The 65,911-nt window shown below is 37.2% G+C and overlaps 1 protein-coding gene and 1 non-coding gene across 3 annotated transcripts; both read left to right on the plus strand.

Annotated features, from left to right (window-relative positions):
- Positions 1-4,714: 4,714 nt before the first annotated feature.
- Positions 4,715-4,845, plus strand: LOC136307279 (U11 spliceosomal RNA). The gene has a single exon (XR_010725936.1). It is a non-coding gene; the product is annotated as a U11 spliceosomal RNA (small nuclear RNA).
- A 27,225-nt stretch (positions 4,846-32,070) lies between these two features.
- Positions 32,071-60,711, plus strand: LOC136338107 (sulfotransferase 1E1-like). 2 transcript variants are annotated; one of them, XM_066280126.1, is made up of 9 exons: positions 32,071-32,127; positions 32,781-32,854; positions 38,567-38,728; positions 44,710-44,835; positions 45,628-45,725; positions 51,394-51,520; positions 53,150-53,244; positions 57,833-58,013; positions 60,151-60,711. In XM_066280126.1, exons 3-9 carry the CDS (start codon positions 38,581-38,583, stop codon positions 60,261-60,263), a joined length of 888 nt encoding a protein of 295 aa, XP_066136223.1. In that variant the 5' UTR covers positions 32,071-32,127; positions 32,781-32,854; positions 38,567-38,580; the 3' UTR covers positions 60,264-60,711. The 2 variants fall into 2 exon arrangements, with proteins under 2 accessions (XP_066136223.1, XP_066136224.1); XM_066280127.1 differs by lacking the exon at positions 32,781-32,854 and having other exon boundaries at positions 32,100-32,127.
- Positions 60,712-65,911: the final 5,200 nt, after the last annotated feature.

Below are 65,911 nucleotides of genomic sequence, written 5' to 3' on the forward strand. Positions count from 1 at the left end.
GTGTGTCTGCAATGTTTCAGTCAAGACATAAAAGGGGATGAGTAGAGCTTGAGAGCTGTGCTTCTTATTCTAACTTTCCTGCCCCAGATTCAAGAAAAAATGGCACTGATGGCAAAACTAAAAGCAAAAAAGCTGGCAGTGGGAGGCAAGACGGCATCAGAGGAGGAGTTGAGGAGGAAGTGCTTGTATAGTTGGAGGAAAACCCGAGGCACAGTCTTTATAGAAGAATAAGGCAGATCTGAAGATAGATCCTGAGACAACGGAGTAGAGCAGGGGTCCCCAAACTTTTTACACAGGGGGCCAGTTCACTGTCCCTCAGACCGTGGGAGGGCCGGACTATAAAAAAAAACAACTATGAACAAATCCATATGCACACTGCACATATCTTATTTTAAAGTAAAAAAAAAAAAAACAGGAACAAATACAATATTTAAAATGAAGAAAAAGTAAATTTAAATCAACAAACTGACCAGTATTTCAATGGGAACTATGGGCCTGCTTTTGGCTAATGAGATGGTCAATGTGCTCCTCCCACTGACCACCAATGAAAGAGGTGCCCCTTCCGGAAGTGCGGCGGGGGCCGAATAAATGGCCTCAGGGGGCCACATGTGGTCTGCAGGCCATAGTTTGGGGACCCCTGGAGTAGAGGGTAAAGGGCAAGACAAGACTGCAGAGAAAACACGTGTGGTTTCAGATATCATTTACTCTTCTTTTAAATTTTCAGTAGTCTGTTCATTTTAAGACTTTACTTACGCAAAGAGGCAACCTCAGATACTTTGTCTCATTTAAAAGCATCAAAATACCATTTAAATAAGCATTCCATTTAGTTTACCAATTTTAGTGCTATTATTATCCAATTGGGTTTTAAGAAAGTTAACTTTGGGAATCTCAAAAGTTCCTAGCATGGCCATTGATTTTCTGACTTACTTTCAGACAGACTTGTCCATTTAGTTAAAATGCAAAGAACATATCCCAAGGCTTTTAACCAGGTACTCAGCTGGATTCTCTGGTGGAGGAGAGATGGTCTTAAAATACTTAGATAGCTGAGATTCCATTCTTTAGAGGTTTTTCTCTAGAGCAAAAACGCAAAGAAAATTTACAACAGTTTGAGCAAACTGCAAGTCAGCCTCACTATAGAACAATCTAATCACAGACAACTAAGCTAAAGGCTAAAATCCAGTTCTAGAAAAATAACTACGTTTGGGGAGATCAGCTACACACTGAGCTGAGTGTTAAGTGGAATGCCCGTCAATGAGACAGCACAGTCTCAGACGGGGCCAAACTGATTACTTTCAGTAGAAATAAGCTCTGTCTCCAAAGGGAGCTTTGGGCCAAATCCTATTTTGTCTCGATCAATAACCGGTTTCCAAAGAAATCAAGCTGACGTATAAATCAAGTACTTACAGACAAGACAGACAAACAAGCAAGGTCTTTTAACAAGAAAAGAACAACAAAATAATTTAAACAATTCCCAAAGAGAGTCTAAAGAGTTTCAAAGCACAAAAAATGGGAGCTCAATTCCAGAAGAAGTCTCATCCTAAGCTTCTGAACCGCAGACCAAGCAGTGAGTCAAACAGCTCTATGTGGGGCACCAGCACCTGCATCTCGCCTGCCCTGAAGCTGCCAGGGTAATTGTTGGTCAAATAAGTTTGTAAATATGATATATATGTTTGCTCCCTTATAGTTTGCATTGGTGTGGGGGACAGGCTGTAAGCAGGCATGGTGGTTATAGCCTAAGGCTTAGTTTTAAGACTAAGCTTTCCCCCACAACCTTGACTGATTGCATGATGTGGGGCGGTACACTCTCATGAGGAATCCCATTATGCCTCAGATAAGTGACTTTGTATCAGAGACTTCCTTGTTTGCATATTGGATTAAAGGTTTTGATTTCTACACTATAAAATGGGGCAGAGAAGCCCATGCTGGAGGACAGTAGAGAAAGGCCACGTGGAGGAGAGGAGAAGCAGCCAAGATGGCAGAGTGCTGAAGGAGAAGCCAGTTTGTACAGAGTTTGCATAGAGAGAAGGAGATGGGGAACAGAGGTGAATAAGGCTGGTGAGGTATAAACCCTTGGTTCTAGGAATACTCGGATGAGTCAGTGGCTTTGGGAGCCCTGAATGGAAAGGGAAGTGTTTTTCCACTGTGTGTATTTCTTGCCCACCGGGTGCAAGCTAGGATTAAAGCTAATGGCCCACCAATTCTTGGCTTCGTTGTTTCATTACCGGCTGTCCGACTCAAATGCGAACCTGCATGAGCCAGGCGACTGTGATGGTGACTATGGCTATTGGCCATAGAGTAGTTCTTTTCTGAAATCCTAGGGAAAAAAGTCCAGAAATGTCAACTGAAAAAATAATATTGGGCAAAAAAAAGGGTTGCAACTCAGTGCATGCAGTACAGCAAACCTCTTGCACACTGTGGCCTGGGTGATAAGATGGAGAAGTACTCATATAAGAAAAAAGGAAGTTAAGGGAAGGGAAGTTAAAACCATAATGATTTATTCTAAGCACAGAATTCTTCCTGTAGACTTCTCATGTGTAGGGTTCTTGTACTTAATATGAGAATGTCCATAGACCTAGCTTCTCCCATAGACCCTCATGATTGATTTTGGTTTTTTGAAGTTGCAATTAGTTTTTATCAATAGAAATAATGCACAGGGCTTGCTTTTGGCAAAGATAAATCTTTTAATAAAAAACTTAAGAGTCCTGGGGTATGGCTACTCACCATGACCTACACAGTTAGAAATTTATGATTAGATCATCCTGTGGGGTTACTTTCCATAAAACCACCTTTTTTTTTTCCATCCTCAGTTCTTCTAAACAAATTATAAACCTACCACCAGTTTTCTTTCTTTATTTCTGTCCCTGACCTTTGAAAAGTATAGACTACAAAATTTACCTCCAATTTGAGGATGTGTAGACGAATGAATTAAGATTCAAGATAAACTCCTTTCCCAGGGTATGGCTGTATAGAGGTTCAAAGCAGGTCTCCTAAAACTGTGCCACTTTAGCATATGGATTATTTTAAGTCAAGAGCTATCAAGTTCTGCAGACTCACCAAAAACTTTTATCTCTTTTGTACAAAATTTAAACGAGGAGCTTTACGCATAATAAACTTTTATGATCTACCTATAGGGCAGGACAAACTTTTAATTTCTACACATCTGCTCTTCTTATCATTCTGCAATGACTCTTTAAGCCCCCATGGAAGCTTAGCTCATTTTCAGCTCAGAATGCCATACATACCTCATTTTAACTTTCTGTCCTTTAACATTTTCATATATAATATGTAGGGTTTCTCTGATTCACATATGTGGAGTTTCAATGCATATACACATATTAAATTTGGTTATTTTGTCATATATACTGGTCTCATGTTTATTTGATTGTTAGGCCAGTCAAAAGAACTTTGAGGATAGTAAAAAGTTTCTTTCTCCTTCAAAGAGGGCACTATGCTCAGTATACCTCACTGGTGGGACACTGCAGTAGAAAGATCCTGGGACCTTTAGCATGCTGGTAAAGATAAGAATTCTTGCTAATTTAACCTCCCAGATCTCTACCTTCTGAGTTCAGTGAAAGCATAGTGGTAAGAGATACCCTCATTTTTTTAATTTTTCAATTTTAGCAAAAGAAAGTATTATGAAACTATACAGTGTCTTAGACTTACTGAGTCTTGTTTTTTTATTATTTATTTATTTATGATTATTTTTAAGATTTTGTTTATTCATTTTAAAAAGAAGAGAGAGAAGGAGAGGAGGAGCAGGGAGCATCAACTCCCATATGTGCCTTGACGAGGCAAACCCAGGGTTTCGAACAAGAGACCCCAGCGTTCCAGGTCGACGCTTTATCCACTGTGCCACCACAGGTCAGGCTGAGTTTTGATAAACAAACTCATGGTTTTGTCAATGCTGTATTTTTCTATCTCTTTATGGTGTCTCTCCTTTCATTTTGTTCTATATCCCAAGAGCTTGGTCATTAAGACTATCGATAATAGTTTCTCCCATCTGGAAGATGTACTTACAAGGGTGCATCTGGTGGCCAATTGAATAGGCTGGTTTCAAGCTTTGGTTAATCCATTAAAGACTTATTGATCCTCTTTTTTCAACCAACTCTCAGGGGATTTTGTCATAAGGGACCCTAGCCCATATAAGGTCTTCATAGTTTCAACCTTTGCTTCTCGTTAGTATTGGAAAAATTTCATTCCGGTAGTGTCTGCCCTGTGCCACAAATTAGTGAGTTGGTGGCTGGAGGTGACCTACGTTTTTGTGGAAGACCAGAGTCACACCATCCCTACTACATGTGCAAAAAAAAGTCTTTGCTTTCTCAGACAATACTATTTTCTTCCTTCCTTGGTTAAACCATAAAAGGTTTAATAGCTTTAAACAGCTATTAAGATTCTAATCATTCAGATGATGGATCCTCTGAATTGAAAAACTTTCTAAATTGAAAAGGAAAATTTTGTTTCCTTAGAGATCTTTCATATTGTTATAATGGCTAGTCATTAAGATTCCCATAGTAAGATAGAGGAATACAAATTAGAATAAAAATAAAAGTCTATTCTGACCCCTTCCTATTTGGCTTGAGACATTTACAGGTATTGTAAAACACTGGGACATTGAAAGTACAATTGTCCTGTACTTAAAAAGAAAAAAAGAAGAGAAGAATGGTAAAATTTTACTAAAAGACAACCTAAAAAATTTTATGTCTTAGAACTTGGGAAAAAGGGTTTCTGTTGTGAGTGGCACACATAGGGCAGCTTGATTGTTCTAAGTGGAATCAACATCAAGAGATTTCAAAAGCATATTTTTTTGGTATCTATGCAGCTGGTCATCACTGGTCCTGGCAATCTAAGGAAGAGAAAAAGAACTTGACTTGGTAGCTGTCAGGTTGGAAGCTCCAAAATAATGTCCAGACAAAAATGTGGGCTAAACTTCATTTATACCTGGGCTCCTACCAATTATTGCCAGCCGTCAAGGAAATTATAACATAAAAATCACAATGTCTATGATGAGAAATGCTCCAATTAGATTAGATGATTTAAAGGTGTACTTAAAAAGCAAGGGTTTTCAAATTAAAAAAACAGAATGAGATACCTGACTTTAAATATTGATAAGGGAGAAACAAAGAGAAGGTAGGAGAATTATAGGAATCATACCAGCAGAGTGGAAATCTCTAGATGATTATTAATTATATGGATAAAGAAAATGGACATTGATGGAGTTAACACAAAGGCTTTAATATATGTATAGCATTACCAAAGGCTAAATGGACCAAAAAAAGAGCCCTGATTGGTCCCCGCAAACTTAAAGTGCCCCAGACAATTCTGCTCTATTTATCCTAGTTTGGAAAATTAAAAAAGTTGAAAGGCAGAGATTAAAATAAGAAACCTTACCATCAATTGCTTGGGGAAGCAGTCTGGTTGCTTAAGGTTAAATCAAATTAAAGATTGATAATAGGGCCTAATAACAAGGCTAGGGTCTTTTGGCTTGACTTTTCACTAGGATTTAGAGCCTTCTTTTTTATTTTTTTTTCAAAATGATTTCAGAAAGAAAGAAAGGGAGAGATACAGGAAGGGAGAGAGAGAGAGGAACATCAATCTATTCCTGTATGTGCCCTGACTGGGGATTGAACCCACAACCTCTGTATCTCAAAACCCAAAGCCTTTTTACATAAAAGTGGGCAAAGTGTCAGGGGATAGAAAAGAAAAAAAAATTCCAGGACTCCTTAATACGGACAGTTCATGAACTGTGGTACAAAACCTATTAGTGAAGCCCTCACTCAGGCTGCAATTAGATTTTGAAAAATTAGAGAAATGTAAGAATTGATAAAATTATAAAAATTGAAATGTTTAAATAAGCTTTTTGTAAAAAAGGTAGGTTAACTTTACCTGAATGTTTAATGGAAATAAATATGCCTGGCTGCGGACATTTCTCTGTCAGTTCTTCATTTGGCTATCAGGGGGATGATTCTGGAAAGCCATGACTTTTGCACTCTCCTGAGTCTGTGAAATTGTTTAGTACCATGCTGTCAAATATGTTTACTGTTTGTCCCACCTGAAACTTGGCAAGATATTTGAAAGGCTATAATAATCCTATAAACTGAAATTGGACCAGATTGGAAGCTGAGATTCAGAGACAGATAGGAACTTTTTATTTTTTTTATTTTGAGCCTCCTCCCTAAGCTAAAATAAAAGTGTGTATCCAGAGGAGAAAATGCAAAGTAAGAAAAAGTAGCTAGACAGGTAAATCTACCTTTGATGGCACTTGTATTGCAACCCAATTTTGAGAGTAATTGTTCTTATGTTACAAATCTTTGTGAAAGCAGAAATGCAGCTCTGGAAGCAGGTCAAAGCCCACCTATCATTATCACACCAAACTCTTAAGACTGAAGAATAAAATGGGAGAACAATGGATGTTTTTCTGAAAGCACAAACCACTTTCAAAACTTCCTAAGCCTCCTTTATCAAGGAGGCTTATATATATTATATCAAGGAGGCTTATTATATATATATATATATATACACACACACATATATATATATATATGTTATTTGATAAACATTAATGAGAAAATCTATAGCCAGCTAAGCAGGTAAGCCTAATTTATTTTATTGTCAGAAACACAACTTGAATCCAAATATTCTTTTACATTATCATGCCTATCTTATGGCAGTAATTTTAAGATGAAGGCTAGGAGGTCTCTGTGTCTCTCTATATGTTCATGTGTGTTGTGTGGTATTTTCTGCCTAAGAATTTTATTATGTGTCTATATAAATACACAAACACACACACACATATACACACAGAACATTTTTATTTAATTGATTTAAACTAACATGTGCTTATATAAGAATTCTCAAAATTATAACAGAAACTTAAATTCTGTGATCTGGAAAAATATTTGATGTTAAAGCTGAGTTTGGTTTGATTAAATATGCTTGTTTTTAGAATTATCAGAATTAAGAATAATACTTTTACTCTACTTGGGTTTATTAGTCAAATAAATTTGTTATGCTATTGCAAAATTTGTCTACAAGAAAAACAACTTGCTATGGTGAAATTTTTATAAGTAATCAAACCGTAATTGCTAAGAACAGGTAAATAAAATAAATATAAATAAGATTAAAATAAATTTTTAGATGAATTTTTTAGCAATAATTGTATCTGTACTTAAAAATGGTTTGCTAAATCTTTTTGGCAACATGCAACCTTAGAACTTTCCTAAGTTGAATAAGGTAAATTCATTAAATGTTTAGATTACTTTGAAATAAGATAAAATGATAAAACACTAATTACGAACAATAGAAATGATCCCTGAAAGTGTAGTCTTAAAACACTGATTATTAACATAGATTTATCTACTGTTTGCTTCTTTTTATAAAGAAATGAAAAGCATTTATTTATGTCTACTAGTGAATATGTCTTATGTCACATTAAAACAATTGTGCTATGAGGAAATTTGTATTTTTAGAAATTATAAAATTTGTTCATAAATTTATTGGCCTAAATAAATACTGGTGTAACAGATAATTCACAATTGCTTACTTCTTAGTTTTTACTAAAAAATAAGGTATTTAAAGGTTAAGAATGCTGATATATCTTATTAAAACTATAGAAATGAGAAAAACAGCCATGTAAATAAGCAAAATAAAATGTTTTGGCTTCAAAAGGTATGAAGTTAAAGATGTGTTTTCATTAATGGAAATGAGGCAACTTTGTCTTGGTTATTTCTGAATTGGTTAAGTAAACAAGAGACAAACTAAAAGAGACACAGAAACTTTATGTAAAAAAAAAACAACTTGAGAAATAAAATTTTATGTGTGATCTAGCTAGATAAGATTAAATAAATTTATTATAAAATTTTAATTAAGCTTTAATATTCATAGTGCACTAAAACTTAATATTATTTCATCTGTTAAAAAGACAAAGTTGGCCTGACCTGTGGTGGCGCAGTGGATAAAGCATCAACCTGGAAATGCTGAGGTCGCTGGTTCGAAACCCTGGGCTTGCCTGGTCAGAGCACATATGGGAGTTGATGCTTCCAGCTCCTCCCCCCTGTCTCTCTCTCCTCTCTCTCTGTCTCTCTCTCTCTCTCTCTCTCTCCCCCTCTCTCTCCTCTCTAAAATGAATAAATAAAATTAAAAAAAAAAAAAAAGACAAAGTTTTTCAGAATGGCACTCATTAACAAATCAACACACAATAAGTGCTGGCGAGGGTGTGGAGAAAAGGGATTCCTTCTGCACTGCTGGTGGGAATGCAGACTTGTGCAGCCACTGGGGAAAACAATATGGAGATTCCTCAAAAAATTAAAAATCGAACTGCCTTTTGACCCAGCTATCCCACTATTAGGAATATATCCTAAAATACCAAATCACTGATTCAAAAGAAGATATGTACTATGCACTCCCATGTTTATTGCAGCATTGTTTACAATAGCCAAGATCTGGAAACAGCCCAAGTGTCCGTCAATGGATGAATGGATTGAAAAGCTGTGGTACATATACCCAGTGGAATACTATGCAGCCATGAAAAAGAAGGAAATCTTACCTTTTGCAACGGCATGGATGGACCTGGAGACTATTATGCTAAGTGAAATAAGACAGGCAGAGAAAGAAAAATATGATATGATCTTCATTATATGTGGAATCTAAGGTACAAAGTGAACTGAGGAATGAAATAGAGGCAGAGGTGGGGTCACGGGCACCAGAGCAAAGGCTGTCAAAGGCAAGGGGGATGAGGGGATGGAATCAGAGAAGGTGAAGGGATTAGTGAAATTATATATACATAACACAGAGATACATATAACAAGACAGCAAATCCTAGAGGGAAGGGGGGAAGAAATTAGGGAGAGGGGGGCAAAAAGGGTGTAAATAGGGGTACAGGGGTGGGGTGGGGTGAAGATGTTATATTCAGTGGGACACTTGAATCAATGTTAACAAAATAAATTAAAATTAATAAAAAAACAAGTTTTCTTGGACTATTAGTCTGCTACTGATAAGACATTGTGAAGAAAGGTTCTGCCTAGAAAGCAAAGATTCTGTGTTTATTTTAAAAATAATTTTGTGCTTATGTTGTTTTAATAGGGTTCTTGATTACTTAAGAAAACTAAATTTCCTCAATAGTAAGAACAGAGTTTTGCTAACAGTTATGTAACCTTTTGTATTGTCTTTGAAATCTTTTATTGTCACTTTGGTTAAATGAGTAATTATTATTTCATAATGATTTATGAGCATATTTATTCAAATTTCCAAACCTTTTGATATCATTCAACAAAGTTCCCTAAATTCCTATTACAAATAAGATCTTGACCTGTGAATAACTTTGAAGGATTCCAGAAGTACTCCGAACACCTCAAAAGATTTGGTTTTTCTTCTTATGAAAGAATAGTTTTAATTTTTTAAATCTTTTTTTTTTTTTTTGAAGATTTTATTTATTGACTTTCCAATGGGGCAAGGAGAAATGAGAAGTAGTTGCTTCACTGTAGCTGTTCCCTGGTTGTTTGTTGTATGTGCCTTAACCGGGCAAGCCCAGGGTTTTGAACCAGTGTTCTCAGTGTTCTGGGTTGATGCTTTTATTCACTGCACCACCACAGGCCAGGCATGAAAGAGCAATTTTAATCTAATCAGGTTTTGTTTTGTTAAATTGTACGGAAAGTATTATAAAATAACTGATGATAAACTTCTAGAGTCTATTGTATAGGTTGAAAATTAAATAAATAGTTGTGTCTATGGAAAACTCAATACAGCCTCTTGGATTTTCCCAGCTCCCTGGCAACCTCTAGTTTTTTGGTTGTTGCATTCCTTCACCTACCATAGAACATTTAAGATGGACTTTGTTCAACTGCCACTTAGTATAGATGATCAATATGAATGTTTTCCCAATGGGTTGAAGCTTTCCCCTGATGCAAGGTTGTAGCCCTCACAGCAACAAACAAAACAAAACAAAACAAACAAACAAAAAAAACTGTTAGAAAATGTGTTTCCCACTTCGAGCACACCTTCTGCAATCTCTAGTGATTAAGGCGCCCACGTCACTGAAAAATCACTCAAGATTTAAAGTACAGCTTTACAAACTTCTTGGAATTATCTCTGACCCTATCACCCTGAATTATCTGGCAGGGTTGAGAGAGCTACTAGAAAAACTGGTTTCAAGCAGAAAAAGTTTTAATAACACAAGCTACATGACCTGAGGGAATGACTACAATTTTTATGTCTTTTTGTTTGAAACATTTCTGGTTCTTCTTTTTCCCAGATAAAAGGAGTTTATTTATTTTTTTCCACTAAAACTAGCTATGACTTAGAGCATTCTGGTAAGTTAGTTATACCTTTGTAAACAGAATTGAAACATTTGTCTTTTACACCTTATTTAATGTCTTCAGAATCAGAAGCTCACAGAGAGTGTTCTCATTTTCATTGCGATATTGTTACTTGCATAAGTTCAATAAAAATCTGTTCTCCTTGTAATAGAACACAATTGGAAACTGGTTATTTACCAAGATTTTGACTGGAATGTCATATTTGAAAGAGATATTCATAGACTGACCAGACAGCTTTATGTAATTAAGATTGAGTTATAGAAGCCAATAAAAACCTTTGGAAATAGCAGAATGGTACCCAGCTTACAGGGTTCCCAATAATCTTATAGGTGAGTAAAAAAATGTCACTTTCTGGCAGATGCTGAAACCTCAGTATATTAGAGGAACCTTGAAAAGAGAGGAACTCACCTACATCTATAAGGTATTGCAGGCAATGTCCAATGACAAGCCTTTGCCTTGGCTTTTCTGGCCCTAAGAATTCTGTTTATGTTCAATCTGAAGACTCATTATGGAAAAAATCTAGCAAAGCAGATTTAAAAGAACCTATATGCTTAACTACTCTTCCTTCTAGACTTGTACAAATAATCAAGCCAAGTTCATTAAAATTAGGCTTATTTTGTAAATAAATCAGTCTTAACATGACTATTTCCTAAAAATAGGGGTGATTTTAGGGAGAAAAATTGTTTCAATAATACACTTTTTATGGATATTATATTCTAAGCCTGCTCATTGTCTCTTAAGGTTTTGGCTTTCTACCTGTAAACTGGACTGGGTATTAAATTCTATTTTCCTTCAATATTGGACTATGACTCTCCAAGCATTACTAATTTTTCCCCATCTGTGACTTAGAATCATTGAGAACTAAAGTTGCCCTTATCTGAAGGTCATGCAAGCTGAAGTTGGACAGAGTGATAGAGACTTCAGAGGAATCACTAAAACAGGTAATATATAAACAACCTTTGTGCCTATTGCAAAAAAGATCAACAGAGACATTCAAACTAAAGACCAGGAGAATCTATCAGATTGCCACTGCTTGCCTTCACTACATCTAAAGGTGTTTTGAGATAGACATAGAAAAATCTTGACTGGCTCCCTTCAAAACTCAGAGATTGGGGTTTCTGTTCCAATTAATAACCAAATTATTGATTTTCATGTGTTTTCATACAGAATGCCTCTCATGTAATACCTGATTGCTTGAATCATAGGCTTAATTTTGGGAGCTCAGTTACCACTTGCTGAAATGAGAGTGTTTTAATGAGATATAAAATAATATATCAACCTGACTTCTGGAATATAAAACTTCTTAGAAACTTCAGAGGAGGAAAATGTAGGGGTTCAGAACAGATCTCCCCAAAAATGTATCACTTTGTCATGTGAATTATTTTGAGCTGATGGCAATCAAGTCCCTGCAAACATATGAGAAACTTTTACCTTCTCCTTAAAGAATTTAAATTGGGAGCTTTGCTCATAGTCAGAGTTATCATTAGAAATAACTTTTTTATAACCTTTCTATAAGGCAGGGAAAACTAATTTCTAAACATCTGCTTCTCTCTTATCATCCTGCAATGACCTCTGAAACCCCCAAAGAAAATTACCTTATTTTTAGATCAAAATGTTAACTTCGTGTCCCTGAACCTCTCATATAGGTAGGGTGTCTGACTCTCTCATGCCAGTGGGGTGCCCATGCACATATATGTATTAAATTTGGTTATTTTGTCTTGTTAATTGGTCTAAAGTCTATTTGATTATTAAACCAGCCAAAAGACTCTTGAAAATTCAGAAAATTTTCCTCCTCTCTCAAAGCTGAAATAGTGGAAAATGATGATCAAAGCAAAAACTCATGATTGCAGTGGACCAGCACAGGTGTAAACTATATATTTTTGTGGCTTTAGATCTTCAGAACCTACCCCTAGAGTACTAACCCCCCCATTCTAGTTAGTGCTAAGAAAGACTCCTGGGGGAACCCTGAACATGGGAATTTCATCTGAGTCTCTGTAAATAGAAGCAGAAGACACTAGCTGGGTTGCAATTATTCTGATGATATGTCTTGTACCTTTCAGAATTGACTTAAGTTTAACTAAGTGATCTTTTCAAGGACAGATTTATAGGGAGCTAATGAAGAAGAGATAAGGAACATGATGCAGGAATTTAATGGTTTCTTTTTCTTTTCACTGTTTGAAAAGGTAGGTTTTACTGTTATTTAGGTGTGGTGAGGCCAGCAGATCAGAAGACAATATTACTGGAAAGGTACTCTCAGGTCCTGGGAAGAGCAGGAAACTCCAGGCCTTGGGGGCCACATGAGAAGGCGCAGAGTGGGGCACGAAGCCGGGTAGCGGCAATAAGCACAAGAGCCTGCACTATGGTTTCCACTGGAAGCGGGAGCAACACCAGCAGGCTAGTGCAAGCAACAACAGTGGCTCTGGGCAGAGGGGCTGATATGGTTGTCTGGTGTCCACCCTGGTGTACCTACTCCTGTTAAGTCTTTCTGGGAACTGACTAGTCCCAGGAGGGGCAGTCTCTCCAAGAACAGTAGGGCCCAGATGTTAAAGCATCAATGTGCAAAAAATAAAATACACGGTCAACACACATTACCAAACCACAAGCTTCAGTGTCCCCATCCATGAAGAGAGGGTCCTGGGTGGCCTTCTCTGGTCCAGCTCCGCATTCTTGGGTCAAGTTAGCTCCCTGGGCCTCCCCCAACTCTGGTCCCCAATCTGGAAGTACTGAGGTAGTAAGTTTAAAGCCTAGTCCCCTCCCCACTTCCTTCTTCTGCTTTTCAAGGCCCACTGGTCCACAGTCCCACTGTCCTGCATAGGTAGCTTCAGTGCCTCCGTGGAGATGGCTAGTGGCTGCCCATGGCTAAAGAATGAGGGGCAGTCCTTTCAAATGGCACAGGATGCTGTGGGTGGGAACAACAGAGAATTCTTTGCAATGGGAAAAACAGGATGTAATTGAGGAAAAGCACAAACTGACAAAGCCCAGGAGGACCAAGATGAGGCCCTGAGTGCCCACATGGGATGGTAATCAGGAGCTCGATCCTGCCTGTTCTGATATGGGCTAGGTGAGGGTTACATGGCTTGCAACACATCTGGAAATAACACACTTTCATGAACATAGGAACATCCTGAGAAGGCAGCAAAACAAGGTTGGGAGACAAATCACAGACCCCAGGGTGGGGGACCAGGTGGGACACTCATGCTCACTGCCTGTCAGATGGCAGGCAGCCCAGCTCCTGCTGCCCTCACCCCCACGGCTGACCAGTCCGTCTACAGTCATGCTGTGTAGCCCGGTTGGCATTCAGGAGGAGGACAGGTGGCATGAGAGGGATCTATGGGGCCTCCCTGTGTCTGGCCAGAGGGGTGGCACCTGCAGGGTGTGCTGATGCTGCCCCCTAGGAAAAACAGTGGCTAACCAGTGGCTAAACCTTTCCTTAGAGCCAGCAGGATCAGGAGCTCGATCTGTGGGGCACAGGTTGAGCCATCTTGTGCCTGTCCTGAGTCTGCTCCTGTCGTCCGTACACCTGGCACCATGAGTATCTTCAGCTTCAGATGGGAAGGCAGAGGCTCAGAGGGACAAAGTGACCTGCCCAAGGCCACACAGCCAGTCTGGAAGGGCTTAGATGCCACATCCAGCCCCTTGCTACTCGGACATGGCCTGCAGTGAGCAAGTACAAAGGCAATTCTTCTGAGTAGTGTGACAGTGGTGGGTCAGGGATCCTGCAGCTGTACCTGGAGGGACTCCTGTGAGTCATTCTGACTCCAGAACAGGGACAACCAGAGAGCCCAGTTCTTCTGAGTAGTGTGACAGTGGCGGGCCAGGAATCCTGCAGCTGCACCTGGAGGGACTCCTGTGAGTCATTCTGACTCCAGAACAGGGACAACCAGAGAGCCCAGTTCTTCTGAGTAATGTGACAGTGGCGGGCCAGGAATCCTGCAGCTGCACCTGGAGGGACTCCTGTGAGTCATTCTGACTCCAGAACAGGGACAACCAGAGAGCCCAGTTCTTCTGAGTAGCGTGACAGTGGTAGGCCAGGGATCCTGCAGCTGCACCTGGAGGGATTCCTGTGAGTCATTCTGACTCCAGAACAGGGACAACCAGAGAGCCCAGGTCCCACCATCTACAAGTGCTGTCTGTTCCTTGACAGAAACAGGCAAATGCAGAGCAGTCCAGGGCTGAGACATATTTCTCAAAGGCAGAAAGCAATAATCTGGGGCTCCGTGTTGCCTGGGTGGGTGGGATCCTGGGCCTCACCTCCTCCTGGAGCAGTGGTGCGTGTGGGCCCCGCAGCCTCTATAACCAGCCCCAGTGCACTGTCGCTAGTCACTTGGCACACCTTCTCCCCTCTGGCCGCCAGGATTTCTCCTCTATTCCTCTTTCCATCCAGGTTCAAGAAGCAGCCCAGGATGTCGGTGATGATATATTCGTTCTGGCAACCAGAGCAGGTCATGATGACCATGTTCTGGTGATAAGCCAGCCTGAAGATTTGCTTGGAGATGCTGGTAGTGCACTGCCCTGGGCTCGGGCTCGGACTCAGAACTCGGAGTACAGCCACAGCCCCCTGATGTCGGTCTCCCCCCACCCCCGCCCCCTGCGGCCGTTGAGCTGCTCCAAAGCCTAGAGCAGGGGTCCCCAAACTTTTTACACAGGGGGACAGTTCACTGTCCCTCAGACTGTTGGAGGGCCGTACTATAAAAAAAAACTATGAACAAATCCCTATGCACACTGCACATATCTTATTTTAAAGTAGAAAAACAAAACGGGAACAAATACAATATTTAAAATAAAGAACAAGTAAATTTAAATCAACAAACTGACCAGTATTTCAATGGGAACTATGCTCCTCTCACTGACCACCAATGAAAGAGGTGCCCCTTCCAGAAGTGCAGCGGGGACCGGATAAATGGCCTCAGGGGGCTGCATGCGGCCCGCGGGCCGTAGTTTGGGGACCCCTGGCCTAGAGCATACTCAGGCAGGGCTCCCTGGGCTGCACATCCTCCTCCGGTGACTACAGGTGGCACAGCACCACTGGCCACATGCCTCCCACAGCCGACTGTCTCTGTCACACCCAGTGAAGCTGAGGTCACGCCACCATCATCTTGGAAGTCTCAATATGTTTTTAAATATCACCAAATGTCTTCAGATTTTAGAACTACCTGACTAAGAAACAGTTGAGAGAAGTCTAAAGAGCAGTCTCTTTCCACCCTGAAAAGTTTTTCTTATGTATCATTATAGAGATACAGCAATAAGAATCTGATAGAAGTCTTATCATAATTCTTTTAAATCCAAACCCAAAACTTTATGGTTTCTGTGCTGTGAGATGTCCCCATGCTCTGAGGTCAGTTCTGCCGAAATTAGGAGGAAGTAGGAAGAATGGAGACCAAATTAGGGTGGTGCAGAGATTAAGGGTATTTAGCTGTTAGGGTCAGCTAAATTAATGGGTCCTTTGCCATTGAGTTTTATGAATGCATTCTTGGGTTAGTTAGCTTGGGTTCAAATCCCAAGTCAGCCTCTCAGTGGCTGTAATTTTTTTTTCAGGTGAGAGGAGGGGAAATAGTGAGAGGAGACTCCACATGTGCTCCTACCGAGATCTACCTAGCAACCCCATCTGGGGCCAATGCTCCAGTACTGTAAAGCCAGTAGCCATGGCCAACACCACAGCCCCCTGGCCAGCGCAGGTTTGCATTTGATTTGGACAGATGGTAATAAAACACAAAGCCAAGAACTGGTGAGCCATCATCTTTATCCTAGCTTGCACCTGGCAGGCAAGAAATACACACAGTGAGAAAACACTGCCCTTTACATTCAGGGCTCCCAAAGCCACTGACTTATCCAAGTTTCCTAGAATCAAAGCTTTCTACCTCATCAGCCTTATTCATTTCTGTTCCCCATCTCCTTCTCTCTGCATAAACTCTGCACAAACTGGCTTCTCCTTCAGCACTCCATCATCTTGGCTGCTTCTCCTATCCTCCACGTGGCCTTTCTCTGCTCTCCTCTCTAATGCTAATCTCAGGGACCAAGAGAGAATAAGCTTCCGGTCTGTCCCATTTAATAGTGTAGAAATCAAAACCTTTAATCCAATATACAAACAAGGAAGTCTCTGATACAAAGTCACTTAGGGTGGGAAAGGCTTAGTCTTAAAACTAAGTCTTAGGGTACAAGAACCCTGCCTGCTTACAGCCTGTCCCCCATACCCAATGCAAATTATAAGCAAGCAAACTTATATATCATATTTACAAACTTATTTGACCAACAAGTACTCAGCTATTTTTAGCTCCTGAGGCTGATGCTTCCCACAGAGCTATCTTCAGTTGCCAGAGGCCATACTTGAACCAATCCAGCCACTGTCTGCAGAAGGGGAAGAGAGAGAAGGGAGAAAAGAAAGTGGCAGGGGGGAGCAGATGGTCACTTCTACTGTTTGTCCTGACCTGAAATTGAACCCCGGAGGTCCATAGGGGATCAACGCTCTATCCACTGAGCCACTGGCTAGGGCAGTGGCTGTAAATTTGTACAACTTACCTAGCCTACTGGGTTTCTATTCTTTTGTTTTAAAATGAGGATCATCATACTAATTCATAGAGTTAGTGTAAGAATAAAAAGAGATAATCTATGTAAAGTACCTGAGTATAGTTCATGTCGGTCAAATAAGTTTGTAAATATGATATATATGTTTGCTCGCTTATAGTTTGCATTGGGTGTAGGAGACAGGCTGTAAATCAGCAAAGTTATTAAAGCCTAAGGCTTAGTTTTAAGACTAAGCCTTTCCCACCCTTTTAATACTAAGATCTTTTCAAAACTAAGCTTTTCCCCATACCCTTGACTGTTGCATGATGTGGGATGGTGCACTCTTATGAGGAATCCCATTTATGCCTCAGATAAGTGACTTTGTAACAGAGACTTTCTTATTTTTATATTGGCTTAAAGGTTTAGATTTCTACACTATAAAATAAGGCAGACCAGGGGCTTGCTCTCTCTGGTTCCTGAAATTAGCATTGCATAGGAGAGGCAGCCAAGATGTCAGAGTGCTGAAGTAGAAGCCAGTTTTTGTGCATAGTTTGTGCAGAGAGAAGGAGATGGGGAACAGAGGTGAATAAGGCTGGTGAGGTAGAAACCTTTGATTCTAGGAAACTCAAATAAGTCAGTGGCTTTGTGAACCCTGAATGGAAAGAGAAGTGTTTTCCCACTGTGTGTATTTTCTCGCCCACTGGGTGCGAACTAGGATTAAAGGTAATAGCCCACCAGTTCTTTGCTCCATTGTTTTATTACCATCTTTCCGAATCAAATGCGAACCTACACAGGCCAGGTGGCTGTGATGGTGTGTTGGGCAGATAAAATATATTATGCTCACTTTGTTAAAGATGGTGCTGACCAAGTGAAAGCCTGTCACCTAGGTAATGATAATGTGTGTTGAGGATGGGCTGTGGGCAGGCAGGATCCTTGTAGTCTGGGGCTTGGTTTTAGGACTAAGCCTTTCCCACCCTTTTTGATGTGGGGTAGTGCAATCTAATTATGCCTCAGATAAGTGACTTTGTATTAGAGTTTTCCCTATTTTGTATATTGGATTAAAGGTTTTGATTTCTACACTATAAAATGGGGGCAGACCGGGAGCTTGCTCTCTTGGTTCCTGAGATTAGCATTAGAGAGCAGAGCAGAGAAAGCCCATGTGGAGGAGAGGAGAAGCAGCTAAGATGGTGGAGTGCTGAGTGAAAAGCCAGTTTGTGCAGGGAGAAGGAGATGGGGAACAGAGGTGAATAAGTCTGGTGAGCTATAAACTTTTGATTCTAGGAAACTCAGATAATTCAGTAGCTTTGTGAGCACTGAATGAGTGGGTTTTGGAGCCGTGTGTGTGTTTACTTGCCTACCGGGTACAAGTTAGGATTAAAGATGATTGCCCATTAGTTCTTGGCTCCATTATTTCATTACCGTCTGTCCGAATCCAATGAGAACCTGCATGGGCCAGGCGGCTGTGATGGTGGCCCTGGGTACTGGCCATACATTTAGCATAGTCTGTAGCAGGATTCAATACAGATGAGTATGGAGCCACCATCACCTTTGAGCCGTGGAGTAGACAACGGGCTGCTGTTATGGTTCCCCATGGTTGTCCTTTTGGGTACTGTTGGCTGGTTGACTTTTATAGTCATGCGTGAGGAAACTGAGAGCTCTGTGAAAGAGACTTCCTGGGATCTGCAAACCAAGCAGTGGAAGGAGCTGCAGCAAACGTGGGAGAGTGAGATGCTGACCCTGGAGCTGGAGGAAGCGCTGGTGGAGGAGGCCGTCCAGGTTTACGAGATTCACCTGGAAATGGAGCAGCCACTAGAGGAGGAATCACAGGTTCGTGGGTTGAAGTTTGCCCTGGATGCTGTGGAGAGAGCCAGTAGTGGCAGGAGGCCAGGGCTGAGGCTGAGGCTGAGGCTGAGGCTGAGGCCGGGTCCGGAGCTGCAAAGTCTGCAGAGCAGAAGGCGGTGGCAGCCCAGGGCTCGAGCCCAGCAGCAGGAGCTGGTGTTTTCAGTTCCTCTTTGGAGGATGAGGAGAATCGAGCTGGAGTTGCAATCCACAGTCTCCAGAGGTGAGAGGCCAGCAGCAAGGAGTATCTATTATACCCCTGGTAGGTTTGCAATTTTGGGACATAGGGGGAATGCCATCATGCTCTCTGGAGCAGAAATGGAAATGCTGACTGGCGTTGCCACGTGCTTCTCTGTAGGACAGTGGTGTAAGACCTGCCAGGATGGCAAGAATGAGGGGGGTGGCTGATGCTCCATCATGTGCGTGGATTGATTTCCTGGACTATGACCGCAGTGGGCATGCCTCCTTTGTTGGATAAACTTATGGATTTTGGACAATGTGAAATACCCTGATGGGGTTAGGGGGTGGCTTTTCCCATGGCTAGTGTTAAGCCAGTATCCAAAGCTACCATCACAGCCACCTGGCCCATGCAGGTTTGCATTGGATTCGGACAGTTGGTAAATAAACAATAGAGCAACAAACTGGTGGGCCATTATCTTTAATCCTAGCTTGCACCTGGTGGGCAAGTAAAAACACACACTGGGCTTCAAAATCCACTCATTCAGCGATCACAAAGTTACTGACTTATTCGAGTTTCCTATAATCAAAGATTTCTAGCTCACTAGCCTCATTCTACTTTGTTCCTCATCTCCTTCTCTCTACACAAACTCTGCACTAACTGGCTTCTCTTTCAGCACTCTGCCACCTGGGCTACCTCTCCTCTCCTCCATGTGGCCTTACTCTGCTCTCCAAACTGCTCTCTGCTCTAATGCTAATCTCAGGAATCGAGAGAGAGCAAGCTCCTGGTCTGCCCCATTTTATAGTGTAGAAATCCAAATGTTTAATCCAATATAAAAATAGGGAAGTCTCTAATACAAAGTCACTTATCTGAGTCACAATGGGATTCCTCATGAGAGTGCACCACACACATCAAAAAGGGTGGGAAAGACTTAGTCCTAAAACCAAGCCCCAAGATACAAGGATCTTGCCTGCCCACAGCTCACCCCCAACACACACTAATACAATCATGCCCATCCCAAGCAATCACCTGGGAATGGGCTTCCATGTGGGTAGCGCCATCTTTAGCAAAGTGAGCATAATATATTTTATCTGCCCAACAGCTAGAAAAAAGGCCAAGAACATTTTGCACTTTTGGCAAAGCGCTCAGAGACTGATGAAATGTACTTTTGTAATTGTTGAAATTGTATGATTTGTTGTGTTGTTGTAATTTGTGTAATGTGCCTAATTTCCTTGCACAGGGATGCCGTTGGTGTAGATTGTGGGTAGTAAAGTGAGCATAGGGGTGGATTTTTGGGCAGATAAAATATATTATGCTCACTTTGTTAAAGATGGTGTTGCCCAAGCGGAACCCCATCACCCAGGTCATATTAATGTGTTTTGGGGGTGGGCTGTCGGCAGGCAGGATCCTTATAGCCTGGGGCTTTGTTTTAGGACTAAGCTTTTCCCAACCTTATTGATGGGGGGTGGTGCAATCCCATCATGCCTCAGATAAGTGACTTTGTATTAGAGACTTCCCTATTTTGTATATTGGATTAAAGGTTTTGATTTCAGCACTATAAAGTGGGGCAGTCCAGGAGCTTGCTCTCTCAGTTCCTGAGATTAGCACTAGAGAGGAGAGCAGAGAAAGGCCATGTGGAGGAGGCTAGGAGAAGCAGCCAAGATGGTGGAGTGCTGAGTGAGATGCCAGTTTGTGCAGGGAGAAGGAAGGAGATGAGGAACAGAGGTGAATAAGTCTGGTGAGCTAGAAACCTTTGATTCTAGGAAACTCGTATAATCAGTGGCTTTGTGAGCACTGAATGAGTGGGCTTTGGAGCCCAGTGTGTGTTTTTACTTGCCTGCTGGGTGCAAGCTAGGATTAAAGATGATGGCCCACCAGTTCTTGGCTCCATTGCTTCATTACCGTCTATTGGAATCCAATGAGAACCTGCATGGGCCAGGCTGCTGTGATAGTGGCCATGGATACTGGCTTTACATGGTGGCTGTGGCTACTGGCCATACAGTTCCCAAGATATATTAAGCCCTTGTAAAACTTTATATAATACTGTATAATTTAGGTATGATTTAGCAATGTTACAAGTCAGGCGTGAGACTGTTTCTTATGAACAAAAATGTTATACCCAGGTTTCTCACTTTTCTTCCCTATCTGAATCTAGTTACCTTATTTCCTCTCATATATAGGGAATCAGACTTGCTTTTTTTCCTGTCTGAATATCAGTCCTGCTTCTGATCTCCAAGCTTGTAGCAAGACTTCTTCCACTTGCTTGACTTTTTCTCAGAATGTTTGCCAGCCGTCAGTGTCAAGCCTGACTCTGAGAATACTGCAAATTCCTCTGCGCTCCAATTCTCACTCAACTATTACTTATTTACCATGTTTCTTCAACTTCATTGTCTTAGCACTTTCTATTTGCTGTGTAATCATTATTTTTTTAATAAAAAAAACAATTCAAATGTAAATCACTTCAAAGGTTAAGAATATACTTCTGGAAAGGGTTTAGGCTTAGCCCAAGTTCTCTCACTCTCTGTTAACCATGAGTTTCTTCTTGTTGCTTAATTCCAATACCAGGGGCATGTTCTTTTATGTGACAACCAAGTCTCAGAACATATTTGTAGGACATATGTTTACCTGATAAATGTGAAGATCACAGATAATTAAGCATAAACGGAATGGCAGATAGTAGGTATTCTGGAAATGTTATTATCTCTTCTTATTATTGTTTGTTGCTGCTGCAGGCGTACGAGGTAACAGAGCCCAATTACTAGGTACAGGTTAACATGGTACCAGCAACAAGGTTGACTTCTATAAAATAAGTTTAGTTTTGGTACTCTTTTACAGAATATTTTTTAATTGGCCAAGAACTTCAGGTAACGAATTCAGGAAGGGGTAAATGAGGAAACTTGAACCTACATATGTATATCATCTTGAAGAAGCACACCCACTGAGGAGGAAAGGAATCAAAACAATACCAGGAAAATGTGATTTCACACTCTTCCTGCTAGCTCATACTTGCTTGGATTCAAGGGAAAAACTACCTGCAAAGTAAATAAATCCCCAAAAGAATAGAGCCATAATATAAGAATTTTCAAAAGTATTTATGAAATTATTAATACCATTTAAAAAATTATACTAACGTTATACTAATTTTTATTGATGCTTGTAAAAAATACAAATTATAATTTCTTTTACATGTAGTTTATTACTTTCAAATATACAAGATTGTTAAAATATTTGGGTAAGTTTAATTTGTTATTAACACTCAATTTATAGGCCAAAAACTGCTGTTTTTAGCTTTACAGCTAACTCAATATTGGGTAACAGAAACAAAGCTGATAGGAATGTGTCGGTCAAATAAATTTGTAAATATGATATATATGTTTGCTCGCTTATAGTTTGCATTGGGTGTGGGAGGCAGGCTGTAAGCTGGAAAAGTAATTATGTTGTAAAATAGTGTACTTTAATTCTGCAGGTTTACATAGAGACACCAAAGCAAGATACAGAAGAATTTTTAGGAGAAGATTTATTAATAAGCTGGCTGCATATGACTTACACAGGGTATAGCTAACCCTAATTCTGTGTGTGCAAAATAGCCCTGAAGCTAGTTATATAGACTTGATCACATATAAGTTGGGAGAAACGGAGGGGGAACATGACACAATAATCAATCATTAACAAGTTTACAACATTCGTCTATGAGATCTATAAAAAACACTCCTACATATTAAAACTTACAAGGTAACACATAGTGATGTCGTTTTACATATTAAAGACATTTACAAATCTTTTAGTGTCTACCTCCCATTCCTTTGTCTAGAGTTATATGTTACTCTCAGACTCCAGGAAGGAAGAGTTAAAATCAGTGTAGAATATGTAAATATCGTCTTTTATTGAAAGGGAAAGGAAGTTCTTCAGATAACCTTTATTCTTTCAGAGAACTATAGTTAAACTAAATGACCCAGTCCTCTTTGTAAGCCAGGAAGTTCCCACATCCTTCTCCCTCCATTCTCTAAAGAAAGGAGGGGGCAAGAAGCCTGACTTTTCCTCTTTAAAATGGCATTGCCAATACAGTACTAAGTTTTATAGTTCTTCGGTATCTTATCACAATTATAGCCTAAGGCTTAGTTTTAAGACTAAGCCTTTCTGCCCTTTTAATACTTTTCAAAGCTAAGCTTTTTCCCACACCCTTGACTGATTGCATGATTGGATGGTGCACTCTTATGAGGAATCCCATTTATGCTTCAGATAAGTGACTTTGTATCAGAGACTTCTTTATTTGTATATTGACTTAAAGGTTTTGATTTCTACACTATAAAATGGGACAGACCAGGAACTCCCTCTCTGGGTTCCTGAAATTAGAATTTTAGAGGAGAAGCAGCCAAGATGGTGGTGTGCTGAAGAAGAAGCCAGTTTGTGCAGAGAGGAGATGGGGAACAGAGGTGAGTGAATAAGGCTGGTGAGGTAGAAACATTTGATTCTAGGAAACTCGGATGAGTCAGTGGCTTTGGGAGACCTGAATGGAAAAAGAAGAGTTTTCCCACGGTGTGTATTTCTCGCCTGCCGGGTGCAAGCTAGGATTAAAAGGTAATGGCCCACCAGTTCTTGGTTCCGTTGTTTCATTACCATCTGTCCAAATCAAATGTGAACCTGCATGAGCCAGGTGGCTGTGATGGTGGCCATGGCTACTGGCTTTACAGAATGACAATAAAAAGATAAACTACTGAATTTGATATTGCCGAAATCTGAATTCAAGAAATTTTCTTTTAATGATATTAAGCAAAGATGTTGAGTTTTGTAAACTATTTTAAATTTCTGACATTTCAAAATACCCACCTACTAAATAACTGCTACTAAAAAGTTTGTGGTCCTATCTTTCTTTTCCCATAAGAACCCCAGGAAATTTTTAGAAGTCAATGAATGAAACCTATATTGAGGTATTTTTTTTTAACTTATTAAAAAGAAAAACCACAGGCTCAAAAGGAGTCACTTGTACTAAATCCCATGACACTGAACTTAACTTTAATGCCTGACTGAATTGCAATCTCAACCTTTCCCACATTTGTCATTTTATTAAGTCAATATAGAATTTTCTGATCAGTATGAATGACCTCTTCATTCCCCAAAGGAAGCCAAAGGCAGTCTGCCTGGTAAGAACCTCACTTTACCCTAAGGAAAGGTAAGCTTGCCTAAAACAACCCTTTCTATTCTTTTGCTAATAACTTTCTTGTCCTACTCACTTTCTGCCTATAAAAGCCTTTCATACTGTGTGGCTTCTTGGAGCTCCTTTGTACTTGTCATGTAGGATATTGCCTTTTTTCTCAACCACTTAATAAAGCCAATTAGATTTTCCAATTTACTTGATTGGGTTTTTGTTATTTAACAATTATCTTACCTTACTATCTATTACTGAACAAGAGACCTGGCTCTTTGGGTCTGCCTAGGGCCAACCAGTAATATGTGGGTTCTTGATTTTGTTCAGGAAAAATTTCACCACACGAGTCCAGGTGATTTTATTTTTATTAAAGCTGGGAACAGTGAAACAAGGAAGGGCCTGGGATAGAAGAAGCAACAGGAGAGAACCGAGGTGGGGCTGCTTTGGCTCACTGGGAAGCCAGGGTAAAGGGGGACTTGGTGGCAGGGTCAGGGGGGACCTAGGGGGGAGCTGCCACTACCCACTGCTCCTGTGGTTGCAAGTCTTTTGGAGATTAATGCCTGTGGGGGAAAAAGAGGGGAAGAGGGAAGGGGCAAGGAAAAAGTGTTGGAGACCTACTGAGGCCTTGGTTTTGAGGGTATTAGAGAGTGGGAGTTGAAGGGAGGATTTCAATAAAATATTCATCAACTTTTTCAGGTGTGCTCTTTCAAGGTTGTGGTCTTTACTAATTGGTTAGCCCCAGGGCAGGAGTCATTAGTCAGTATACAAATATTGATTGACTTACGACCTATGCAATTTATGGCCATTTGACTTTACGACCACAATCACTAGCCACGACTGCTTCACGTCTGGCAGCGCAAGCGTACGCATATGGGCATACAACAGTGTGGACCAGCTTCCGGCAGCACTACCATCTCTGAATGCACCTCTTCAACTGTTATCCCAGACTCGGTACAGCAATTTGTGTTTTGTGTCTTGGATATTTTTCATCAAACCCCTCCCAAGATGTCTACCAAGAAGAAAATGTCTTTGCAAATATTAAACCAGTTGTACTGGTAATGCAGTATTTTACTTAAACCTGATGAATGTAAAAATAAGAAACAAAATGGTATAGAGATGATACAAATAGCATAAAATTAACAAAGAAAATTATGATATATAACAATAATGAAAGAAAATTATGATAAAATATGACTTAAAGATTTTTATAACATCATTTCACAGTACTGTACATATAGCCTACTCAACTTACGACCAAATCGTGTTATGACCAGTCTGTCGGAACCAATTGTGGTCGTAAGTCGAGCACTAGCTGTAGCTGGTTCTGGTGTAGGCTGCCTGGTTTTGCTGCTTTTCTGGGCCTGGAGTTAAAATACAAAGGCCTAGATGTTATCTCTAAGAAAGTGACATTCTGTATCTGGCTTTAAACTGCTCAGCCAGTTTGTTCAGCTCTCTGTCTCAGTTTCTCCATTTTAATTGCAAAGAAATTTTTCTAGCTTCTTATTATCCAGCAATTACAGTTCTAAGTAATTGCTCACCAAATTAATTTGCCTCACCAAAATGAGGTGAAAACTTCTGTCCACAGAAAAACTTGTGCATTAATATTAATAGCAGCTTCATTTGTAATTGTAAAACTTGGAAGCAGCCAAGATGTCCTTCACTAGATGAATAAATAAACTGTGGTACACTCAGACAATAGGATATTACTTAGCAATAAAAAAAGATAAGCTATCAAGCCACCAAACAACATGGAAGATCCCTGAATGTACATTGCTAAATCAAGGAAGCCAGTCTGAAACTTTACATATTGTTTGGCTCCAACCATATGACAACTCGGAGAAAGCAAAACCATAGAAACAATAAAAAGATCAGTGGTTGTCAGGAGTTCAGGGGAAGAGAGTGGATGAACTAAAGGGGGTTTGATGGCAAATAACCTCACAGGGTGATGTGATCATAAATCCTTACCTGGGCATGTCTTGGTGGGTAGTCATACCTCATTCATAAGTTTTTTACTAAAAGGCATACCTTTGCCTTAAGCAAGACCTGTCCATTGTTTCTGTGCATCTGGGTTAACACACCTTTGAAATAACCTTTGAAATAAACCTTTGAGATAAAGAGAGCACATAATCTTTTTTCTTTTCTCTTCTTTCCAGAGAGTGATATAAGCATCAACTCATAGTTGCAGCACTTTTAGTTATTCATTAATTGCCTCTCATATGTGCCTTGATTGAGGGGCTCCAGGCAAGCCAGTGATCCCTTGCTCAAGCCAGCAATATTGGGCTCAAGCCAGCAACTTGTGGGCTCAGGCCAGTGACCATGGCATCATGTCCATGGTCCCACGCTCAAGACGGCAACCTCAGGGTTTTGAACATGGGATCACAGCCACTCAGGTCAATGCTCTATCCACCGTGTTTCACTGGTCAGGCATGAAAGCACATAATCTTGTTCACTATCCTGCAATCTAATCTCTGCCTTGCTTTCTCCCACCTCTACGTAATCTTCCTTAGTTCTTTCCTCAATTTAAAATGCGTAAAAGAAGCTGAAAAATTGTTACTCTCCAGAGCATTTCAGATCTTGCTCCTCAGCATATATTGTCAGTTTAGCTCAAATACACTCTTATAAAAATTATCTGCATGTTTGGATATTTCTTATATCAAAAAGAAGCATGATGAATAAGATAAACACAAGAGATTTTTTTAGACAAATGCAATTATTCTATATGATATCATAATGGTAGATACATTTCATTATGCCTTTGTCAATAACTGTAGAATTGTACCATATAAAAAGTGAAACCTGATGTAAACTATGGACTTTATTTAATAATGTATCAATATTGGTTTTTCAATTCTAGCAAATGCACCTCTCTATTGCAAGATGTTAACAAGGAAAACTGTACAGGGAGAAAACATTTTTGTGCTACCTGCTCAAATTTTTATAAACCCCAAACTGTTTTAAAAATATATACAAAGAAGGGGTTTTTTTTGTTTGTTTGTTTTTTTGCTTTGTGTGTGTGTGTGTGTGTGTGTGTTTTTTAGGAAGGCATGGAAAAAGAGAGACAGGAACATGGAGCTGCTCCTTTGTGTGCCCTGACCAGGGAATCAAACTGGCCACCTCTGCGCTCTGGGAGGATGCTGCAACCAACTGAGATATCTGGACACGGCTTAATTTTTTGTCCCCTTTTAATTGATTTTCAGAAAGACAGAGAGAGGGAAGGAGAGAGAAGGGATGGGGAAGGAAGCATTTGTTGTTCCACTCAGTCGCGCCTTCCTCGGCCGCATCCCATGTGGGCCTGACCGGGGGTTGAACCCGCAACCTCACTGATTAGGGTCAATGTTCTTAATCGATTGAACTAACCAGCCAGGGTCAAAATTAATAGTTATAATTTTAGAAGTGCTCAGTCACACTGGCACTTACTGTTTTATTATTAATATTGAAATTTGGTCATTTATAAAACAAAAACTAGACTCTTCAAACTTGACCCAAAAGAAGTAGATGTGTGTTAAAAAGGAAAAGAAAAAGCTGGATGGTCATTAATAAAGAACAGCCATTGTCGGGAAATGATATTTTCAAACAACAGCTCAGATAAGGGCCTAATATCCAAAATTTACAAAGAACTCATAAAACTCAACAACAAACAAACAAACAATCCCATAAAAAAATGGGAAGAGGACATGAACAGACACTTCTCCCAGGAAGAGATACAAATGGCCAACAGATATATGAAAAGATGCTCAGCTTCATTAGTTATTAGAGAAATGCAAATCAAAACTACAATGAGATACCACCTCACCCCTGTTAGATTAGCTATTATCAACAAGATGGGTAATAGCAAATGTTGAAGAGGTTGCGGAGAAAAGGGAACTCTCATCCACTGTTGGTGGGACTGTAAAGTAGTACAACCATTATGGAGGAAAGTATGGTGGTTCCTCAAAAAACTGCAAATAGAACTACCTTATGACCCAGCAATCCCTCTACTGGGTATATACCCCAAAAACCTCAGAAACATTGATACGTAAAGACACATGTAGCCTCATGTTCATTGCAGCACTGTTCACAGTGGCCAAGACATGGAAACAACCAAAAAGCCCTTCAATAGAAGACTGGATAAAGAAGATGTGGCACATATACACTATGGAATACTACTCAGCCATAAGAAATGATGACATCAGATCATTTACAGCAAAATGGTGGGATCTTGATAACATTATACAGAGTGAAATAAGTAAATCAGAAAAAAACAAGAACTACATGATTCCATACATTGGTGGAACATAAAAACGAGACTAAGAGACATGGACAAGAGTGTGGTGGTTACCAGGGGTGGGGGGAGGGAGGACATGGGAGGGAGGGAGGGAGAGAATTAGGGGGAGGGGGAGGGGAACAGAGAACTAGATAGAGGGTGACGGAGGACAATCTGACTTTGGGCGAGGAGTATGCAACATAATTTAATGACAAAATAACCTAGACATGTTTTCTTTGAATATATGTACCCTGATTTATTAATGTCATCCCATTTACATTAATAAAAATTTATTAAAAAAAAAAAGAACAGCCATTGTCTTGGAAACATTTTATTACACAGATATGCCAGTTTCACATTTGTTAAGGTGACCAACTTTTTTACAATGAAAGGAGGACAAAAATAAATTGATGAAAACAATATTGTAAATAAAAGAAACATTTTATTCATTGCAACAATACACTATAATATGATAAATGCATAAAAACATTTGTAATATTTTATATTATAATTATGCTTACATGCCTATTAATTTTTAATAATAATTGTAAGAAAAAAGTACTCATTTAGTATAACTAAATATTAAACAAAACCACTAATTTGGAGTGATATTTGGGTATATTATTTTCTAATTAAAAAACATCTGTTTTATGCAACTATTTAATCAAAATGCGTTATTAATAGATATGAATTGAGGTTAGATTTCCACTTTAAAACTCGAGTTTTGTGGTGGTTACAGGAGGGAGGGGGGAAAGGGAGAGGGAAAGGGGGAGGGGGAGGGCACAAAGAAAACTAGATAGAAGGTGACAGAGGACAATCTGACTTTGGGTGATGGGTATGCAACATAATTGAACGACAAGATAACCTGGACTTGTTATCTTTGAATATATGTATCCTGATTTATTGATGTCGCCTCATTAAAAAAATAAAATTATTTAAAAGAAAAAACTTGAGTTTTGGAGAAATACTTGTAAATAAAATTATATGTATTTGAAAATTATTAAATAAATAATGAATTAATAAAATGTGAATTGTGCTTACCTGTGTATGATTGAATATTCACTGAGAAAGTAATAATCATGTGTCTACAATGTTGTATGTGCCCTGTAGTGTCTCAGTAAGAAATACACAAAGCCATTTGCGCGCTCAGTATATCACGCGCTCTCTCAAGGTCTCCTGGGCAGAGTGTATGCGTCTCATAATCATGTCTCTCCGCACTGTACTGATCCTTGACAAATCATCAGGTCAAATACAAATACGTCACATCACACACAATGGATTGGTTCTGCATTGATCGAATATGGACATTTACAGATTTGCCTTCCAATATCAAAAAGGAGGACATGTAAGAGGACACTTTTTGAGGGAGGATGAAACTTACAAAAGGACTGCCCTCCCTAAAGGAGGACGATTGGTCACCTTGCATTTGTTTTTAGTGTTTTGGAACATGATAGCAGTAGTATGGTAGGTATGTTGGCAAATCTGCCCCAATTCTAAGAATCAAGATAAACATTTTAAAAGTAGGTGCTTATCTGGGATTTTTTTTTTTTTTGAGTTGAGAAGACAAAGGAAGAAAGGTCAGACCAAATATCCAAACATTTTATAATTTCTTTTGTACTCACAGCTCAAGGAGAAGAATCAAGGTTAAGCTGGCTAGTTTGCCTATTGTTTTATTTTTATTAACAAATGAATCCTCATCATTTAGAAGATTTTAAGGATAAAGGTGTTTTGTCCCTTGGTGGCTCTCAGCAACATATGATTTAAAGCATTTGCAACCTCCCTGCAGCCAGTTGCTTATCACTGAAAGATAAGAGAAATGGTCAGAAGGTTAAACCATTTCAGATTAGTTTGTACTTACATCCTGACATTTTGGATGAAAGAATGTTTTTGGTAAACAAGAAAGAAAACTTCACAGATCCTCATAATTAAAAACTAATAATGAAAAAAATAAGCTATGCAATAGGGATAAAAATTATAGTCCATATTAAATTTTCATATTTGAAGATTAAAAATTTTAATACATTTTATTTAACACAGACAAATATACAAATTACAATGACCAACTAAATAGAATCAAATACAAGCTTGAGCCCCTGGATTCTCATACTCCACCTAGACTTTGATCATGAAATGCCCTATTTCTTGAAAGACATTTAAATGTTCTCCTTTACTTTGAATAGGGCTTAATATTAATGCCTTCTATAGGTAGGAACTATGGTTCTCTTTTTTGTTTTTTAGAGAGAGAGGCAGGGACAGACAGACAAGAAGGGAGAGAGATGAGGAACATCAATTCTTTGTTGCTGCACCTTAGTTGTTCATTAATTGCTTTTTCATATGTGCCAGGGGGGCTCCAGTTGATCCACTCACCCTTTGCTCAAGCCAGCAACCTTGGATTTCAATCCAGCAACCAGAGGTTCATGTCTATGATCCAGCCCTCAAGCCAGTGACCCCATACTCAAGCCAGGTGAGCATGAACTCAAGCCGGTGACCTCAGGGTTTTGAACCTGGGTCCTCAGTATCCCAGGCCAACACTTTGTCCCAACACTCTATCCACCGCCTGGTCAGGCTGGTTCTCTTGATTTCTTACCTTTCTTGAACACTTCAGCCACTTTTACTTAGTTAATATATATTGGGCAGATAAAATATATTATGCTTACTTTGTTAAAGATGGTACTATCCATGTAGAAGCCCGTCGCCCAGGTGATATTATTTGCCCTTCTTGCTTGGAATGGGCATGATTATATACATATTAATGTGTGTTGGGGTGGGCTGTGGGCAGGCAGGATCCTTGTAGCCTTGGGCTTGGTTTTAGGACTAAACCTTTCCCACCTTTTTTGATGTAAAGTGGTACCCTCTCATGAGGAAACCCATTATGCCTCAGATAAGTGACTTTGTATCAGAGACTTCCTTATTTGTATATATATTGGATTAAAGGTTTTGATTTTTACACTATAAAATGAGGGCAGATCGGGAGTTTGCTCTCTTCATTCCTGAGATTAGCATTAGAGAGGAGACCAGTAAGGCCATGTGGAGGAAAGGAGAAGCAGCTAAGATGACAGAATGCTAAAGGAGAAGCCAGTTTTTTCAGAGTTTGTGCAGAAAGGAGATGGGGAACAGAGGTGAATAAGGCTAGTGAGCTAGAAACCTTTGATTCTAGGAAACTCGGATAAGTCAGTGGCTTTGGGAGCCCTGAATGGAAAGGGAAGTGTTTTCCCACTGTGTCTATTACTTGCCTGCCGGGTGCAACCTAGGATTAAAGGTAATGGCCCACCAGTTCTTGGCTCCATTGTTTCATTACCATCTGTCCGAATCTAATGCAAACCTGCATGGGCCAGGCGGCTGTGATGGTGGCAGTGGATACTGGCCATACAATATATATTCAGTCTCTAGACTTTAGATGCCATGCATTATGCTAATTACAAAATAAGACCCTGTTATTAAGCTATGACAGTCTATTAAGTTTTTTTCAAATCTCCTAATAAAGAAACTGGACAATTAAATATTAACTTTAGCACAGTGGAATAAGACTAACTAACAGCAAGTACAGAGTTTGATGGTTGCTCAAAGGATAGTCCATATTTTAAGAGTCACAAAAAAAGGTCTTTCAAAGGAAGTGTAATCAAATGAATTTTGAAAGACAAATGAAGACTAACAAGATTTGGAACTGAGTTGGAGATATTGATGTGGGTGAGGGTGCTTTCTCAACCAAAGACAGTAAGTACAGAGATGTAAAATGGAAGTATAGGGTTCATAGGTTCCACAACCCTTTGGCCTTTAGTTTTCTCATGCTCTTATCTAAATTCCGATAATGTTAATCAGTAACTTTACTCCAAAATTCCATACTAAGCCTTGCATTAAGCATGTGTTTCAGAGCAGAGAGAAGTGAGATTTTTAAAATAATCATGTAAAGGTGAGTGATGTTTACATTCTTTCCTTAGCTGTCACCTGTTTTTGATTTTTCAGGGCTGCTGAAGAGCTAACGGCAAAGATTTTTAAATAGAAGATATTTTCCAATTGACTTGTTAAGACTCAACCAAGTACTACAAAACCTTCATTGACAGGTCTTAGTAAACTGAGCTAGATCTCCTGATCCAGGGTCCTCATTGCCCTCCTGTTTCTTTCTTAGCATTTTCTTCTCTCCTCTTTCTTTTCAGCAAGTTTATTCTTTGAAGGTCAACTTTAACTATTTCATTAATCATCAGTGAGTAAGAGGTTTTTTCTCCCCAAGCTGCCGTATATTTTGTTCCAATCTTCTCCCTCATCTGCCCCTTCACTTTCTCTCTCTCCCTCTCCCCACTCACTGATTGCTATTGGCAAATCTAGGAATTTGATTATGAGCCAAGAATAAAAAATAACAGCAGAGGCTTTCTACATCTCTGTATGAATGACCATGACTGTGTGTGGCTGAATGCATTTGCAGGTATGTATCTATATTTGTGTTACTCCATTGCATCACAGACTCTAGAAAGCCAAGCCCACAAGTAAATCTCCGCCTCCTTCTCTGGCATTAGGAATAAAAGCTCCTCAGAAACATTCCAGATGCACAACTCATTTTTTTTGCAGCTTGAAACCTGAGTGGGGATTTAAGGAAAACTACACTGAATCACCCAGTTTCCTTCACAGGATCAGCTGGACAGGTTGTATTTTTATTATTATTACCAATATTAAGATTTAGATTTAGATCAAGAAACTGTAGATGCAAATTGTATATCACAAAGCTGTTACAAAAAGAAATATAGAAAGAATCAAGGCTTTATTGATGCTTGAGTTACTTAATAATATAAAGCATTTAAAACCTTTTTAAATCACTTGGGTGTCATTAAAAATAACATCTTGCATTTATGTAGTGCTTTTCTGTTTAAAGAGCTTTAACATAATGCTGCAGTATCATAGTTACTTTGTAAGTCTTGCTCACTAGACATGTTCTCAATTTTATTGATGAAGAAATAAAACATGCTAGATAGAAACAGAGTGAAGGCTGACTTCTAATCTGGTGTTCACTTGTGTGAAATATATCAGAAGCAGCCTATTACTACTATGAGCTTTGCAAACATTACTGTTACTGTGAAGTGAGAGACATCAGATAAATACAACAGAAACACAAGTCCTTGGTAAGTTGCTGACAGAGCATTTACAAGATAGTGTCTATTTTATCTAAGTGTCTTGAGTAAAAACTAGAGAGCCATTGAAACTTGAACTAACAATTAAATTTGATGAGTATTTTTGAGCATCTACTTTGTGACATAGTGCTAAGGCCCGGGATAGAATAATATACAAAAGAATATTCTCTGTTTTCAGCCACTTTATCTAAATCTAGGTAAGTTGAAGACAGTGAGAACTAAGTAGAGTCCTATGCATATATTCACCATGGTATCCAAGCTCTTAACACAGGGTCAGGGGATGAAGTAGGCACTCACACAGAAAATACTTGCTGAATGAAAGGCAGACTTGGGGATGAAGAACAGGACAAAAAAGGGAAGAAACAAAAAAGGCAGGAAAGAAGAAATGTAGAGAAAAAAGAAGAAAAGCTTTCTGAATGCAATTAAATTTATGAATTAGAGTTTTAACCTTTTCTGTTGTTGTTTTCAGATAACAGTAACCTACCTACTCAGAAAATCAAATTGACCGTTTCTAACTGAAATACATCTTTTGAGAAAAAACAGAGCACCTAGAGGGTGTGTTCATACATTGTGATATGAGATAATTTACCAAGAGAAGTTAAACAATGAAGAATATTTTATTACATGTCACCTAGTTTAATTCTGAGTCCAAAATTGATCATGAAGAAGCAGCCAAAAGTCAGACAACTCTTTAATGATAAATAGTTACTGCAAAATGACTATAAGCCAATTACTTTCAAACCTGGCAGCACACCAAGAAAGGAAAGTTTTTCACATGAATAAACAAATTAGTAGGCAGGGCAAGCGATGTCTTTTATACACATTTCTAGTGAAACATCTATTTTTTGAGTGCAAAAGAATGTCTGGGGAACAAGCTGATTTATTAACAAGACTCATTTTAATCAAAGTACAATTTTGGTGTGATTACATCTGATGTACCTGAAAAGGAGGTTTTAAAAGAGTTTCATTTGCCTCTACAGACTGGGATTTTTTTTCTTCTGGTAAGAATAACCATGATTAGTATTGTTCTGTGGTTTCCAAAACCCATGTTAAGCCATTCTTTAGTGAAAGAAAGAAAGAAAGAAAGAAAGAAAGAAAGAAAGAAAGAAAGAAAGAAAGAAAGAAACTTTTATATTGTGTCTCTCTTCTGTTGTATAATCTGAGGCCCAAATGAAATGAATGTCATACTGGTTTATCCCAGAGAACTTGAGACAAGTAAACAGGATAAAATTCATATTGGACATCTATAGATTTTACCCTCTCCAGTAGGAAACAGATTACTGACTGAGTTTTTTCAGACACTTTTATATTTACACTGTTAGGAATTACTGACAACAAATAATTCTCTGCTTTTGACAAAAAATATACCCGCTTTGAACAGAGACATTATCATGTAATGTGTACTGTTACTGAGAGAGTCCAAGTGCCTGTTTCTTCTACATCAACATATAGATGTGCCAGACTAACACTGGAAGCTCATACTTATTAAGCATCTGTAATTGGCCAGGCTTATCCTCTCGTTTAATTCCCAATAACTGTTTCAGGTAAGTATCATCCTTACCATTTTCAATCTGTAGATGAGAAAATGGAACACAGTCAAGTTAATTTGTAGGATCATACAATTAGCAGAGCTAGAATTTAAACCAAGGTGGTCTACTTTAGATCTCATATTCCTTTTCTTTTCTTTTTTCTTTTTAATTGAAGAGAACCCATATTCTTAATAACTATTTTCTCTGCTGTGTACAAATTAATCATCTAAATTAATATAAATGTATAGACTTTTAACACATATGTATTTTTCATAATAAGAGAACATTTAAATATTTAGGTAATCATACCAATAATAAGGTAAAAATTTAACATACTTGATTATATGAACAATAAAATTCTATACAACAATATTTAAAAAGTAGAAAGACAATAGATATCTTGATGTATAAATAAATAATAAATTACTAACTATAAATCAGGAAAAAGCAGCAATCTTTATGGGGAAAAATGAATTAAATGATTAAAATAACCAATAAACTTACAAAATATAAATTATAAAAAATTACAAAATATTTATAAAATGCAATTTTAAAAATTATACATTAAATCATGAAAAACTACAACAAATTTCAGTACTGCTGAGGATGTGGAAAAGTAAACAATTTCATATACTGTGCAAATTTGTATAATATTTCAGCAACTTGTTCAAAAATATTTATCAATACATGTGCATAACTTTTATTTGACAATTCTGTTAAAACTGCAAAGATAAGTATAAAAATACAGATGCTCAAAGACATTCATTAAAGTGCAACTTATTTCAAAAAAACTAAGAAAAACGGGAATTTTCAATAATAAAGTATTGCAGCATATGCCTAACCAGATGGTGGTGAAGTGGATAGAGCATCAGTCTGGGGCACAGATGACCCAGGTTCAAAACCTGAGGTCACCCGCTTGAGTGTGGGCTTATCCTGCTTGAGCACGGGTTCATCTGGCTTGAGTGTGGGGTTGCTGGCTTGAGCGTGGGATCATAGACATGGCCTTATGGTCTATGGCATGAGCACAAAAGTCACTCGCTTGAAGCCCACAATCACTGGCTTGAGCCCAAGGTTGCTGGCTTGAGCAAGGGGTCACTGCTCTGCTGTAGCCCCCCCGCCATCAAGGCACATATGAGAAAGCAATCAATAAACAACTAAGGTGCTGCAATGAAGAATTGATGCTTCTCATCTTCCTTCCTGTCTGCCTATCTGTCCCTCTCTCTATCTCTGTCCCCTCCTCCCAAAAAGAATTGCGCATCTATGTTACATCCATACTATGGGCTATCATATTTCATTTACAAGAATAAAAACAGAATTTACATATCAACATAAAAATATGTTAACATTATATAGTTAAGTGAAAAAATAAATTACAAATAAATGTAAAATAAATACAAAAGATATACATAAGTATAGATTTAATATATATTTAAATATTCAGAAGCATAAATACAATACTATTAGTGATTATCTCATGAGAGTAGAATAAAGAGGGACACTTTTATTTTCTATATATTGTTTAATTTTTTTCACCAACCATGTCAAAAATAGTATATTTATATACACATGTTTACATGTATGTACAAGTGTGTGAATATTTATCCTTCTCTGTATAAGACAAATATGGCTTCATGTTCAAGGAGTCTCATGCAGGACAAACAACCTAACTGATAAGGATGTTTGCTTTTTCATAGACCCTTATGACTTATAAGATTTTAAATTAAACCTTTTAATTCTGGAACAACATAAGTCAATAACATTAACTTTCCTTCCTCTGGTAGTTATAGAAAGAGGATATATAAACTTTTTACAGGAAGCCCAATGGGAAGGCTACTTTTATATATAAATCAACAGTTGGAGAGGTTCCGAACTAGGGCAGTAACACTAACAATAAAAAATAATAGAAAATGACAGAGATCTATCTGGTATTTGGAGTAAGGTGCTGGTGAAGAAGAGTTAGGAAGCAATCTCTGAAAGTTTTCACCTTTAATGCGCAGTTTAGACATGTAATGAGGAAAATACTACCAGAAGAAACCTTCAATATTAGTCAATGATACAATTATTTGGTTTGCTTTGTAAACACTTATCTTTCTAAAATTTTGCTATCAGATATTTTTTTTTCCTTCGGGTTCATCCATTTGTTACAGTATCTACTAATATCATTTCCTCTTTACAATGCCGCACTCATAGATTGGGGTCCTCTATTAAAGGAAACACATTAGGTAGATAAAAGAACTATTACCTCAAAAGCTTCCTTTATAATACAAACTCTCTAAAAGACACAATAAAATCTACAGTGGTCACAAATCTATGAGTGTATAACAACCTGCCAGACAGCTTTTTGATCAAGAGTAAATAAAAAAGAGGTCTTGAAAGGCTAATGTCAAAGAAGAACAAAATTAGTTGAGATGCTTTATCAAAAACTTAAAATGGAGTAATTTATGGAAAGGTGAGACTAGTGAAAGAAGTTGAAAGCCAGTGAAAAAAATTTGCTTAATTCTCTGACTAACCATGAACATGAAATGGCTTGTCAAAGGATTAGAACATAAGTTATCAAATGATAACCATCTGATTTAACCTTTTGATTTTCAGAAAAGTTACTGAACGGGAGTGTCCACTATATACTATTGTTTAAGTGAAACAAAAAAGAAATGATAATGTTCACGGTCACAGAGGAGCATTTATACTCTCAAGAATCATGTCTTAGATATCATTACAGTGTTTTAAATTTCATCTTCTTTTAAGTACACTTACCAAGCATTTAAATTTTTTCATTAAATGAAAAATATTCAGAAACTAAGGAGACTCTGACTTTGAGATCCAGTAATAGCTATCAGATGTGACCATCAACTTTATTGTTATTTAATGTAGACATAATTAATCAAAGTGATTATCTGCTAAATATTGTTATATTTCTGAACTTCTTCATCTTTGGATATGCCCAGCAATTTTGACTGAGAAATTGAAGGCACCATTGATTTTATTTATTATGGAATGTATTACATATATATATTATGTATAAATGTGAGAATATCAATGTATTACATATTTTATATAATTTTAAACATTTTACTTTATTTTTTGTATTTTATTATTCTTTTATATGTTGGACTTATCTCCTTAAAAGAATTAGAAGCTCTTGCTTGACCAGATGGTGACACAGTGGATAGAGCCTCAGACTGGGAGGCAGAGAACCCAGGTTTGAAACCCCGAGGTAGCTGGCTTGAGCACGGGCTCATCAAGGTTGAGCATGGGTTCACCAGCTTGTGCGAGGGGTCTCTGGCTTGAGTGGGGGATCATAGACATGACCCCACAGCCACTGGTTTGAGCCCAAAGTCTCTGGCTTGAGCAAGGGGTCACTTGATCTGCTGTAACCCCCCAGTCAAGGCACATATGAGAAAGCAATCACTGAACAACTAAGGAGCTTTAACAAAGAATTGATGCTTCTCATCTCTCTCCCTTCCTGTCTGTCTGTCCCTCTCTCTGACTCCCTCTCTGTTTCTGTCAAAAAAAGAAATAAATTAGAAACTCTTAAAGTGCAAAGACTGTTATATACTCTTTAATTATATATTTACCCCACATGATCAACAGCTAAGAAATGCTAGATAAACAAGAGAATTTCAAAATCAGAGGTATTATTAATGTTAAAACATTATAATGTACTTCCAAAGTGGAAAATATACCATTTTTTATCTTTCAGTGTACTACTCTGTAATGGATTCTTCTAAACATGATTATTCCGAATTCTTTGGCAAAGTCCATGGAATTCTGATGTATAAAGATTTTGTCAAACATTGGGATGAAGTGGAAGCATTCGAGGCAAGACCAGATGACATTGTCATTGCCACCTATCCCAAATCTGGTAAGTATCCCTGTTATGTCTAAATTGTTCCTTTTTCTCTTCATAAGGACATACTCACCTTGAATGGTAAATACTAAACTGCTTACTTCCTCCACACTCATTCTTCATATAAAATAAGACAGATATAGTAGTTTTGATACAGACATAAAAGGGTGGCATATGATAGCTCTATTTTAAGAGCATAATCTGTACTTAGAACTTGAACAATATCATTGAAAAGTGGGTTCTGCGGTCAAGATGACGATGTAGATAAAAGTAATACTTGGAACCTCTCACAATCACAGAAGATTACAACTACAGAAATTATCATCAGAACTGCCTGATATGTAGGTGAACAGAAGTTGTATAACTAGGTATATGAAGCAAAAGCCCCATCGAGATTGGTAGAAAGGGACAGAGACACAGAATGGAATGGTTCCACACCCACAGTGTGGCAGTTAAGAAATAAGAGAATATCTTGGTTGGTGGAGACCCACCCTGAGAAGCAGTGGGTCCCATCCCAACACCAGGCCCTCCAGCCCAGGAATCCAGTGTCAGGAAGATCAGTCCCCATAACTCCAGCTGCAAAAAACAGTGAATATTGTGGCTGAGCAAGACAGAGGACTGCTAGAGTTCTAAGCATTCCTCTTAAAAGGTCTGTGAACAAACTTATGCAGAGTCACTTATTTTGAGCACCAGCACTGGGGCAGCAGCTCAAAGGTAACTTGTACATATTGGGAGGAATTATATAAATTTTTTGGTATCAGAATGAAAACTTGAGGAATAGCTTTTTTCCAGACAGAAGTGCTGGCAGAAGACATTGTTCCTTTAATTATCCTTCCTCCCACAGAGCAATCAGGCACCACGTTTGAATCTCCTACTACCTAGTCATGCTATTAACTTCATCCTGGTGATTTCCTAAGGATTGCCCCATTCAGTTTGCAGACCCAACCAAGCTACTTTCAGTGGCTTTTCCATACAAATGACTTTTCATGGCTCATGTTCCTGACTTTCCTAAAATCTCTCAAACAAGCAGCACCTGGCATATCTCTTGCCAAGTGACCCTAAGCCTGGCACTAGCAGCAGCCAGCTTCAGTTCACAGCTTGGCCTTGACTGGGGGCCTCCAAGTCCAGTATAACTAGCAACCATCTGCAGATTACTTTGTATCTCAAGCCAGGTGGCCAGTGGTGGCTGATCAGGGCCTGCACCTACCAGGAGGTGCCAGAACCAGCACACCTCGTGGACATAGCAGATGGCTCAGACCAAGCTGAAACGCCACCTTACCACTTCCATAAGAACATACTCAAAGGACAGACTCAATGGGTTCCTGAGCTCTGCTGAGGGGAGTTCTGTTCTGTGGGCTTGACCCTTGCACAGCAGCTCTTTCATGGTGGCTGTGGCCAGTCCTCACAGCTGAATGAAACTAAAGTGATGGAAAAAGGTATGTTATGAAAATGAGAAACAAACAAAAAACCTGAGGCAGCAATACTTATACCAGACAAAATAGACTTTAAGACAGTGGCTATAACAAAAGACAAAGAAGGATCTAGCAATTCTACTTCTGGATATTTATCAGAAAAAAATCCAAAACACTAAATAGAAAAGACATATACATCTGTATGTTTATTGTAGCATTATTTAAAATAGCCAAGATATGGAAGCAACTTAAGCATCCATCAATAGATGAGTGAATTAAAAAAGTAGTGTATATATGCAATGGAATATAAGCCATAAAAAATAAAATCTTGCTATCTGCAACAACATAGATAAATCTAGACAGTATTATGCTGAGTGAAAGAAGTGAGGTAGAGAAAACAAATACAGTACTAGATGGCTCCAGATATATGTAGAATCTGAAAAACAAATAAATGAAAATGCAGAACATGTGAAACAGAATCAGACACAGAGAACATTTTGATGGTTGCCAGATGGGTGGGAACTTGTAGAATGGGAGAAAGGTGAACAGATTAAGAGTACAAATTGGCCTGACCAGGTGGTGGTGCAGTGGATAGAACATCCGACTGGGATGTGGAGGACCCAGGTTTGAGACCCCAAGGTCACCAGCTTGAGCACAGGCTCATCGGGTTTGAGCAAGGCTCATCAGCTTGAGCCCAAGGTCACTGGCTCGAGCAAGGGGTCACTTGGTCTGCTGTAGCCCCCTGAACGAGGCACATATGAGAAACCAATCAATGGACAACTAAGGAACCTCAATGAAGAATTGATGTTTCTCATCTTTCCCCCTTCCTGTCTGTCTGTCCCTATCTGTCCCTCTCTCTGACTTTCTCTGCCTCTGCCACACACACACACACACACACACACACACACACACACAAAAGTACAAATTGGTAGTTACAGAATAGTGTTAGGGATGTAAAGTACGGTATAGGGAATGTAGTCAGTAATATTTTAATAACTATATATGGTGTCAGATTGGTACTAGATTTATCAGGGTGATCACTTTGTGAGGTACATAAATTTCTAATCATACAGTTGTACACCTGAAATTAATGTAATTGTACATCAACTATAATTGAAAATAAAAAAATAATTTAGACACAAGGAGTAAGAGACAACTCATAATTTTCCCTTTAAAGTGTGATGAGAGTATACTGTTATATTACAGAATTGCCCCCAGACAATTTGAAAATACTTCAAGATAGGATTCAAAGGGAGTTAGGAAGAATCATAAATATTCAACATAATTTGTCAAACTCTATGAGCTTTAGCCATGATCATTATTGGAAAGGTAAAAGTTGAGGAGGGATGAACAGGTAAAGCTAAATTCTCAATGATTACAGGAAAGAGAAAGGTTACGTTAGTGTCTAAAAGCTGCAGATAATATCAGCAAAGTTTGCTAAATAAATGGGAGAAAATACTATAGTTATGGGTGCCCCAGGCCTAAGCTTAAAAGACTTAATGGAAGATAAAGTTGAAAAAAAAATTGTTTGTAAAAAACAGTGTGATTGGAGAAGGATATTCCTTAAAATAGAGATTTCAAGATATGGTAAAATGTAATAATAATTTAAAATAGTAAAAATGTAAAAAGTATGCAAAAGAAAAAAAGATACCCATACAAGCTAACCCTCCTGCTTTCCCATAATAGTCATCAATTCTCTTTCTCCAGAATCAAGTTTAGCTATGCTTCCCTCCAATTTCCTTTTCCTGTAGTATATTCAATAAGTTTACTATCCGTTTTATGACATTATCTACCCAGCAGGGGAGCAGAAAAAGGCTACTCTTCATGCTGACATCTGGTTGTCTCTCACAAAGCTCAGACCTTTTCACTGCTTCTCTTTGGTTTCCCCACACACACTGAACTGACTAAATGTTCTTCCTTGTCCCCTAAAGAAACTCACAACCAAAAGTTTAGTGAACTTCATTCTATAAATAAATTACCCATTATCCAGGCTACCACTTTTGTAAATAGCTTAAAGAGTAACATGAAATGCATTGCATTTTTATTTTTGTAATATTGTGTTCCCTTGGGAATTAAATTCCTTATGAGGAGCACTTCCCATTATATTGAGCTGTACCATGATTATCCTGTTTCCCTTATAGAAATGAATCAATTACATTTAACTGTTCTCATTCCATTCAATTCAAATAAATTCAAACATGTATGGAACTTTCAACTTTAAGTACATGTGCACATGTATTTATTTGTAAAATATGATGTATAAAACTATAAATGTGTTATTATTTACACAGGTAGAAAAAGATATATTTAATTACTTTGTGATTTTTTTCTCAATCTTTACGATTCAGTAGTGTGTTGCCTAATTTTCAGATATCTTTTTTTTATTGATTTTTATTTTAATTTTATTATGGTCAAAAAATATAATCTATATGATTTCAATCCTCTTAAATTTATGATTCTTATTTAATGACTCAGAATACAGTCTAACTGGTGAATGTATGCTTGGCAATGTTGCACTGTTGGGTAGAGTGTTCTAGAAATATCAAAAATATCAACTTGTTTGACAGTGAAAAAAAAGATAGAAAAAATAGGTGTTGGCTACTTAGAAAATTAAGTATATAGGGGAGTAATTATAGAACCATAACTAAAGTTTAAGACTACGTACTATGTTTACCTTATTTCATTATTGTCATTTTTGTATCGACAAAGTATAACCAATTTCCACAGATAACCAGAAAAAAAACTCACAAACTATTTTTAAGGTAACCAGCTCCTTTAAATCCATCCCCAAACTTTATTTTTAAGCAACATCTTTTTTTCCCCCTGTGGTTAGCTCCACTGTTAATTATAGTTCCAGACTTTTATAATCTTAGAACTTCAGAAATCATAATGGTCCATTTCAGACTTCTCTATATTAATTTTCAAATTAGCACTTAAATATGTCAAACACTGAACACGTCTTTGGCCCCTCTGACCCTAAAGTTGTTCCTCCACTTCTCTTTCCTGTCAGGATCAAAGTCAGCACACTACCAGCCATCTGGAGAGGAAACTGGAGAGCTAGTCCAGACTCACTTCCTCTTGCTTCTTCATCTCCCCTTTTATGCAATCAATCAAAATATTTTGCCTGTTTTGTCTCATAGATATATCTTACAGTCTGTCTTTTACATGTCTCTTGTCTCTCCTCTTATTGACACTTCACTCCATTGTTCTATTTATTCTTTCACTAGAGGACTTCTTCCAAAACACAACACTGATACTCTTGCTCTCTTATTTAATGTATGTCAATGCCTTTCCAAATTTTTGAAAACAACTTGAACTCTTCAGTATGAATTACAAGGCATTTTATGCTTGCTGTCCACTTGCCTCCATATTCTCATCCCCACCCATCCCTTCAGGTAAACTTTTTGATTTAAGCTTTACAATCTATTTCCATTTTTTTCCCTCACCACTATATATTTTTAAGTATCTGGCCTTTGATTAAAAAAAGAAAGAAATGGCCCTGGCTGGTTGGCTCAGCAGTAGAGCGTTGGCCTGTCGTGAGGGGGACCCGGGTTCGATTCCCGGCCAGGGCACATAGGAGAAGCGCTCATTTGCTTCTCCACCCTCCACCCCCTCCTTCCTCTCTGTCTCTCTCTTCCCCTCCCGCAGCCAAGGCTCCATTGGAGCAAGGATGGCCCGGGCGCTGGGGATGGCTCCTTGGCCTCTGCCCCAGGCGCTAGAGTGGCTCTGGTCCCGGCAGAGCGATGCCCCAGAGGGGCAGAGCATCGCCCCCTGGTGGGCAGAGCATCGCCCCTGGTGGGCGTGCTGGGTGGATCCCGGTCGGGCTCATGCAGGAGTCTGTCTGACTGTCTCTCCCCGTTTCCAGCTTCAGTAAAATACAAAAAAAAAAAAAAAAAAAAAGAAAGAAAGAAAGAAAAACTTTTTCTGCCTGGTAAAACCCTTTTCTATCTCACAAAACTGGTAAATTTATGCCAATAATTTGTTAAGGGTAATCTCAATCATTTTGTTCTCTTGAAGGCATTTTTGTCAAAACACTGCAGCCACAAAGTCATACTAAATTAAATATTTTGATGTTGCAGTCTTTACATCCTTGTGCCCCTTGATATTATAACAACTTAAGAAAAAAGAAGTTTTTGAATTATTAAATATTGTTTCTAACTTTTTAGAGGGCCTTTGATCACCACAGGGAAATGACCAGATTTATTCTTTTATAATATTCTCTGAACTAGAGCTCAACTTGAGACATAAAAAACTATTACTAAAGTTTGTGTTTGCAAGCATGCTTGAGTGTTATCATTTACTATTCAAGCCCCTTACTTTTTCAATGCAAAAATTTAGATCCAACCTTTTTCAGCTTGCACAGGGTCACAATTCATCATGGACAAATTGGGACTTTTACCACAGGTATGTTTTACTATAATACTCATTCTTACTTACCGAGGCTATTCCTGGGCTCTATGGCTCTTCTGACAGTATTCAATTTATATTGCATTGATACCATCCTACTCTATCCAGCTACAAAGTCATCACTTCCATCACCAGCCCGTGGTCAGTGGGAGACTCAGGTTTGTTCAATTTCTACAGGCACAACCTGGGTGAGTGAAATTGTAGACATGATCTTTAAAGAAGGTGATGTGGAAAAGTGCAAAGAAGATGTCATTTTTAATCGAATACCTTTCCTGGAATGCAGAAAAGATGAGTTAATGAATGGTAATGTTTACATTGATTTTAAAAGCTATAATAATCATATGTTTTAAAGTGTTAATGTAGATGAAATAAGGGAAGAGACTTTAAGCAAGCGTGGCAATTAGCATTATGTCTTCTGCATAGCAACACATGTGAATTTAAATAAAAATCTTGACAAAGTTTGCGGTATAGCTATATCTAGAAAAAAGGGAATAAGACTAGCTTGTACAAGCCCTCAGTAGAGATTAGTAATATGTGAGTCTTTATCTCTTTATGGGCTGAATGTGATAATACCTTAAACACTAGAAAAATACTCATAAATTTTTAAGGATCTATGCAAAAAGATATTCATTACAGATTGTTTTAATATTTCAAAAAATTAGAAACACCATAAGTGTTTGTCAAAAGAACATTTAAAAGTGGTATAGTAACTGTAAAATTTTTATAAAAATTATGTCATATGTTTCTTGACATTGCTATATTAGTATGATATATTGAGGAAAAAGGGTAATTAGAAAATATTTTAAGTTTTATGTGTTTGCAATATTTGATGGCTATGAGTCTGGGCATATAGATATATTTATACAGAATGCTGATTACTCCAATGTTAATCATGATTTTTCCAAAGTGGTAAAATTTTATTTTATTTTTTCTTCTATACTTTCCTCTATCTAAAATTCTATTATAGTTAGTATATATAATATTATCATTAATAAAATAATCTTAAAGTTACTTTTATTTTTAAATGTCTATAAAATTCATATCAATATTTATAATTTTTGAATTTGCCTAATTTTAATTTTTTTTATAACTCAGGGGTAAAACAATTAAAAGAGATGTCATCTCCCAGAATTGTGAAGACTCATTTGTCAGTGAAGCTTCTCCCAACCTCATTTTGGGAAAAGAACTGTAAGGTAACCAGAGTCAAGAATGCTTAAAACTTTATTCAACTCTAAGAAATTTTAGATTGTTCAAGTCATAACTATGTTTTATATACACTTGTTTCTTTTTCTTTCATTGAATCTATAAACATTTAAAAATGTAGATTATAGTCAGTATAGTCAGATAGTCTGAATCAATTCCAACTCTAGAGGTGATTCTGAAAACAAACAAAGAATCCTCAGGTAAACTCTCTAAGCTAAAGTTTCCTCGTCTGTTAAAAATAAAGACAATAATAGCATCATTTTTATATAAAGATTAAATAAAAAATATTTATAAATTGTTTTACATATGCCTACGACTATGTAAACAATTAATGGTAGCTACTTTTGTATTTGTTGTTATTACTAATTGTATTGATTGTACTCCTTCTGCTTGGTACTGTGAGCCATGCCAACAAACTAGACAAAGATAAACCAGACAAATATTATATAATAATTGTTTACTGAGTGCCTATTATATGATAGCAATATAACAATTAAGAAGTCATAGTTCATTGGGATAAGGAGATAAATAAACAAACAGTGCATTGCCATAGGTTAAGTAAAATAACTCTAGTATAGCCCTGGCCAATTGGCTCAGTGAATAGAGCATCAGCCCCACGTGGGTATATCCCAGGTTCAGTCCTCAGTCAGGGCACACATGAGAAGAAACCACCTGCTTCTCTTCCCCTCTCCCTCTTCTCTTTCTCTTCCCCTCTCCCAGCCAGTGGCTTGATTAGTTTGCCATTGCCCCAGTCACTGAGGATAGCTCTGTTGATTCAAGCATCGGCCCTAGACAGGGGTTGCTGGGTAGATCCCAGTTGGGTACATGCTGAAGTCCATCTCTCTATCTCTCCTCTTCTCATTAAAAAAAAATTCTAACTTGGATACTGAGGGCAGGGAATGTATCCAAAAGCAAGTAACACCTCGGTTGATATTGCAGAATGCATAATGGTATACAATCCCAGATGCAAACCCAAAGGAGATTTAAAACCAGTTTGATTGGAAAGCTGAGTGTACATATTGGCTAGATGAGTGAAGAAAAATAAACTAGGACTTGATTACAATAGACATTGAAGTCAAGGAAAGAATTTTGGATCCTATTTGATAATAATGAAGAGTTGTAGACATATTAAAGTGATGATTAACATACACATGACCATTTATGCTTTTAGAAAGAATAATATGAGTAATCCTAAAGTACAAGCAAAGCATTGCTTCCTGGGCAACTGATGCTTTTCCTCTAGCTTTTTTTTTTTCCCTTGGGAGACAGATGATAAGCATCAATTTTTAGATGTGTCACTTTAGTTGTTCATTGATTGCTTCTCATACGTGCCTTTCCAAGGGGCTCAAGCTGAGCCAGCGACCATGGGGTAGTGTCAATGATCTCATGCTCAAAGCCAGCAACAATGCTCCCCTTTCCCTTGTTCAAGCTAGTGAGCCCATGCTCAAGCTGGTGACCTTGGGGCTTTGAAACTGGAACCTCAGTGTCCCAGGCTAATGCTCTATCCACTGCATAACCATCAGTCAGGCTAACTTTCTAACTTTTTAAAAAAACTCACTAGGATCCGTGCTATACTTATGAGATATTAAAGTGATATATGCTGTCATTACTAAGAGAAAAAGGGGTTCATCACAGTGTAAAACATTTCAACTTTGTACACTGATAAGACATGCTGTATTTGACCTTTTCTGGAGATCCCTGGTCCAAAACTCTGTAGATCTCCATGTTGTTTATTTGTGTGTTTGCTTGCTTTCATTATAACCAATCCTAGAAAAAACACATGTATTCCACTAAAATCTTTCCATATGGAAATGCTACCTCATTATATTTTCTAGATGTGTCATTACCATTTTTTCAAAATTTGACTGTCACTTTTTTTTCCTTGAAGAATGGGTTGTAGTCTTGTTGTTATCTCATTTACTTTTTAAATGGAAATAGGTATTATACTTTGACAATGGTTTCAGTCTTCCCAAAACTTCTCATCATCTCAGAGATCATCAAAAGTAGGAAATAGATGGATGGATTCATGTTCTGATTATTTCCAAGATGATTTACTGGGGGACAAGAAGACAGATGGATTAAGACTATTAATAAAAGTGTGTATAGAGGTGTAGACCAGAAACTATAAAAAAAAAGAAAGAAAGAAAAGGAACAAGCTAATAGATAATAAGTAATTAAGGCCTAGAAATTTGAGACTTCAGAGTGATTGCAGGAGAGGAATATTGGAATACCTGATAAGGAAGAAGAAAGGTGCAGGGCTTGCTTAAGGAATACATGTTGCTTATACGAAGTGAAATAAGTAAATCAGAAAAAACCAAGAAGTGCATTATTCCATACGTAGGTGGGACATAAAAATGAGACTAAGAGACACTGACAAGAGTGTGGTGATTGGGGGGGGGGAGGGGGAGAGGAACAGAGAAAGGGAGAGGAGGAGGGGCACAAAGAAAACTAGATAGAAGGTGACGGAGGACAATCTGACTTTGGGTGATGGGTATGCAACATAATTGATTGACAAGATAACCTGGACATGTTTTCTTTGAACATATGTACCTGATTTCTTGATGTCACCCTAGTAAAATTAATTAAAAAAAAATACATGTTGCAAAAATATGCAAAAAAAAAAAGAAGACATGTTGCTGCAGGATAAGGATCCAGAAGTGAAACTTTGAGGATTCTAACAAGATTCACGAGGATTCTAACAAGATTCTGATTATAAAATTAATTGGCTGGGATAAAATGGAGGTAATAATCAATGAATACTAGAACCTAGAGGATCCGATGGATTATGTACACGCACACAGATACTGACATTCCACAAGATGATGACAGAATTTGAAATGGAGAGTAATACTAAGATTTAGGCATTAACATTTTTCAATTAAATTCAGAGAACAACCACAAGCTTAAAAACGGCATCAGTTGGTGGCAGTTGCCATTGTTTGTTTGAGGAGCCCTTTCCTGATCCAGTTTGCAGGGTCGCAAATCTGAGTCCCTTTAAGTTAGGCTAACACTGACCTCAGCCCACCCTGGTGATTTTCTGGGACCCTGCCCCACACAATTCACTTGCTTAACCTGGACCTCTTTCAGATGCTAATCCACACAGGTGGCCGGCCTGGGCCCATGCTGTGGACTTTCCTAAAACCTACCAAATGTCCACAAACCCCAGACATGCAGCAGCTGGCCTTGGGTGCCCTGTACCTCTTTGCTAAGCAGCCCCAAGTCTGGGACTAATGGCAACCAGCCTCATATCACAGCATCACCACTCCCAGGTGCCTCCCTGCCCAGCACAGGCAACAACCAACCTCCGATTACTGTGTAGCCCTACTCACTGGTCCCCAGGACAAACTCAGATACAGCTGATCTTGGACCTTATTTAAGCACCTCCCAAGAAACTCCTGAACCAACACACCCAGGGCTATCTTCTGTCTACACCAGAGCTTCAAACTACTTAATTAGCCCCACAAATGACACACCCAAAAGGTAGACTAGGCGGGCACCAGAGCTTCTATAAAGCAAATCTCAGTCTGTGAGATCAGGCCCCACATAGAATCTTGTCTGCTGTAATCGCAATCAGTTCTCACAGCCAGTCAGCTTGATGAGTTGCCTGATGGGACGGAGGTTGAGGAGCTGGGTGAAAAAGGAGAAGGGATTAAGAAGTATAAATGGGCAGTTACAGAAGAGTCATGGGGATGAGTTAAATGCAGTATAGGAAATATAGTCAGTAATATTGTGATTACAATGTATGGTGTCAGGTGGGTGTAAGACTTATTTGGGGGGGTCACTTTGTAAGTTATATAAATATCAAAGCATTACCTAAAACTAATGTAATATTAAATGTTAACTATAATTGAAAAATAAAAAAATATTTAAAAATAAAATAAAGTCAACCCAATTTAAAAGAAGACCAAATGTGCATAATAAGTGATACTGGCATAAAAATAAATGGCATCAGCTTGGGAGAAGTATGGATTGAATAATATAGAAACAGGCATTCCAAGTGTAAAATTTTAAAAATGAATTATGATACTAAGCGAATTGTGGTAAACTAACTTTGAGTAGAGGGAGCTGTAGTGAAAGTCATATACCTTCAGGAAAGACCTAGACTTTCCTCAAAGGAAGGAAGAGCATGTGTAGTAAAAAGTTTGGGGTATAGAATAGGATCTGCCAAAATGGAAGTGTTGGAAGAAAGAAAGTACTTTTGTGTTCCTCCCCCCAATCTGGGAAAATAAAAAGCTTCATAGAAGACCCGGAGCCAAGCTTTAAATATGGATCATATTTTGAAATGCAGAGTATTCAAGACAAAGGTAATGGCATGAAGAAAGTTAAGTAAAATTTCTGAATCAAATTCACAGTTATCGTGGCAAAGATCCATTCAATTAATAGGCAAAAAGAACTAAGGAGAGTTGTTAATAAGACTGGAAAAGTTTAACAAGACTAATAATAGCTTTGATAAGAAAACAAAGTTCACTTTTTCTTCTGTAGTAATTAAAAGGTTTTATAGTGGGATCTTAAAATTGAGATCCATTTTTCTTAGAACAAAATAGGTTTCCTTAAAATTGCTTGAAAATGTGGAGACTTGAGTAAGACAAGTTAGTGAGCCTAATTCTGTCCCATAAACAGTGGATAAGAGTAGCCTTTCATCCCTGATGGCATTGCTCAAGCGCTTGTGAGTAGAAGTGAAAGACCATAGGGCTATGGAGTTGACTTTTGCAGAACTTTTCCTTTTAGCATTGAGTATCCAACCTAAAAGAGACTATAGAGATGTGAACCAACTCACTTGTTTAGTGGATGGAAATTTAGGTCCTAAATGATTGCTTTGCACAAGTTGATAGAACTTCTTAGTGTCAGAACTAGTAATTAAAACCACGGTTTCTGACTTAATTTTCGACATTTCACCTGTCCTGTGGTGGCACAGGGGATAAGCATTGCCCTGGATCTCTGAGGTTGCCGGTTTGAAACCCCAGGCTTGCCTGGTCAAGGCACATACGGAGTTGATATTACCTGCTACTCTCTCCTTCTCTCTTTTACTCTCTCCCCATCTCTCTCTAACAGTAAATAAATAAATAAATGATCTAAAAAATTGCTGGCGTTTCCTCTATATGTTAAACAGAAGTTCATCAAGGTGTTGGTGAAGATTATATTTTCACTGAGGTTAATATATATATAAACCCTCATAAATTTTATTTTTCTCAAGATCATGAGTGAGGAAAAAGAGGACTTTTTTTATCTTTAGTATAAAAAATAGTGGTATAGTGTAAAGATCAGAGGACTTTATTATTGCCTGAGTGATTTATCAAATCATTTATTCTCATTGATTTATTCTCAGTGTTGTATTGTGACTCAGTTTAGTTTCTTCACTTATAAATTGAGAATAATAATCTTTCTGGTCCAACTTATAAAAATAAATTTGTGGCACTTAAATGAGGTATTTTATATATAAAAACAGCATAAAAATGAAAAGTGAGAACATTCAACAACACTGCAAAAGATGCTGTTACTTCAGGCTATTGAAAGACTTTTCTTTGTTATAATTTTATATACTTTCTAAATTGAGTATGTACTATGTTTATAGTTGAAAACAAATGTATTCTCTTTAAATTTTGATGAAACCATATTTGAAAAAGTATAAGGTAATTTAATTTTGATTTTGCCTCTTAGATGATATATCTTTGCCGGAATGCGAAGGATGTGGCTGTTTCTTATTATTATTTCTTTCTCATGGTAACTGGTCATCCAGATCCCGGCTCTTTTCCAGAGTTCGTGGAGAAATTCATGGATGGACAAGGTAAGAATAGTTTCCTCTTTTTGACTTTTTTCAAGGTAAATGACACAAATGGCTTCTCTGAGTAAAATTTTTGTTGTCTTTCCTGATCTGTTATCTTCCTTGATCCTTAATTAAAACACAGAAGTTCTAGATACCCTTATACTTTAGAGCATGCACAGGGTTTCCAGATGTGGATAGCAAATTGTAGAATATGGACAATTCAATTCAATGCTTAAAAATAAATATAGGAGGCTGGAGGTAATTTTTCTCTCTAAGAAAGAAACTCAATTACTAATTTTTCTTTCATTTTTATTTAAAAAGTATTTCACAGCATGTTATTGCAACTCCATTGAACAGGAAGGAGAAAATAATAGATAAGAAAGAATCCTTATTTGTTTCCAAGGAAAATTTCAGGTTCTAGTATGGAGCCAAAATTTATAAAAAAGTCTGAATTTTTACAAAGATTTTCCTCGTTCTACCTAGTATACAATATGAAAGATTCAACTAGTTTCTCAGAACAGTACAAAAGTTATTTGAGCAGAAATTCTGGAAATTTTTGCTTTTTTATTTAACTCTAGACTAAAGCAACTTAGTACTTTGATTTGAGGAAGAAAGGGTTCAATAGATTCTAGTATTAACTGAGAAAGACTATTCTGACCCTGCAATTATAATTTAAGAAAAAAAGTAACAATGCCACTTTTATATCCAAGAAGCTAATATTAACTCAATAAAAAGGTTCTATATGCTTTGTCTGTTGCTCTATTTTGAGAAAATTTATGCTAATGCATAATGAATAAAATATATGCCTCAAGATCATCAAAACACACATTGTGAGGTAGAGGAAGATAAAGTTGTACCTATACAAAACAGATAAATAAGATCATTATAAATATAACCATATAACTTTCTCTGTAAAGAAAAATTGCCAGTAGAGTCAAAGAACTGAAGAAATATGCAATGATTTAATGCAAAGTAGAATACTTTGACTCACACATTATTATATCATTCTGTCAGCTTTTATTGAGAGAAACATTTTGATATGTGTGAAAGAAGATAAAAGAAGAAAAAGAATTTAGTATTATCACATCATCTCCAAAATCTTCTAATTCTTTTAGAGTGAGGATGACACTAAAAGTCCCTAAGAAAACAGCTCTTCTCATCTAAACTGCAAGCAGTATAATAAATGATTATATAACTTTTTAGCTTCAGTTAGCAAAACCAGTTGGTAAATGGCAAATTTGAGACCTGGGCTGAATTCTTATTATAAGAATGTTGATAGTCCACTAACTCAACTCCCATCATTAACAACCTAATTACACACACACACACACACACACACTCCCGTTTGTACCAATTTAAAAAATGATCTAATAAAATTTGAATCAAATTGATTGGAGGGGGCCATCCTTTACTTTTTCTCAGTGCCAAAAGTTACAATTATGAAAGTTGAAAATATATTTCTGTATATGAATTATTCAACATATTTTGCCTCCTTGCTGCAGATAAATTTGCTTAAGATGTGTGGCTGACCTTTAGTGTTCATTCCATGATCATTTATGTATATTTTTGTTGCTACTGTTTGAACACTCATTTTTAAGCTGAATAAAGATAAAAACTATGCTCTGATGTTGTTTTTGTCTTTAATTTTAGTTCCTTATGGCTCTTGGTATGAACATGCGAAATCTTGGTGGGAAATGAGAAAGAATCCACGTGTGCTAATTCTTTTCTATGAAGACATGCATGAGGTAAGAAACCGAAAACATGGGCAATTTAGTACTTTCTAGAACGTTAGCATTTGGCAACACTCTAGATACAGAAATCTTCCTTTAAATAAATGATGCAGCCACCTCGAAAGGTTATAATTATCCAGATACTTTAACACCGATTTAAACCTAGTAAATAAAATTTTCTTATGAATGAATATGATTAGAACCAAGTTTCAAAAAATTACCAATGATAAATTTGAAAGAATCTGAATTTATAAAAACAACAACAACAAACAAATGCACATACACATGGATACATACATACAGGGAATCACAACAGGAAAGAAGAGTCAAGTGGTGTCCAAATTGAAAGATGTTAGAATGATCAGATCAGGGCTTTAAAATAACTGTGCTTACTATGTTTAAGAAATATTTAAAAAAAATAAAAGAAGAAAATAAAAATTTTACAAAAAAGCAAGAGGCCATTATAATTAACAAGTCAAATTGGAATATAATAACAAAACAGAATTTTTAAAATAATAAATTAAAATTAGAAATTAAGAGATGATTTAAATAGGGTTTGAATCCTGGCCAGGGCAAGTAGAAGCACCCATCTGCTTCTCCACCCTTCCCCCTCTCTTTTCTCTCTCTCTCTCTGTCTCTCTCTCTCTCTCTGTCTTACCCTCCCACAACCAAGGCTCCATTGGAGCAAAGTTGGCCCAGGCACAGAGGATGGCTCCATGCCTCTGCCTCAGGCACTAGAATGGCTCCAGCTGCAATGGAGAAACACTCGAGATGGGTAGAGCATTGTCCCCTGGTGGGTTTGCCTGGTGGACACCAGTTGGGCACATGTGGACATGTGGGAGTCTGTCTCTCTGCCTCCCTGCTTCTCACTTCAAACACACACACACACACACACACACACACACACACACACACACACACACACAAGCATGATGATTTAAATCAGGGGTAGTCAACCTTTTTATACCTACCGCCCACTTTTGTATCTCTGTTAGTAGTAAAATTTTCTAACCACCCACTGGTTCCACAGTAATGGTGATTTATAAGGTAGGGAAGTAACTTTACTTTATAAATTTTTTTTTTTGTATTTTTCTGAAGCTGGAAACAGGGAAGCAGTCAGACAGACTCCCGCATGCGCCCGACCGGGATCCACCCGGCATGCCCACCAGGGGGCGATGCTCTGCCCATCTGGGGCGTCGCTCTGTCGCGACCAGAGCCACTCTAGCGCTTGGGGCAGAGGCCAAGGAGCCATCCCCAGAGCCTGGGCCATCTTTTGCTCCAATGGAGCCTCGGCTGCGGGAGGGGAAGAGAGAGACAGAGAGGAAGGAGAGGGGGAGGGGTAGAGAAGAAGATGGGCACCTCTCCTGTGTGCCCTGTCCGGGAATCGAACCCGGGACTTCTGCACGCCAGGTCAACGCTCTACCACTGAGCCAACCAGCCAGGGCTACTTTATAAAATTTATAAAGCAGAGTTACAGTAAGTTAAAGCATATAATAATAAATACTTACCAAGTACTACTTTATGTTGACTTTTTGCTAAGTTTGGTAGAATAAATCTTTATAAAACAACTTACTGTAGTTAAATCTATCTTTTTATTTATACTTTGGTTGCTCCACTACCACGCACCATGAAAGCTGGAATGCCCACTAGTGGGCAGTAGGGACCAGGTAGACTACCACTGATTTAAATAAACAGATGGCTAAATCATGGATGGTAAAGTGGAAGATGGAACTGAGTTAATTTTTATAAAATTTACCACATTGAGATAAATAGAATACTTTACTTAAAAATAAAATAGCAAAAGATATGTAAGATAGCATGATCAAGTCCCATAGATATCAACTCAAACCTTCAGAAGGAGAGAGTAATAAAAATGTTTGAAACAGCAATATGCAAAAGTCTGATGGCCTCAAAATTTCTTTATAATCTAGTTATTCTCTAGCTTCACTTGTAATCAGGATAAATACAAATAAAAATCACTATGAGATTTTATTCCATACCTGACAACAATTAAAAATATGACAACAATAAATGTTAGTCAGAATATAAATCAATGAAAAGTAACACACTGTTGATAGAAGTGTAAAAAGATAAAAAACATGGCAACTTGTCATTATCTATGAAGAACAAAACATGAACATAACTGAAGACCCAGAAATTCTACTAGTTGATATATACTCTTGATAAAACTCTGGCTTGTGTACATTAAGTTGTATGAACAATAATTTTCATAGTGGCATTCTCCATAACCATAAATACTAGAAACAAGCAAAATACTCGTATAACTAAATAATCAATATATGTCATCCAACTCAAACTGAAAGTCATGGAATCAACCCAAAGAAGGTGATACTTAAGCTGAAGTTTAATAGGCAAGCTATAATTTGTAGAAGCGATTTTGAGAACAATATCCTATGTAGAGCGAGCTGCACAACAGAATAAGCATTATGGCTGGTATTGGAAATAGTGGCATTGAGTTATTTAACCAGATAGTAGGGTACTCAATAGGAGTGACATAGATAGAGATGAAAATATTTGTTGTTTGGGTTCATAATCTAATTCTCCATGGTGAGTATTTGACTTTTTACACGTTTCCTTAATCTTTCTGGTTCCTTTGCTTTTCACTAATTACACCAATAAATTACAAGAAAAATAAAAGCTGTTTAAATATTTTCAACCCAAAACTTGATCTAAACCAAGAGACTGTACTTTTTTGAGCATGTATATATACATTTATAGATATTTACTGAGCATGTACTATGCATCAGAGACTACAATAACTATTTTGTAAACATCATTTCATTTAGTGTTCTAACAATCTTTGAAGGATCTATATTTTTAAAATGTTATTAAAATATAGTTGGCATATTATGTGATATTAGTTTTAGGTGTATAACATATTGATTTGACATTTATTTGCCTTACCAGGTGACTATCCTGATAAGTCTAGTAACTATCCCCGTGCAAACTTATAATGGTATTATTGTCTGTATCCTCTGTGCTGTACATTACACCTCCATGGCTAATTTATTTTGTAACTGAAAGTTTTTGTCATTTACTCCTCTTCACCTTTTCCACTCATCCCTACACTTCTGTTACTCTGGCAACAATCAATTTGTTCTCTGTATTAATGAGTCTGTTTTGTTTTGTTTGCTCATTTGTGTTTTCTTAGATTCCACATATAAGTGAAATCATACAGTATTTTTCTTTCTCTGACTTATTTCACTTAACAAATTATCCTCTAGGTCCATTCATGTTGTTGCAAATTATGAGATTTTGTTCTTTTTAATTGCTGAGTAATATTTTATTATGTGTATAAAAATATTCCATTATACACTAATGATAGAATATATATATATATATATATATTATATCTTTATTTATTCATCTGTCAGTGAACTCTCAGGTTGCTTCCATATCTTGGTTATTTTAAATGAGGCTGCAATGAACATAAGGGTGCATATATCTTTTTTTGGTATGTGTGACAGAGACAGAGAGACAGACAGACAGACAGGAAAGGAATGAGAAGCATCAATTCTTCGTTGCAGCACCTTAGTTGTTCATTGATTGCCTTCTTACATGTGCCCTGACTGGGGGGTTTGCATATATCTTTTCGAATTAATGTTTTTATTTTCTTCAAGTAAATACCCAGAAGTGGAATTGATAGGTTGTATGGTAATTTTTGTTTACATTTTTTGAAGAAGCTCTACTGTTTTTCATAGTGGTTGCCTCAATTTACATTCCCACCAACAATGTATGAGTATGTATCAGTAAATTGCCTTTTAATTTTGATGAGTGTTCCCTTTTCTCCACATCCTTGCCAACACTTGTTATTTGTTGTGTTTTTTTTTCATAATAGCCATTCTGACAGGTGGGAGATTATATTTCATTGTGGATTTGATTTGCACTTTACTGATGATTAATAATGTTTAGCATTTTTCATGTCTGTTGACCGTATATATATCTTCTTTGGGAAAATACCTATTCATATCCTCTGTCCATTTTTATAATCAGATTATTTATTGATATTGAGTTATATGAGTTTCTTATATTATTTTTTATATTAATCCCTTATTGGATATGTCATTTACAAATATCTTCTCCCATTCAGTTCGTTGTCTTTTATTTTTGTTGATTGTTTCCTTCACTGTGCAGAAGCTTTTTAGTTTGATGTAGTCTCATTTGTTTATTTTTGCTTTTGTTACCCTTATCTGAGGTGACATATCCAAAAAGATATTGCTAAGACCAATGTCAAAGATTTTACTGCTTATGTTTTCTCCTAGAAGTTTTATGGTTTCAGATCTTTCAGTTAAGTAATTCATCCATTTGAGTTTTTTTTAATGTAGCATAAAAAAGTGGTATTTTATATATGGTATGCAAGAAAGTATATGGTGTGAAATATCTTTTACGTCCATTTTATGGTTGAGGAAAATTGTGTTTAGAGAAGTTTAAAAAATACCACTTCTACAAGAAGTATATATTTTCATCAGAAGCCCAATTCCGTTATCAGTGGGAGAAAATAAAGGTTTTTTCCTCTTTTTAATCCAAATAATAATGTATTCAATTTTAGTAATTGAGTCTTCAAAATATTTTTTCTTCCTAGGATATCAGAAGAGAGGTGTTAAAATTGATACAATTTCTTGGAAGGAAGCCATCAGATGAGCTTGTGAACAAGATTGTACAACATACTTCATTCCAAGAGATGAAAAACAATCCCTCTACCAATTACACAACACTACCAGATGAAGTCATGAACCAAAAAATATCTCCCTTCATGAGAAAAGGTGAGCTAGTCATGTGATTTGCCTCTATTACTATGGAAAGTCACAATTTGAAATAATTATAGAAAAACATCTCTGGAGGCCTATGCATGCCTGTAAACTCAGCTTGTTTTCTTCAGAGCAATTTCACATTCGAGAATTTTCTTCATTGTGTTACCAGTTCTTCTGAGTCATAAAACATTACTACTAATAATGATAATAAATTGCTATTACTAGTTGATTATTTGGCATATGCAGCATATTTCATTAAGAATAACCAGCAGCCACTGCAGCCTAGTCCCAGCACTAGTACCAAACTCTGTTGGCGACCATTTACTATGCCTGTGTACCTTGGGGTTCTGCACCATGTACATTATGTGAACGTATATAAATGTAAATTTCTAAGCATTGTTAAAATTTATCAGAGACTCAGAAGAGAGCTTCTATTATTATCTCATTTTGAGATAAGGAAACAAGCTTAGAACAATTAGCCAGCTTTTCCTTGATCAAGTGGCAGACATTTTTAAAGATTAAGTGGCAAATGTCCAAACTCATTAAATTGTATGTATATTAAATATGCAGAGTTCTGTATATGTCCATTATATTTCAACAAAGTGGTTTTAAAAAGGACTTTAAGTTCCAAAGCCCTTAGTAGCAAATATAGCTCTCTTTAGCAAAAATATCAAAACATAATGAAGTGACATTCCATTGAGAATCATGGTTGGATGAAATATAGTCTGTTTATAAATCCAAAGAGATGTAGGATATGCAGAGTATTGGGACATCCGGTCTTACCAATATATGAGAAAAACATATATTTATTATTATTTTTCAGAAACAGAATAGAGAAAATCTTGCTTTTTGAGCTAAATTGTCAGTGAGAAGACCAGGGAATTTTTTAAGTGACATAAATAAAATTCCAGCTGCTGGGTGAGAACAGGGATCCCCTGAAAAGAGAACTAACATGCAAATTATATTTTAATGGTTTGTTTCTCAAATTATCTCAGTCTTCTTTCCCATAATGTGTGTGTGCGTGTATTTTTTTTTCTTTAAGATAAAACACTAGATGTTAATTATTGCACTTGTAAATGGCTGCTTACTGCTATTTCCTTAGACCTACCCAGAACACATATTTTCTATCTTTGGCTTTTTTTGGGTTATTTCACTGGGAAAGGTTAGAGCTTTTTGTACTAAAATAGAAAGTAAACTATTGACTGATTTAAAATACAGGGTGACTTCTTTCTGCCAGGGGAGGGCTGTATGTGATGGAAAATAAAAGAGAAGGGCCTGCTGGACTATTACAATAAGCCAGGTGGGAAGGGCTGAGAGCTCCTCTGTCAGCAGTGGCAGAAATGAAGAAAAGGCAATGAGTCTAAAGAAAGGCTGAACATGAATAAACAATTAGATGTAAGATCAAAAAGACAACTTCCAAATGCGTGCTTTGCAAACCTGGTGTTGCCACTAATCACGTTATGGAAAAGATAACATAATTTGGTGGGGAACAAAATGAATTAAAATTTAAACTGGTTGAATTTGGGATATGTGTATGGAATCCAGGTTGCAATATTATGTAGGCAGTTGGATATGGAAATAAAAATCTGAATTTGAGTGTTATCAATATGAATATAATATTTAATATCTTGGGCATAGGTAAAATGTGGATCTCACCTTTTTTTTTTAAAGATTTTATTTATTCATTTTTGAGAAGGGAGGAGGAAAGAGATATATATAGAGAGAGAAGAGGGGGGAGCAGGAGGCATCAACTTCCACATGTAACTGGGCAGGCCCGGGGTTTCAAACCGGCGACCTCAGCATTTCAGGTCGACATTTTATCCACTGCACCACCACAGGTCAGGCATGGATCTCATCTTAGGAGGATAGCCCAACATTTGAGAGAAAATTGGAGAAGAAAAGTTCAATGAAGTGGCATTAGTGCAAAGAATCAGAGAAAGAAATATACTATTTATTGTTTTGACTGTCACAACAAATCTTTTTTTTGCAAGCTCAAATATGTATATTATTCAGGGTACATATTTTATTACTATAATTAAGGGTTACAAGAATAAAATTTGATTAGGTGTTAATGAAAGTGATGAATATTAGAAACTTCATAAATCTAGTTTGAAGACATAATACCTGAAGCTTTTTTCTTTTGTTACAGGGATTGCAGGAGACTGGAAGAATCACTTTACAGTAGCCCTGAATGAGAAATTTGATGTGCACTATGAGCAGCAGATGAAGGGGTCTACATTGAAATTACGAAACGAGATCTAAGAAAGGTTTTCTTAACATATGTGAGATTAAAGCTTCCTTCCATCATGCCTCAACTTTTTTTATTTTGTATTGTTAGAGGAGTCATGTGAAAGGTTATGGTCAGGTTCACTTAGTTATTGAGATCTTACTATAAAAAGACAAGAAGAATGTTTTTCCTAATATTATTCTTTTTATTCTGTTTTTTTTCTTTTACTTTGTCTTCTCCTTTTTTCTTCTTACAAATATTACACAAACTTATAATCTATGGGAATGATGTAGGAACACACAGATAGTTAAAGTTAGAAGCTCACTAAAAAATAAACAAGCACCCCAAATTATTTTCATGCTGAGTTTTTCCCACTTAGCAATACATTTAGTATATACATGAACTTTGAAAATTGTGGAAGAAAGAACTAAAAGAGTAAATAAATTTGGTGGCATAATTATACCTATTATTTTCTTCTTGTTTTTTTTTCAATTTCTGCAAAATGGCTTAATTTGGAATTTACTTTAATCTAATGCAAATTTTGATTATGAATAAATTAATCAGATGCCTATAAATACTCCAAATGAGTGTTATTTATGCTTGAATGTCATATATAAAATATAATGAATTTGCATTCTGTACACTAAAGTTTAAAAAATATATCTGCCAATAAAACAAAAAAAAACCCAAAAGGAATAGAACAATTATTTTTTTTTGTATAAACTGTTCTTTGGCTTATCTCTCCCATTTTTCTGCATTCTAGTGATGATTGTTTGCCTATACTACACTTATTTTTAACAGAGAATGCTTCTTTTCTCTAAATCAGAAGACACACAAGATCATAAAAAATTGACTATGGGTCTTTAATAGATTATTACATCCTTAATTCCTAACCTACAAGATCAAGTCTAAGGAGAAATAAATATGGGTTTTTTTTATTCACTCTTTAGAAAAACGTCTAGGGATTTCTGAACAACTTAGTTAAGGGTATAATTTTGCAGAATCAAATCTTCTGGAATAAGTAGAAATACTTATGTTTTTAATAAAAAGAGGTATGACTAGCTATGCATTATAGAAAACTTGGAGAGTCTTGAAAAACATTAAGTTTTTGTTATAGTGGAGATGAGAGGCAGAACCTCAACTTCTAATGGCAACAATTGTTAGTTCTTTCTTCTTAAATTACAGTTGACATACAATATTATATTTATTTCAGGTGTACAGCCATTTGATTGGACATTTATATAACTTATGAAGTGATCACCCCAATAAATTCAGAACTTACTTGATGCTATACGTAATTATTAGAATATTATTGACTATATTCCGTATGCTGTACTTTACATCCCTGTGACTATTTTATAACCTCTTTTCCCTCTGGTGATCACCATATTGTTGTCTGTGTCTATAAGTTTTTTGGTTTTTTTAATCCCTTCACAATTTTCATGTATAGTTTGTGTTTTAAGGTGTATTTTTACCTATTGTCATCCCAGACTTTTTATATTTTTTGTTTTGTTTCTATTTTTGTGAAATAGCTTTTTTCATCACTTTACTTTTAGTCTGTGTGTGGCTTTCAGTCTGAAGTGAGTCTCTTGTAGACAGCCTATAAAAAGGCTCTTGTTTTGTTATACATTCAGTCACTGTATGTCCTTTGATTGGAGCATTTAATAATTTTGCATTTATAGTACTTGTTAATTCATACATATTTATTGCCATTTTATTATTCATATTTTTGATCTATTATTTTCTTCTTTTTCTTGAAGAAGACTCTTTAACATTTCTTGAAATACTGATTTAGTTATGATGAGCTACTTTACCTTTTTATTGTTTGAGAAGTCCTATATCTGTGTTTACATTCTAAGTGATAGCTTTGCTGGGTAGAGTAAGCTTGGTTGCAGGTCCTTGCTTTCATCACTTTTAATATTTCTCTCCAGTCCCTTCTGGTTTGTAAAGTTTCTGTTGAGAAATAAGTTTGCAGTCTTACAGAAGCTCCTTTGTAGGTAACTAACTTCTCTTCTCCTTTTCTCCTTCTGTTTTTAAATTTTTCTCTTTGTTTTTAGACTTCGCATTTTAATTATAGTATGTTTTGATATGGGCTTATCTTGTCTGGGACTGTCTGTGCTTCCTGGATTTGTATGTCTATTTCCTTCACAGATTAAGAAAGTTTCCTATCATTATTTTTTTAAATAGGTTTTTAATTACTTGCTTTCTCTCTTTTTGTCTGCTACCCTTATGATGCAAATATTGGTACATTAGAAGCAGTCCCAGAGGCTCCTTATTCTATCCTCATCTTTTAGCTTTTTTTAATCTTATGCTGTTCTGATTGCGTGTTTTTGGTTTCTTTATATTCCAACTCACTGATTTGATCCTCTGTTTTAGCTACTCTACTTTTGATTTTCTATAATTTAGTCTTCATTTCAGTTAGTGTACTCTTAATTTCTGACTGGTTCTCTTTTATGGCTTCTATGTCCTTTTTTATGCTATTAGAGTTTTCACTAAATTTCTTGAGCATCCTTAGACCATTGTCTTGAACTCTGGATCTGTTGGTTTGCTTGTCTCCATTTTATTTAGTTCTTTTTCTGAAGATGTCTCTTGTTCTTTCATTTCAGACCTGTTTCTTTGTCTCCTTATTTTGGCTGCCTTTCTGTGTTTGTTTCTATGTATTAGGTAGAGTTGTTACATCTCCTGGACTTGGTAAAGTGACCGTATGTAGTAGGTGTCCTGTAGAGCCTGGTCACCCAACCTGGGCACTCCAGGTGTGCTTTTTTGTGTGGACTATGTACACCCTCCTGTTGTAGTTGAGCCCACTGCAACTACAGAGGTAGAGCTATTGTGCATGGGCCAACCTCATGGAGTAGGACTTACTTCAAGGGGACTTTAGAGTTAGAGCCCACTGAATCTGCCCCTTTAGTGTGCCTCCTAGAGATGGTTAGGATGTAATGTTGTGTGATCTGAAGTTGTTCACTGTATACAATGGCTCTGGGGCCTCCTCTAGTGGGAAGTATAAGGTCAACCATGGCCTGTGCCCTGCCCTGGCCCACCTGGCATGACCTACAGAGAAATCTACAGAAGGCTGTTACTTGTGCTGAGGTTGGAGGTACCCAGGAAAGGCTAAGCTGCCAACTGGGGACGGTTGCTGTTTGTGCCAGTCCTGGGGCCACTTAGCAAGAGTATAAGGTGTGCAAAGGTCAAATACTGCTTGTCTGAGAGATTTTTAGGAAAATACAGAGCATGAGCTAAAAGAGGCATTTGTATGGAAAGACTACTAGAAATATTTAGGTAGGCCTGTAGGTTGGGTGGGGCAGGATCTCACCAGGGTGGAGCAAACAGTGTTAGGCAGAAGAGAGCTCAGCAAAGGAACAATGGTCTCCAATGGCACTTCTGTCTGGAAGAAAACTGCTCTTCCAGCTTTTGTGTTGATGCCAAACAATTCGGTTCCTCTCCTTTTGTCCCTGGTGCTTTTCAAGTTGTTGCCCCAGCACTGGAGCTCAGAGTGAGTAAGTCAAGTAAGTTTGTGCTTGGTTCCTTTAAGAAAAATGCTTGGAACTCCAGTAGCCTACATTTCACTTAGCCATAGTCTCTGCTGGTTTCCACAGTCAGAAATCATGGGGAGGACTCTTTCCAGCACTGAAACCCTGGACTGGAAGGCCTCACTCTTCAACTGGGGACCCTCACAATTTTTAACCACCACACATGAGTATAAGACCAGCTCATTCTGTGTTTCTACCCCTGCTACCAGTCTCCATATAACTTTTTCTTTATATCCTAAATCACAAGATTTGAGTTTAGCTAGACTTTAGGTATTCTCAGTGATGGTTTTTCTGTAATTTAGTTGTAATTGTTATTTATTTTTTAAATACCTATTTAGTCATGAATTTTTTATTTAACATTAAAATGTATAATAATAGCTGTGTAATTTTATAATTTTAAAAACACATAGTTGGTATTGCCTATATGTAACAAAATAAGAATAAATTCACATATCTTTCTAATTTTAGTTCTTATTAAATCAACATATTCCAATGGGGCCTCATTGAAATTTGGATCAATTGCATTTCCCACAGTTTGTTCAGACATTTCTGTAATTTCCTTGGAAAAAGAAGGGGTTTGAGATCTAGCTTAAAATTCTAATAGAAACCTCAGTCCCCCTGAGATTCTTTGGCATCTTTCCTGAGCTGGTCGTAAAGTGTGTGTGGGCTGGAGACAAAGAAGGTCTTAAACAATACCTATGTAATATGAAACACAGGAGTAGCCAATGTCTTATGCTACCAAGAAAGCTAGAGATTTTTGTTTACCTTAATGTTTAAGATTTTTTAATAATTAGATTTCCTCAATAATGCTTTCAGGCCAGGTGCTAGATACTTAGAAACATTTAATAAATTCTTGTTGACTGATTAATTGATACCATATTAAGACTAGGAAATGCTCATTAAGCATAATTTGAATCATGAAATAGACTTTATTTATATGAATAAAATACCTGAGAATTCAATTTGGAAAACAAAATGAAGTAGTACTAAGTTATAACTCACGGAATAAATTAATATCCATAAGTACATGCTGAGATAAATAAATGGTTGAATAAATAATTAAGTTCAGGAGAATAGATTGATGCTCTTGTACAGAAAAATTCAAACTAATTATGTGTAACTCCCATCCTGCCTCTTAAGATTGGGACTCACATAGTGACTTATTTCTAAAGAATATGAAAAGGGTTAAGGTTGAGATGGGAAGGAAGAATAACTTTACAGTTGAGAAACCTGGCAAACGCTACCGCAGCTTCTTAACGTCATCAGTGATAAGACATGTTTAGAGTAGAGATCTTTGATATGTGATGAAAATGGCTCTTTACCTCAATAGCCTTTTTATAAAAAACCTGAAACCATTGTAAAACCATGGAGAAAATATCAGAAAACCCAAAGTGAAGGAAAATATGCAAAATATCTGACCAGTATGCATGTCTTGTCAAAATCATTAAAAACAACAAATATCTGAGAAACTGTCACAATCAGAAGGAATCTAAAGACACATGACTCACAAATGTCACTTGGCAACTTGAATGAGATTTTGGAACAACAAAAAAAGACATTAAATAAAAATGTAAAATTCTAATAAAGTATAACTTTAGTAAATAATAATGTAACAATATTAGTAAATTAGTGTGTAAGAAAATACACCATGGCAATGTAAGGTGGATAGCAGGGGAAAATAGATGCAGAACATACAAAAACCTCTGCAATATTCCTGAAGTTATTGTTTTTCTGCAAAGGACCAGAGAGTCAATATTTCTAATTTTACAGACTATATGGTCAATTGTTGAAATTATTCAACTGTGTAATTAACTTGAAAACAGCATGGACAACAACACAAAAATGAATGGGTATGTCACTTTGTTCAAATAAAAATTTATTTATATAAGGCAGTTCCATTTTTAATTTTTTGAGGAACCTCCATATTATTTTCCATTGTGGCTGCATCAACCTGCATTTCCACAATCAGTGCCTGAAGGTTCCCTTTACTGTATATCCTCACCAACACTTGTTGTTTGTTCATTTATTGATGATAACCATTCTGACAGTTGTGAGGTGGATTCTCATTGTGGTTTTAATTTGCATTTTTCTGACAGTATAGATAGATGTAGAGAGTATTATGCTAAGTGAAATGAGTCAGCCAGAGAAAGACATAT

Source organism: Saccopteryx bilineata, chromosome 5, assembly GCF_036850765.1.
Source record: "Saccopteryx bilineata isolate mSacBil1 chromosome 5, mSacBil1_pri_phased_curated, whole genome shotgun sequence".
NCBI classification, from domain to species: Eukaryota; Metazoa; Chordata; class Mammalia; order Chiroptera; family Emballonuridae; genus Saccopteryx; species Saccopteryx bilineata.

Coding starts and splice junctions, on each gene's coding strand:
- LOC136338107 (XM_066280126.1), top strand. CDS start 38,581: ATGGATTCTTCTAAACATGATTATTCCGAATTCTTTGGCAAAGTCCAT. Junction 45,726..51,393: donor TTTGGGAAAAGAACTGTAAG/GTAACCAGAGTC, acceptor TTTGCCTCTTAG/ATGATATATCTTTGCCGGAA. Junction 51,521..53,149: donor GAAATTCATGGATGGACAAG/GTAAGAATAGTT, acceptor CTTTAATTTTAG/TTCCTTATGGCTCTTGGTAT.